We start from the raw sequence: 72,089 nt of genomic DNA, 5'->3' as shown, positions 1-72,089 counted from the left end.
TCCTTTGTATAGAGATAGATGCACATATACGTATTTGTATGCCTATGTGTGTATGTGTGTGTATATACATATATAAGCAAACTATAAATTAATTTTTATCCATCTAAGGAAGTGTAACATTATTACAAAATTGTAAGATGTAAACATATCAATACGTAAAGCAGAGAAAGGTCATAGAAACCACAAACCAGTCACTATGGATTGAATCGTGGCAGTCATAGTTTAATAGGCCCTAAAACAATGTTCCACATTCACTCAAAACCATAGCTCATAAGCCCTCTGCAGTGTATTTGCCTTTTAAAGACCACCAGAGGACACATTTGGTTTAAAACAAAGGCATTTTATGAAATATCATAGCCAAAAAAGTAGCAATAAAACATTTACCCCCTAAAACCTTTATTCTTTAGTCCTTCTTTAAATCCCTACTGCCTTCTCACCAAAGGCAGAATCACTGTCAGTGGACTCATTCTAACTAAATGTTAGAAATTCCTTGTGGCCCCCTGCTTAATTTCTGATTGCTAACTTGCATGTGATTAGCATCAGCTTAGAGGTAGGTCCCCTTCCAGAAAACTGCCAAGGACTCTTTGGATTTGCCTCTTCCAGCCCCAATTTATCAACCCCAAGATTCTTTGTGTCTTCTATGAAAATGAATAGAAATAGGAAAAGCCACAGACACAAAATTAAGGTCAGAGGACAATGCCTTTGTCCTCCCTCTTCTTCTTGATACCCTCTTCTGTCTAGATTTTCAGGGTATCGCTCTCTCCTGGCTCTTCTTCCTACCTCTCTGACTGCTCCTCATCCTCTTTTGCTGGATGTTCTTCCAGGTCATGCCTACTAATCATTGGTTTCCCACAGAATTTTGTCCTGTGCCCTGTTTTCTCCTCATTCTACCCTACTTCAATTGGTGACTTCATTAGATCTCATAGATTTAATTATCACCTCTACACTGATGATTCTCAAGTCCTTGCTGTTCCACGAACAAAACACTCCAACTCATGGCTCTGGACGTTTTCTTTCCTCTCCTCTCCTCTCCTGGAATAGACTATGGAGGCTGTCAATTTTACAGAATAGAAAAATGAAGGACAGAATTTAAGTGACTTGCGCAGGATCATAAAGCTAAGAAGTATCTGAGGCAACTTTTCTCACTCCAAGTCTGATACCCTTTACACTACATTATACTGCTTTTGTATCATAGCACCACAATGGTGTGCCTAGTACTGGATATTAGATCTTCTGATACCATTGGCCCCTTTGCTTGGATTTATTTCTACAAATGGTAGAAAAAGAAATATCTTTCTCTGGGAACTGTGGGGAGAGGTGAAGACCCAGGAGAGAGTGATACCCTGAAAATCTAGACAGAAGAGGGTATCAAGAAGAAGAGGGAGGACAAAGGCATTGTCCTCTGACCTTAATTTTGTGTCTGTGGCTTTTCCTATTTCCTATTTCCTATTTCTATACACATCCAAATTCATGGAGCATGTTCAGAGTTGCACTTCATGGTTCTAGGGGAAGACAAGTATACATACTTAAATATGAAAAATAATTACATGTAAAATAAACAAGATGATTTTTTGAGAGGGAAGCAATAGGAGTTGAAAATGGGGATCAAGAAAGACATTATGGAGGAGGTAGTGTTTGGGCCGAACTTTGAAGGGAATGAGGGATTCTGAGGGGGTAGAAATGGTGGGAAGCATAGGAGAGTCTAACAATGGCTATCAAAACACACACACACACACACACACACACACACACACACACACACGTGCGCACATGCGCGTGCGTGCCTAACCAATCACTTAATCAAGCAGTTTCAGGGAAATCAGGTAAAGGAAATTAGAACCCTGGTAGACTAACTAACTGACTGACTGATTGACTGACTGTGTGTGTGTGTGTGTGTGTGTGTGTGTGTGTGTGTGTACATAGGAACTATATTTAGAGGCAGAAGAGCCATTAGAAGCCATCTAGTCCAACTCCCTCATTTTACTGATGAGGTAACTGAGGCACAGAGTGGTGAAGTGACCTGCCTAGTGTTACACAGATAAGTAGTTTGTGGTAGGGCTGGGATTTGAACCCAGGCTTTCTGATTCCAAATCCATTGCTCTTTCTATATTTCCATACTGCCTGTAAACCCAGTTTGTTTCATGAATGCTTGTTTGCACTCTTTCCTTCGAGCTAAACATTGCCCACTTGAAGGGTTTAACTGAGTCCAAATTGAAGGTCCCAGACCTTCTCCCCAGCTGTCTCAGCTGCTCTCAGGAATCCTGTGGCAGCTTTCACTGTCAGCTGCCTCCTCAATTTTGGTCCTGGCTCAGTGATTCAGAAAGCATCTTTCTCCACCCCCTCCTCACCCCATCCATCTTTCCCCACCCCTCCTTCCTAGCTCCAATCCCCTGGCTTCCTTAATCCTTCTCCACTAAATTAAAATTGTGAGTAGCCCTTCCCAAATGTTACTTATATGGTTTGCTTATTTGGGAAAGGGTACTTAGACCCTGAGCACTATATCAAGGAAATGGCTCAGTGCCTTAGCATTCTATCTGTGTATTTATTATTGGTGTGGATTATTGGAGACCAGAGACATCTAAGCAACATTTAAAAAATGATTATAGGGTTTCTTTAGACCTTTGCCCTCCTCACAGTTTTTTTCTAAAATTAGACAAAGACCTGTGATTTCTTTGGTGTAAGGAACTCCCATAAGAAGAAACTCCCCCAACCAATGCAAATTAGTACCTTCTTTGAGAGCCTTAGAGACTAGCCCAGAACGTGGAGAGTTTAATTGACTTGTCCAGGGTTATAGAGCCTGTATGTGTGAAAGTGGGTTAATTTTTCCTGAATTACAAATATTTTACAAGGTCCAGCAGTTCTATTTCCCTCTGGTGAGAGTTCTTCTTCTCTTGTCCTTCTACATAATTCAGATCCCCTTTATCCCGGGGAGGCACTGATGCTAAAGCACCTATCTGAGTACACACACACACCTTCTAGGCCTCTAGATACAGGATTCCATCAAGGGACTCCCACAGAGTCTTCTCCTTCCTCACACCCTCAGCTTTTTTGAGCACAACCAGAGCAGGGCCAGAAGTGCCCCCTCCAGGGCTCCTGGACTATTTTTGTGAGACCATCTGAAATGCAGGCTGGGCCCAGCAGCAGAAGCAGCAGCCCACTGGTGGAATGCTGGGCCTGATGGATTACATGCTAACAGCTGAAGAGGGACAGTCCCGGAGCACTGGCTATGGGTATATTTACTGATCTTGAGAAATCTGGGCAGGGACCAGCTAAAATACACACCCATAGAGCTCCAAGTCTCTAGCTTCTGTGCTGTATCTGGGCTCTTTATCCCCCTAAGTCTATAATGTGCTGCTGAGGACAGGGTCAGTTACTGTCTTTGGAACCTCAACTGGCTTTCAGGTCTATGTGAGAAAAGGATGTGGGAGGTCAGGAGGGCCATGAGCCAGGCCTCATTCCTGCTAGAGGCTAGCATCGAATAACCTGTTTCACGGTCCGTGTGTTAAACACTGTGGTCAGCCCATTGAAAGATTAGTTTATCTGCTCCTGCTGATACTGCCTCCAAAACAATACTACTCTGCCCGGCCCTGCACAAAACAAATTTTTAAAAATGCCTTTGTAGGCAAAATACAGAGAGAGCACATACTCTGGTTTGTATTGTTAGGGAGATTTGGAGTTTTTATAGGACAAAACAAAGAGAAACCCAGTGGCCCAATGTTGGGGCTGGAGCCAGGAAGACTTGGGTTCAAATCCTCCTCGTGTGACCAGGGACAAATTTCAGACTCCTAGCTTTAAGATTACTACAGGGATTCTTAACGTGTGTGTGTGTGTGTGTGTGTGTGTGTGTGTGTGTGTGTAATTGTGGACGTTTTAGGCAAACTGAAGAAGCCCATGAACCCCTTCTCAGAATAATGTTTTAAAATGCATAAAATAAAATACATATTACAAAGGAAAGGAAACCACTTACATTAAAACAGTCAACCAGCATTTATTAAGTGCTGACTATGTGTCAGTGTTAAGTTTTATAATAATATATTATAAAATATTTATAATATTTATAAAAATATTTAAAACTCAAGTTCACAGACCTTTTCTTAACTCAGTTTAAGAATATTTGATTTGCTAAATTGCAGATGGGAAGGAGTTCTTGTACTAGCAATAACCGATCCTGAACCTATTGAGACATAGGGTTCAATTCTACTATGAGATTCTAGAGCTGGAAGCAAGAGATGAATCCCCTCATATTACAGTTGAGGAAACTGAGGCACAAGAAGAGTAAATGACTGGCCAAGATCACACAGGTTGTATATGTCAGAGATAGGATTTGAACCCAGATTCTATGACTGCCAGGTTAGTGCTGCTACAAAGGCATGTCCCTGATGGGGGCCCAAGATCATAGGGCAATCAGCAATAAATACCAACTTTTCATTAGGCAGTAGCTCTGGGAAAGATGTGAACTCCCTTCTTTGATTGTATCACATGTGTTTGGTGGAAACAAAGTATTTTTAAAGGGCTTCATAATGTGTCCTGTTTCCTCAAGAAGAAGAATTGACAATGAACGACTTGATTTTCCTTTTCTAGGAACAGAGAGAATAACTGGCTGGTGAGAAACAGTTTCTGAATAGCTGGGCTCATAGTGTTGACACAGCTTCTTTTCCTCTAATAGAATCAATGTTAGAAATTCAACAAAGATATGACTTTTGGTAAGAGATTTGGGAAGCAACTGACAATATAAATATGAAGGGATAAACTATATCACAAGAGTCCCCCCCCCCCCACACATTTGTTTGGGATTTGTTTGGGCTAGCCAGCTAGCCTTGGGGGGAGGCCTCTAGTGGAAAATGCCTATGGCTAGAAATTGAGAGACCCTGGTGCTAGCCCTGAACTGCATTTCATTTAAGCTCTCCGTATCTCAGATTCTTTACAGATCTCTGTAAGGATTGGTGCTTTAAACAAAATAATTCCCAAAACGCAATGGCATTTTGAAAAAGCTAAATTATATATCTATATACACACACATATAACACATGTATATATGTATATGTGTGTATGTATGTGTGTGTGTATATATATATATACACATATAAACATATATATATATATTTGCTTTTTGCTGAAGCAACTGAGGTTAAATGACTTGCCAGGGTCACAAAGTATATATATATTTTTAAATGAGAACAGGCTAGTAACTCAATTTTGTATCCTTTAAGTTACTTATTTGACTATTGTGGTATAATATAAGCCAAAAGGAGTTATTCATTAGCAGGAAGATTAAAATAAGAAATGAACCATGGATCTCTTGGGCTTAAGTATCTGGGTCTATTTTAGAACTGGAAAGAAAGAAAATATTTATCTCTGTTTGATAGATTGAGTGCCTGTGCGTGACTATGGAGAATGTCTTTGACCAAAGCTATCTGAACTGTTTTAGAGTCTCAAACCTTTATGTTGCTTTTCGCAGCTCTGAGGCTCTAAACATATTTCCCCTGTTATTTCAATGGAAATCTTTTCTCTGGCACCCCCAACGCAACACATATACATATTTGTTCTATAAGAATGCTGCTTTGAACGTAGTACAGGTATCCCAGGAGTTTTACCTTGGGTTTCCAAGTGAACCCACCACCTCAGTTCCTTATCACCAACTTCAACGTTAATCTCCTTTCCTACTGCAGCATCTAATCTTGCATAGACTTTGAAAATACTCAAGAGTTCATCTGCAAGAACAAAGCTGATTGTGAAGTGTGCATGTGTGACATAGGATGTAATTGTATCATGGCTGTGCTTATGCATGTAGAAATAGACAAGTGGTTCACCAGTGGCTTGAGGCTGCTTTCATTTGTCCATTCAACAATTCCTTTTATTTTTTTTTAATTATGGTAATTTTTATTTATTTTTTTGTTTTTAACATTTACTTCCACAAGATTTTGAGTTCCAAATTTTCACCCCATTTAACTGCACCCAAGATGGCATGCATTCTGAATACCCCTTCTCCTAGTCTACCTTCCCTTCTATCTCTCCCCCCCCCTTCTCTTATCCCCTTCCTCTTCAATTTTCCTGTAGGGCAGGATGGATTTCTGTACCCCATTTCCTGTATTTCTTATTTTCCAGTTGCATGTGAAAACATTTTTTTTAAACATGTGTTTTTAAAACTTTGGGTTCCAAATTTTCTCCCTTCCTCCCTCCCCATCCACCCTCATTGATAAGGCAAGCAACTAAATATAGGTTATATATGTGCAGTTATGCAAAACACTTCCATAGTAGACAAGCTGTGAAAAACTAACTCTATTTCCCTTAATCCTATCCCACCCCCCCATTTATTCTAGTCTTTCTTTTGACCCTGTCCCTCCTCAGAAGTATTTGCTTCTGATTACTCCCTTTCCCAATCTGCCCTCCTCTCTATCATTCCCCTACTCTTTTGTCCCCTTTCCCCCTATTTTCCTGTAGGGTAAGACAGATTTCCACATCCAATTGAGTGTGTATGTTATTCCCTCCTTAAGCCAAATCCTGTGAGAATAAGATTCAGTCATTCCCTCTCACCTTCCCCCGTTTCTCCCCCACTGTAAGAGCTTTTTCTTTTCTGTTTTTTTTTTTTTGTGGGATAATTTGCCCTGTTCTACGTCTCCCTTCTCCTTCTCCTAGTATATTCCTCTCTCACCCCTTAATTTTATTCTCCAGATATGACCCCTTCATTTTCAACTCACCCTGTGCCCTCTATCTATCTATATCTGTATATACGTATATATAATTTTTTCCCCTCCAACTACCCTAATACTGACAAAGGTCTCATGAGTTACAAATACCATCTTTCCATGCAGGAATGTAAACAGTTTCAACCTTAATAAGTCTCTTATGATTTTCTCTTTCCTGTTTACCTCTTCATGTTCCACTTGAGTCTTGTATTTGAAAATCAAATTTTCTATTCAACTCTGGTCTTTTCATCAGGAATGCTTGAACATCCTCTATTTCACTGAATGACCATTTTTCCCCCTGCAGGATTATACTCAGTTTTGCTGGGTAGGTGATTCTTGGTTGTAATCCTACCTCCTTTGCTCTCTGGAATATTATATTCCATGCCCTGCGGTCCCTTAATGTAGAAGCAGCTTAATCTTGTGTTATCCTGATTGTGTTTCCACAATACTTGAATTGTTTCTTTCTGGCTGCTTGTAATATTTTCTCCTTGACCTAGGAACTCTGGAATTTGGCTACAATATTCTTAGGAGTTTTCCTTTGGGGATCTCTTTCAGGAGGAGATTGGTGGATTCTTTCAATTTCTATTTGGCCCTCTGGTTCTAAAATATCAGGGCAGTTTTCCCAGATAATTTCTTGAAGGATGATGTCTAGGCTCTTTTTTTGATCATGTCTTTCAGATAGTTCAATAATTTTAAAATTCTCTTTCCTGGATCTATTTTCCAGGTCAGTTGTTTTTCCAATGAGATATTTTGCATTGTTTTCTAATTTTCATTGTTTTGGATTTGTTTTACAGTGTCTTGATTTCTCATAAAGTCACTAGCTTCCAATTTCTCCATTCTAATATTAAAGGAAGTATTTTCTTGAGTAAGCTTTTGGACTTTCTTTTCCATTTGGCCAATTTTGCTTTTTAGGGCATTCTTCTCCTCATTGGCCTTTTGGACTTATTTTGCCATTTGGGTTAGGCTATTTTTAAGGTGTTATTTTCTTCAGTATTTTTTGGGGTCTCCTTTAGTAAGCTGCTGAGTTGTTTTTCATGATTTTCTTGCATCACTCTCAGTTTTTCCTCTACTTCTCTTACTTGCTTCTCAAAATCCCTTTTGAGCTCTTCCAAGGCCTGGGACTGATTCATATTTTTCTTGGAGGATTTGGATGTAGGAGCTTTGGCTTTGTTGTCTTCTTCTGGTTGTATGTTTTTATCTTCTTTGTCACCAAAGTAAAACAATATAGTCTGACTCTTTTTGAGCTGCTTACTCATGACCCTGGCCAATTACTTGAGTTTTAAACTCTTTGTTAAGGTAAAAGTCTGCTTCCAATGTGAAGAGTGTACTGTCCCAAGCTTCGGGCGGTTTGTACAGCTGTTTTCAGAGGTACTTCTAGGGACCTGTAAATTTTCAGTTCTTCCAAGGTGGTATGATTAGGGGTGAGATGTTTCCTCTCCACCACCACAACAAGCTCCACTGCACCAGCACTCCTCCTCACCCCAGGACTGCCCCTCAGAACTGTGACCCAGATCCACGCACCAATAAAACAAGAGATTCCTGCCTCAGCACTGGCAAAGAGATCCCTGCAATCCCCCTCTGATCAGCCACTTGATTCCCCCTCAGTCTGTGGGCCGAAGCTCAGGAAAAAGCCACGGGCCGGGGCCGTGCTCGAGACTTGAGGCTGAGACCTAGCTCCTCTCTCACCGCAGTCCCGGACTTTTCCCACTGACCTTCTAAGTTGTCTTTGGCATTCAGGGGTTGAGAAGTCTGGAAACTGCCACAGCTGCCTGAAATTCAGTCCTCTGAGGCCTGCTCCAGGGTTGCTGTGGCCTACGTGCCCACACCGAACTGCGCTGCTCTCCCCGCCTGGGGCGATATACCTTTCCAATCAACCATGCAGGCTGTCTTTGGCTGGAAATTTGTTTCACTCTGTCTCTTTGTGGGTTCTGCTGCTTTAGAATTTGTTTAGAGCCATTTTTTTAGGTATTTGGAGGGCTTTGGGAGAGAGCTCAAGACAGTCACTGCTTTCCCTCCCCAGCAACTTTTAAAATGATAACTATGTGCAAAGGCACTGTGCCAGTTACTTTTGGGGAAACAAAAAACGAATAAGGCACAATCTTTATGTTCTTTAAAACCACCTCTCAAATGTTAGAATGAGAGGGACAATCAGGAAGCATAAACCTAAATGGATAAGAAAATATTTTAATTAAAGCATATACTAAACACTAGGCAATCATTTAAATATTTAATTAATAATACTTCAATAGTCTATTAATTTTCTTTGGTCCTGACCTGTGAAGTTCATTGATATAGTAAACCCAGATAGAAACAGATCCCTGTGGGTAACATATTGACTTAGAAAAACAGTAATTAATATTATCTATATTTTGTTATATTTTTGTTTATTTTGTTAAACATTTTCCAATTGTTTTAATCTGGCTGGGGAGTTTTGCAGGCAGCTTGAGGCCCTTAGGCAGCAAGTTTGACACCTCTGGTGCAATGTGGGATCTCCCTGCCCTGCTATAGATACAAACTTGTCTGTAACTGGCAGTCATATCATGGTGTCTAAAGCACTGACAGGTTGATTTACCTCCCGTGACCACACAGGTATAGACTTGAAATCAGGTCTTCCAGGCTCCATGTTATGCTGCTTCTTATTCATTAATATTATTAGTTAATTATTATAACCATTAGGGGCAGCTAGGTGGCACATTGGATAGAGCACTGGGTCTGGAGTCAGGAAAGCCTGAGTTCAAATCTGGCCTCAGAGACTTACTAGCTGTGTAACTCTGGGCAAGTCACTTAACCTTGTTTACCTAAGTTTCCTCAAATGTGCTGGAGAAGGAAATGGCAAACCACTCCAGTATCTTTGCCAAGAAAATCTCAAATGGGGTCATGAAAAGTTGGATATGACTGAAAACAATCATTAAATTAATTGATAATACATGCTAAAATTTAAATATTTTTCAGATTCATTCTTTGAATTTCAGAAGGTAGATACTGAATCCAAGCATATTATTATCTCAAGAATAGATTTATCATATTGAAGATAAGTTTCTTTATCTTTAAAATGAAGGAGTTAAATTAGACTTCCAAGGTGGTTCCTTCTAGTGCTAACATTTTATAATCCTATGGTTAAGTAATGAAATATATCATGTCATATTGGTAGAGAACTGTCATTGAAGCCAAGAGGTCCTAGATTGAAGTAAGTCCCTTTGCATTGTAGGGTCAAGTCATTTCACCTCAGTGCTTTAGGCCATTGGAGTCAAACTCAAATAGAAACAGTGGCTACCATATATAAGAATTGCTGGTGAATGTATAGTGACTTACTTTTAAAATGTAAAGTAATCTGTTTTATTGTATTTTTATTCATTTTGTTAAATACTTCCCAATTACATTTTATTCTGGTTTTCACTCAGGAGCTTTGCAGGCAGCATGTTTGACACCTCTGCTCCACACAGTTCTCTAAGACTAGAAATTGCAGAAAAGGTACCAACAGAATTGTTAGAGGAAGTTTCCTTACCTATCATCCATGCAGCTAGGTGGCTCTGTGGATAGAGTACCTGACCTGAAATCAGGAAGTCTCATCTTCCTGAGTTTAAATCTGGCCTCAGACACTTACTAGATGTGTGACTGTGGGCAAGTCACTTCACCCTGTTTCCTTCAGTTCCTCATTTGTAAAACGGGCTGGAGGAGGAAATGGCAAACCATCACAGTATCTCTGCCAAGAAAATCCCAGAAGGGATCATGAAGAGTCAGACACAACTCAACAGCAACAACAACCTATCATATGATTAAGTCTTAAAATAACCCTAATGATGGCCTGTATTAGCATGAAAGTGAAAGAAAACTTAGGAGGTGACTTAAAAAAAACTTAGAAAAAAAACCAGGGCAATAAACAGTGATAATAGCTGAGATGAATACAACTGAAAATTAGAAAACAACATGATAAAAATAAAACCAAGAGCTGATTTGTTTTGTCTTGGAAAGACCAACAAAATTGATAACCAATTAGCAGATCTAATTTTTTTCAAAAGAGAAAGCAAGCCTATGTTCCCTAAAATATCAATAAGAGAAACAAAGGCCAGAAAAGTCAACATTATCAGAGATGACTACACTCAGTTAATTGCTGATAAATTAGAAAGAAATGAATGCTTATTTACCAAACGTACAAAACCCAAATGAAAACAAGCTCGGGATCCCAGTACAATGGACTTTATGCCACCCTCTGTCACCTCCACCCAGACTAACTGTGGAAAGAGGGGAGTTGGAGGCAATTGAATTATTTTCTGCTCCTGCTTTTGCTCCTAGTCTGGGAGCCCTCTAAAATTTGATGTAAACGTGTCTCTGCCTGTACCATGTTGATATTCCAGTGCAAAAAGAAAAATCACTTTCTGTAAAGGATTTCAAAGAGGAACTTTCACTGGGACTGAATTATTAGTTCTCTAGAAAAGTCTTAGGCTAACAGCTGGGTTCGGGGAGACAGTGTCACCCTTTGTTGTCCAAGGACTCCTAAGGAAAGCCAGGGCTGGAGGCCCAGATGCTATTGGCTCATTAAAGGGAAAGGCTTGCCTTCTCCACAGCATCTTATGACTCAGGCAGCTACATGTTTACAAATAGAACAGTCAGAGCCAAGTGACCTTTCTGGGACAGCTTCTAATGCCGAAGATAAGAAAGACCTCATCCCAGACCAGAATTGGGGAAATCCAAAGAGATCAGGGAAATCGTACTCATAATAGTAACTTCTTATTTTAAACTTCATTTTGGATGCAACTCTGGAGGACTCAAAAAGTTTTACTATTAATATCTTCTAAGCTCTGCAAGCATTTTCATATCTATCGTCAACTTTTCTCAGAAACTCCCTAAAGCATCTAGATAAGGTATCATTATTCTTATCTTACATATGATAGAAGTTTGCATAGGGGCAGAATAGGAGTTTGAACCTGGGTCCTAGGGTGATATTATCCTGAACATCATTCTTTTCACCTATGAAAATTTTTCAAATTCACTTATTAGTATTATCTTGAATTCAGTCTATTCCAACAAGGATTTAATAAGCACTTGTGCCAGACACTTTGAGAGGCCTTAGGTGTATAAAAACAAAAATGTCTTGCCCTCAAGAAACTTACATTCTACTAGTTAGTAGATAAGTAAATACAAAGTAATTGGGGGGTGGGGTGGAAAGGAGAGAACACTAATTCCTGGGGTGATCAGAAAAGGTCTTGGGTGAGTGGTGGCACCTGAGCTGACTTTTGAAGGCAACTAGGGATTCCAGGAGAGGAGAAGAGGGGACAGAGAATTCCAGACTCCAACGTGGGAGTCTTCGGTTGCATATTCTATAAGGACATTAGGTTTTTGTTTTCCTCTGAACCTTCAAATCCACAAATACTATAAAAACTTCTAATGTTATCTATAAGATAGTTACTAACTTCCTCAGATAGCAAACAAACTGAGGTCATTGGTGTAAGAGAAACAAGAGGGTCATGTGACAGTGATCACTGACTGTGTATACTCTAAGTCAACCCCAAGTTTACCAATTAATCACTATCATCTGATTCTACCTTGTTTATGACCCAACTCAGACTCTACTTCTTCTGATTGTTGGTCTCATCAACTCCAACTTACAGCACTTTCACTTTTCACTGAACTCTGGGGGCACTTCTTGATTAATAGAATTCAATGGGCGATTATTTATGTACTACCTTGGGATATCTGCCAATCCTTTTCTATTACTGTCTTGAATTGTCAAGGCAGTTAAGTGGTACAGTGGGTATGTGATCTCTGTTTGCCTCACTTTCCTCAACTATAAAATGAAGATAATAATAGTACCTACCTCATGGGATTGTTGTGAGGATCAAGTGAAACAATATTTACAAAGTGCTTAGTACTGTGTCTGGCACACAGAGTAGACTTCTAATGAATGCTTCTTCCTTTAAGTCTACCCTTATTTTTTTTTTAACTTTTCATAGGTATGATATAAGATCAAGACAAGTGACTCCTGATTTCAAGGAGTTGGGGAGTTTGGTTGGGGAGATTGAGTTTCGTGATAGGAATGAAGAGTAATTCTTTATGTCAGATGTTCCCTCTTATCAGGGTTAGATATGCTTGCAGAAGGGGGACTCTTGATTCTCTGATCATTCCCTCCACCCAAATGGGACTTAGGAATTTGAATAATCCAAGGGTAACCACCAATTTCCTCTTTTAAAGAGTATGGCTCACAAGACAAAAAAAAAAAAGTTTTACTTACATAATAGAGAACCACAAAGCACTTGTATCAAGTCCATAAAGAGTCAAGAACTAGCACTCCATTCCTGGTGGGTAAATTCTTCTCCAAGGGACTTGTGCAGAAATACCCTAGATGGATCTATCAGCAAGGGGGAAAGAGAACTTTTGAGTTTACTTCTTTAAACAGTGAGCCTTTCAGCCTGAACGCCTTCCACAGACACTTCATTGCTCTATTACTTATTTCTGCATCCTTTCTCCAGTTCTGCATTGATTCTTGAGCAGCAGAGCTGTGAAGGGTTTAAAGTACAATAGCTGTCAGCTTCTCCCACTGAATCTTTTTGAGACCCAGAAAGGTACTCTGGATATACTAGGATATTCTTTATTTAAAAAAAAAATAAGTTCAGTGCCTGGTTCATAGTCTTTCCATTCCAACTTCTGCCCTCATGTTAGGGTAATTCAATGTACAACTTGATGCTCACATAAATACCCATACTTCCCAGTTCTTCCATCTATTCAATTTGCATGACTCCTCCTCCTCTACTCTGCCTCAGCTATACACGGAGATAGTCATAGCCGTGAGCTTGTCGTCATCCATAAATGATCCAATCCCATGTTCATGAACTCTAAAATTCCTTTATCTGATCATAATCTTCTATTATTCCTTCTTTTACTATGCTTTCCAAACCCTAACTCTGTTCTTTATCCTCACTGGGACCTCCATTCCCCCAAAACTTGAGGTCTTTCTCAGGCCATCATCCCTGCATTAGCTAAACTCCTTTGCTACAGAAATGGTAGAAAAATATTTAGGCCTAGAGCTCTTGTAATCCAGATATGAATATCCAGATATGAAATAATGTATTTTTGAACAATTTAAATATTCATGAAAAATTGTTGACCTATAGTTCACTTTTTTAGCCTTATCTTTGGCAAGTTTGGGGTTCAAAACTATATTTACCTCATAAAAACTATTTAATGCCATGAAGTCTGTATTTAATCCAGTTCAATAAGTGTTTATTGAATCTGTTGATTTTGGAGTTAGAGGATTTGATTTCAAATCTCAGCATTATTTTACATAGAAACAACAAATTACTTAACCTCTCTGGGTCTCTGTAAAATGAGGTCCTTTGTTATATGACATCTAAGATCCCTTCCAATTCTAAATCTATGGTCATATACAAGGTGCCATAAATATTTTTTAAAATGAAATAATCTCTGCCCTCAAGGAGTTTGCAGTTTACTAAAGAAGAAAAAAATCTATTTGGCAGAAAGATTGTTTTTTTTTTCTTAAAAGGTATAGAAGATTTCATTTTTGGATCTGTTTGGATTCAATCATTTTTAAAGAGCTATTCATTAATTAATAATCAGATTTATCCTTCTAAAACCATTTATTTTTCCCTTGTATTTTTTTCTTTCAGTTTTGATATTTAAGCAAGGAGAAGTAACAATTGGTACAATCAGGGTCAGCTTTATAAAGGAGTTGTCACCAAAAACAAGCCTTCGGGTAAGAGTAAGATCGTGAGAGGTAGAGATGAGAAGAGTGTATATTCCAGGCACTGGGGATGAACTTTTTTGTTTTGTTTTGTGAATGTATGAAGGTGAGTGAAGTAGTAGCAAGTTCAGAGGATAGCTAGTAGGCACATTTTTGTCTAGAGACTTGACAGAATTCTTGAAGAATAGTAATGGGAAATAAGGCTGGAAAGACAGGTTAGAATAATAGCTCTTCATATGGATAGATCTGGAAGGGACCTTGAAGGTCTATGAGTCAAACTCCCTTACATTACACACAGAAAACTGAAGCCTAGAGAGGTCAATTGAATTGTCCAGCATTCTACAACTAGTAAGTACTTGAGGCAGGATTCATATTCAGGTCTTTCTAACTCTAAATCCAACAGTCACTCTATCCACTACACCTTAGATTGTGTAATGAGACTGGAAAGGTAGTTTGGAGCCTTAAAAATCAGACTGAGTGTTTATTTTTATACTCTTTATTGCGTGGTGTATGTATGGGGTTATAATTTTTAAAAACTGAATTGAATATTTGAGTGAATTGGGAATTGGAGGTGGGAACCACTGAGGTGATGAGGGAACGTCATGGTCAGATCTATGCCTTAGGGGAATTATTTGGCAACCATATGGAAGATGGATGGAGGTGGAAGGAGATGGAGGTGTGGACTAGAGACTGCAAGAGGGAAAATCTGTACGAGAGTCTATTATAAGAGTCTATGTGCAGAAGGTGATGAAGCACAGAACCAGTCTGATGGCCATGTGAGCTGGGAAAACCAAACAGATGTGAGATGTGGAGGGAAGATCAGCAATACTTCTGGGTGACGCAGTGGATAGAATGCTGGACCTGGAGTCAGGAAGACCAGAAATTAAATCCAGCCTCAGATGCTTACCAGCTACGTGACCCTGGGCAACTCACTTAACCTGTGTTTGCCTCAGTTTCCTCATCTGTATAATGTGAGTAATAATGGTACCTATCTCCCAGGGTTGTTGTGAGAATCAAATAAGATACTTATAAAGCACTTAGCATAGTGCCTGCTATAGAGTAAGTGCTATGTAAATGTTAGCTATTATTGTTATTATTATTAATAATTACATCATCATTATTATTAAATGGTTGGCTCATGGGAGTAAGAGTGAGAAGGAAATGTCAAAGGTGTCTTGGAGTTAAAGCTCTTGAGTGACTAAGAAAATATGGTACCCTAAAAAGAAAAAAGAGAATTTAGAGGAGGGGAAAAGGAGGAAAAGAGGAGGATGAAGAGAGACAACAAGGAGAGGAAGAGTGATAAAAGGGAGAGGAAGTGAGAATAAGGGAAAGAGAGGGAGGAGGGGAAGGTACAGGAAGAAGGAGAGGAAAGAAGAGACATAGAGATAGAGAGGAGAGAGAGAAAGAGACAGACACACAGAATGTTTTTTGTATATTTTTTGTATATTTTGTATTTTGTATATTTTGTATATTTTTTGTATTTTTTTGTATATTTTGCTGAAATAGTATTATCAAATTATTTTTTTCTTCGTTTTTCTAGAACTCCAATAATTCTGAAGTTTCCTGGAATTATTGAATGACAGAGCTTTTTGTTTGGTTGAGTCCTTTTCAGTTGTGTCCAAATCTTCATGACCCCATTTGGGGTTTTCTTGGCAAAGATACTGGAGTGGTTCGCCATTTTCTCTTCCAGCTCATTTTACAGATGAGGAAATTGAGGCAAACAGGTTTAAGTGATTTGCTCAGGGTCACACAGTTAATAAGTGTCTGAGACTGATGAGTGTCTGAAGATTAGTCTACCTTACTCCAGGCCCAGCAGTCTATCCACTGTGCCATCTAGCTGCCCATAGCTATGAGGAACCTTAGAGATAACTATTTTAGGGTGAAATTATAAAGAACTTTTGTAGCACACCAACACATTTATTATTCTTACTAGCATTCAAGCGGGCAAGAAAGAAGAAGCAGGGGTAAGTCTCAGGGACTATGAGACCTGTGGGATGTTTGAGAGGAAAGCAGTGGTTGTAGTTCTCAGGGACTGTCCAACAGTTCATTTGTACATTCACTTTCCTGGACCTGGATTCCTGCTCCAGGGCTGTAGATGTCAATCTTGTGGAGCACGGTTGATGGACTTGCCGTCTGGAATGATCTACCATGCCAAGGTAGCCTCCCCTTTCATAACTTGGATTAAATGACCTCTCTGTAAGGTCACAGACAGATCCTGGGATCTGCCAGGCTAACATTGGTGAGATATCTTGTCATTCGTTTATCATCCTACTTCATTCTGGAACAAGCAACCTTATTATAAAACATGTGACAGACATAGATCATTCTAGAACAAGCAGGATTCTATAATCCATAAAATGAAGGGAAGCCCTGGCCATCATACTACCATCATCCTACAACTCCCTTATTTTAGAGCTAAGGAAACAGATGCCCAGAGGTTGAGGAGTGACTTCTCCATGGTCACATTGCTGAAAGTCAGGCAGATGAGGGCAGAGGACAGGCCTCCAGACTCCCATTCCAATGCAGTCTTTCTTACTACACTGTCTCTCTAATCGCCACACTGACTCTACCCCCTTGATCTTCCTTCCAAATCTGTCATCTTCACTGTACTGCTTCCAAATGTTTTTCCAGTTATTTTCTGAGCTTATTTTTCCATTTCAGCTGCATTATCTGCCATCCTGACTTCTATTACATTAATTCTGCCTTTAGTTGCAGCCATTGATCTTTGCAAAATCACTCTGCTATTTTCCATCTTGCTCCCAGTTTTGTCAGCATTTACTCTTTAATATTTTAAGTTCATTCAGTTATCAACTTAATTTAATTCTTCTTTTAATTCCTGTTGTGATTCTTCCTCTCCCTCTCTCCTCGCCTTGACTTCCTGGAATATGTATCTTTTACCCATTTCACTATATCTCTCAGACTTCCTGGCATTGCATCTGTTGCTATGTCTAATATTGTTTCAGCATGTTTATCTTCTGGTGCTTTTTGCCCCCTTAATGCTCCTCTTATTTGCTAACATTTTGATTGTAGCAGAGTTCTTCAGTTTACTGAGTGTCTTTTATTGAATTTTCTTTTGCTGTTGGGTACTTACAGTAGTAATTTTCTTTCTCTCCTCTTCCTTCCTTCCTTTCTTTCTCTCTCTCTCTTTTCTTTTTCTTTCCTTCTTTCTTTTTCTCTCTTTCTTTCTTTCTTCCTTCCTTCCTTTCTTTCTTTTCTTTCTCTCTCTCTCTCTCCTTTCTATCTTTCACATTTCTATTATCCTGGAGGCCTCCAAGTGATTTTTAGCTATTAACAAAAATCAAATCCACCCTTATCATAAAAACAAAGACTTGCCATCACTGACAATACTCAGGAAGGTACTGGAGGCTCTGATGGAGCACATCTCTTCCCTGACTTCCCACTTTCCTTATGACTCATAAGTTTTGTCACTAAAGAGATTTGGAAATATGTTCATTAAAAAACAAATACCAGCCTCATTACCTTAAAGTCTTGTCCCAGAAATTTTTGGCTCCCACATCCTTAATGAGGTTGGCTAACTAGGGATTTCCCTAAAGTGATTTCTTAGGGCAGGAGGATGCTTCTTTCTTCTCCTGTCCCAGCTTCCCCTTCTTCTGCATAGGGTCTAAAAGACACCTCCAGGGTCTTCTCCCTCCCCAGGGATTGTTCAATGTTACTGCCTCCTATGGTCCTCTATAGGCCCTCTTTTTCCTCACTCACCTTTGCCTCCTCCCAGGGTCACCTTGGTCAGCTACATGAGGTCCAGACCCTCTTCCAGGAGTTCACTGTCCGCTAGGAGGATATTGATGTTCTGGTGAATAGGGGCGGGAGGAGACTTTGGCTCTGTCATGGAAGCCATAATAGCTAAAGCTGATCCCATGAAAGATTATTTTGAAATAGTTAATATATTTGTGACAAAAAAAATTAAAGTGTCAGCAAGGTTAGAGAAGAGCTATTCAGAGCTTTTCTCTCTATTTATACAGGCATGGTTAGAAAAGGGGGAGGGAGATGTAGCTAACATAAGGAATGTCAACAATTGGTCTTAGTAGTTACAGCAACTAAGACAGGTGGGATCCGATGAATAAGTTATCTGCTTCATTCCACTCCCAGAACACAGATCTAGAAGAGTATGAACACATTCAGATTTGCTAAAGGAACATCAGTTTCTCCAGTACAGTGAGACCAGGCCAGTAAAAAACTCTTAAACAGTCCCTCACAATGATAGATGAATTCCACTTCTAAAAAGGGAAAGTAGCACAGTGGTATTTTATACTAGAACTCTTCGCCAATTTAAAAAATAATACAGAAGTCATGCAATGAGGAAAGAGTGAGAAGCTTGAGTTTTTAATTTTTATTTTTAAGAGAACAGAACAGGTTTGACTTCATCCAAAGACATATATCAGTGATAATAAGTGTGAAAAATGTTTATTCAGATAGCCTTCATTGTAAGTATCCATGTGAAATGTCCAAGTTCCAGGTGAAACCCTCATCCCCAATATCTTGTTACCACAGAAGATCCCATCCAGTTTCATGTGTGAGAAGTCTACAGCAGGAAACTGAAAGATCTATGTAACATGTTCTTTTAAAAGAGCAACATCAAAACCTCAGAACATAAGTATTATAGGTAATGAGGAGTAGCACATGGTCAGAACTCATTAGCATGATTAGGTGAGGCAAATGCCCCACAAATTCAGTTATACTCAACACTTCCTGACCCTGTTTGGGGTTTTCTTGGCAAAGACATTGGAGTGGTTTGCTATTTCCTTCTCCAGCCCATTTTAAAGATGAGGAAACTGAGGCAAACAGTATTGAGTGACTTGCCAGGGTCACACAGCTAGTGTCTGAGGTCAGATTTGAACTCAGGAAGATTCATCTTCTGACCTGAGGCCCAGCACTCTATCTTCTTCACCACCTAAATTCTGCACATGCCTGCTCCCAGGAGAGTTGTGAAGACAGGTAATGGAAGTGCCTTAGATAAATGATGGTACCTGTACAGTAGAGACATTTGGTAATCAGTTCTGTTCTACTCACTACAAGGTTAGGAGATGTCTTTTTTTTCAGTTGGCTGCTTAGCAACTGGGGACATCTTCAAAAAATGCAGGAGTCATGGGTGATTTGCTGTACCACAGGAGCTACAGAAGTTAGAACTGGGATCCTAAACTGAAATGTGACTTTTGAATACAACAGAAAAATAACAACTTGCCTTTTGAGAGCACTCTAAAGGTTAACAAAGTATCTTCCCAGCAACCTTTTGGAGGTAGGTTCTAAAATATCATCCCTAGTTTCACAAATGAGGAAACTGAGGCCTAGAGCAGTTGACTTTTCTATTAAAAACTTCCTCTAATATAGAGGATAGGGCAGCTAGAGTGTTGGGCCTGGAATCAGGAAGACCTGAGTTCAAATCTGGCCTCAGAAGCTTACTAGCTGTGTGACCCTGGGCAAATCACTTACCTCCTTTGCCTCATTTTCCTCATCTGTAAAAAAATGAGCTGGAGAAGAAAACGGCAAACCACTTTAGTACCTTTCCCAAGAAAACCCCAAACAGAATCATGAAGAGTTGGGCATTACTGAACAACAACAGTATGGACAATGGATACCTGCTTGACACCCTTTCTGGAAGCAGTTTGGTTTAATCCCAGTCACACCTCCCCCACTCAGAAGGGTTCCTCTGAGTCTTTTGCTAACTAAAAAAATGAAAGAAAGGGAAAATACCATCTTTTCACTGGCCTCTCTGCTATACAGCGGGCTACCTCAGTGATACTAATGATCTTGGGTTAGCTAATTGATTTAATCACTTATAATGACTGCTTCTTTATAATAATGGCTAATTTTTATGTAACATTTTATATGTATTATTTCGTCTGATCCTCACAACAACCCAGTGAAGTAGGAGCTATTATTATCCCATTTTACAGATGAGGAAATGGAGGCTGAGAAAAATTAAATGGGGTCACACAGCTAAGCAAGCCTCTGAGGCAAAACTAGTCACTCCACAATGTCATAATATAGTCTTTCCTAGCCCTAGATAATTACAATTACAAAATTTAAATTGAGAAAGCAACACATTAGTACAATGTCATAGAAAGAACACTGGACTTGGAGCCAGGAAACCCGTACTCAAATCCTAGCATGGCCACTGAATTAGTCATATGTCTTTGGGCATGTTCTTTTCTTCTTTTAAATCTGTTTCTTAATTTGTAACTTGAAGATAATTATGCACAATACTACCTACCTCAAAGGGTTGCTATGGGACAAGGGGAGAAACTTTGTAAAACACTGAGCTAATATTCTTAGAAAAAGAGAACTATAGTAACGTGTGGAAAAATCATCCTTCCCGTAAGTCACAAGAGCCTGGCTTGCTTTATTTCTCTTTTGTAGTTCAATCCCCACGAAGGGGACAACTTCTACCTTACCTACTTACCTCCTACTCTTAGGATAGAAAAGATGGAACCCTATTTAGATAAGATACTTCTACCCCCACCTCTACCCGCCCACCTCATCCACAATACCAGGGTGTTTTTTGAAGAGTGAAGGGGGAAAATGAAATCACGAAAAGATGGGAAGAGCCCTGGAAGGAATAGGCAAATGAACACTTGTTTCTTTTGCAGTCCAAGTTATTCAAGGCAAGAGGGCTGGCCCAGAGCAGGGCGGTGCAGTCTACAGAGTGACAACACAGGCTGAGTCAACAGGAACCAGGCCTACAGTGAGAATTCCTTTTTTGGAAACCAGGCAGCCTAACTCTTTCCAGGAGTGTTCAAAATCCTTGGTCAGTGACGCAATCCCACAACGAGCAAGGAGCCCAGGGAACAACTGCTGGTTTGAAGGATTTGAAAGAAAACCAGGCCAAAAAAAAATTTAAAAATCCCATGTTTATTTTGAGAGAATAAAAGGAAAAAAGAAGTTAAACTAATTTCCCCACTAGGCTGCCCTGTTACTGAAAGAACTATTTAAACTCTGTAGCAGGATGGACCTGCTGGTTTAAAGAGATTTTAGGCAAAAACACTGGAGCTTTTTTTCCCTTTTACACTAAAAGGAAAAGCTCTTTTTCTCAAGGAGTTAGGGAAGAAGGTCAGAAAGAGGGGAAAGAGTCAGTGCCAAAAAAAAGCAAGAGAATTCTTTATTACTTATCACATTTAAGATGTGTGTGTGTGTAGAATGGTTTTCAGAATGATTATTCTGAGTTATTTGTTCTTTTTTACCCCCAAAGGCACTGCCATCCTCAAAAGAATTGAAACACCACCCTTCCAAGGGTAATTTCTTCCATAAGACTTCACTAGTTTCAGAACTATGTGCTAAGTAAGACTCTAGGCCAGCAGAAGGTTGGGGCAGTAGGGACATAGGAGAGGGGTCTTCAGAGTAAGTGTTGTTCAAGCCAAAGTCTACCAGAGACCTATGTCAGCTATCCATCATGCTAATAAAACAGTAAAAAAAAAAAATAAGGTGTACCTCTGCCCCTGTTCTTTATCGTCTCTTATTCAAATGTTAGTTCTTTTCAATAGGGATCACTGGATGTTTGTATGCCCAGTGCCTAGCACATAGTAGGTATTGAATGAATACTTAATTGATTGATTGATGAAAGAGAAAAGGAAAATAAGTTGGTATGATGGGTGGTGTGGGTATTGGGTGCTAGAGGCCACCTAGTGTTGCTGCCAGAAGTATAATCACCCAGACCCAGCTCATTTGCTATTTATAGAGCGCTGTCATGGATTAACTAATTAATTACCTGTACATTTATTTAGCCATCAAACTGGGCTCCAATTAAATTCGAGTAACCCACTGGCCTTCTTACTTGCTTGCATGCAAACTGCAGCCAGCCTCAGGCTCTACAAAGATCTAGAGATCAGATCTGGAAGACCCTAGCACCAACCCTTCCCCCTAAATAAAACAACTAACATAAAACAATGGGCAGCTACACTGAGCAGTGGACAGAGCACTGGGCTTGGAATCATGAGTTCAAATCTAGCCTCAGACACTTACTGTGTGACCATGGACAAGTCACTTATCCCTGTTTGCCTCAGTTCCTCATCTATAAAATGAGCTGGAGAAGGAAATGGCAAACCACTGCAAGAAAATCCCAAATAGGGTTATGAAGAGTTCGACATGACTGAAAGGACTCAACAACAACATAAAACACAAACTACTTTGAGAATGGGAAATGTGTCTTTTCTCTGCTCTGTAAGCCTCGATCCTATGTTTGGCCTTCGTTACTTTCATTCCTCCCTTCCCCCTTCCCTGAATTCTAAGGATTTGAAAATTTGCTGTTTTCTTAAGTCATATGACTTACTGAAACAATCAGGGAACATAGAAAAAAACAACCCAAAAGACAAAAAGGCCTTTCAAACAGCATGCTGGAGGACTTGTTGCAGCTTGGATCAAACCCTCTTTCCTCCTGGCACCTCTCACCAGTCAGCAGAAGGGAAAAGAAAAGAAAAAAAGATTTAATCACTTTCAGATCTTGCCATCTTTTTTCCTCAGCAATTGACCTGAGGGAATGGTAATGGATGTGGTCCCACTGATCTCACCCTGGCTAGGGTTCTACTGATCATCTTGCCCCATTGAGTCCCAAATCTTGATTTGTTCTGTTCAGCATCTTCTCTGCCTACTCCTATCCACTCTAGGTCTGTCTCCTCAAAGGACTTCTACAGTATTCCCTAAGTGATTCTCAGTTCTTGATTCCCTCTGGCCTAAGGAGAAGTTGAAGAGGTACTCAAGGGCTCAGAAAGCAAAATCCAACATGGGGTCTGGACAAGTGTTCCTTTTCTGCCCTAAGCCAGAGAAACTGACATCAGGAAATCTCTGAAGGCAAAAGGAAATAAAAACCTCAGGGTTCTGGAAAATATAAAACTCACTTTCCCCCAAGCCTCACAAAATAACTCCAGTTATTTTTGTGAGGTCTGAGAAAAGCCCAGATACGTTAAAAATGGAGAATTTCTCAATGATGAAAGTAACAGGTATATATAGCATTGGCCATAAAGAATTCCATTTATATGCCATGTTTCAAGTGAAGCTTTTCTAAGAAGTCAAGAAACTGGCAATCTCATTTAAGTGAAGATACTACATGTTGTGGCCCCTCAGTGCCCAGTGAAGAACCTCATTAAACATCAATACTATTTGCCAGTTCTTTATTTCTTTTCATAGACTGAAGATCCAAAAGTACTTTTCCTACATTTGCTTGCTAGAGGTGTGATTGTACATGAAAGCTAGCTTTCAGAGACACACATATAGGTATGTGGAGAGCCACCAAAGCATACTGTGTATATCCTTTCTTCCAGGCTCATTAGTACAAAGGAATTTCCTAGGAAAAAAAGGAAATTCCTAGGAAAAGAGCTGGCCATAGCTAACTTTTCCTGCATCATTAGTATTGAGTAGTAGTGGCCAACTATCTGCAAATGATGTGTCTAAGAATATAAGGTAGCATCCCTGAAACCAATTATTTAAAAGTTAACATTGGGAAGGAAACTAATGGAGCCAGCTACAATCCCTTTAATGCAAGGCACTGTCCCCCTATAGGAGCCATCCCTTGGGTGTTGGTTTCAGAGGAGGAGGAGGAGGAGAATTGTCAGTGTCATTAAGCAAACGTAACATATAATTCCCAGTGTAGATGAGAAACTGTCCGGTGACTTGGGCAGCATAGGACATAAACCGCAAGAAGTGCCTGGAAGACAGCAAAAATAAGTTGAAAACAAACAAAAGGTCTAAAAATCTCTTCTCTTGCTTAATTAAGCATCTTAAATTAGGATAGAAAAATCACTTTTCTCCTTCCATATCTTTGTCCACTGTCCCCAAAGCGACTTGAGGGTGAAAGGAGGCAACGGTTTTCAACATTAAAAGTCCATTCCGTACCACTCCTGAACTTAACTCAGTTATAATTAGACAGACACACCCCTTATCTAAGCCCTGATTTAAGTGGGGTGCCAAGCTTAAATACTGAATAGTATCTGATATAGTCAATACTGAGTCATTAATTTTCAGTAACTCTAGAATACTATTGAATCCTTAAGAGTCTAACTGACAAAAATAATTAACATAGGCCTGAACTGAAATTAGGCATGGACAATGGATGGGAAAAAATTAATCAGGATCTCATTGCCCTTATAAAGGTGTTAGTTAACTCATTCCATTCAGGGCAATCAGTTAATTTGTCAACTCCAAGGTAGCCCTTAGAAGTTAGAGTTTCTTAAGATCAAAAATAGTCATGCTATTCTGCCTAGCACTTACCACTGATTTTGGTATTAAAAATGAGTAATTCTTGTTCATTAGAAACAACAACTTTAACTTTTGTTTCTATTCTGTCTAAAGCTAAAAAAGAGAGTTAAAAAAAAAAAGTTCTCCTTTCCTCCCTAAACTTGTGCTGCGATGAAAGCTGAGACAGCCAGGAATTGTATAAACTTCCTATGTGTGTTCAGTCGTGGGTGGAAGCTTTTCTGAATCTGTCTGGAGATGCCACAGACTAAATGACTGCTCTTTGCCAGGTGCAGCTTTCCTAGGGGCTTGCACTCACAACTGTTGCCTAGAGCCAGACAGCTGGGCTGTTCTCATGCTAACTTTCTTAGCTGTTGCAGCTATTCGGTGAATGCTGGTTGCCTCTCGGGAGGATTATTTGATCTTCCCGTTGATTTGAACTAATCAGCAGAAATCCTCAAGTTTGTCTTTCAGGGAAGTCCTTGCTGGGAGTCAAATTGCAGCAAGATGCAATTTTCAAACTTGAAGGCACTTTGCTGCTGCCTCCGCATATAAAAGGAGTGATTTTTAACTAAATCACAACAGAAGTCAGACTAAGCTTTTTAATCCCAAAATTAATTGATAAACCTATTTGTCTCTTATTATTTTCTTAAGCTATCCTCCTGACCTGTTCTACTGCACTCAGAGAAGGTAGCTGTAAGATCTATTGTAGGAAAAATACAGAAAGGCAAGTCATTTTCTGTTTCTCTTTGGTAAATAGGAGCAGGCACAGTCCTCCTCACCTAAAGGGGATTTAGAGGGAGCAATAAAATATCCATATAGGAATTTGCCAAATCTTTGTATAAACTCCCTAGGAGCCCGTACTGCCATAGCGGCCTTCCTAGAGACTCTCTTCAAGGAATCCAGTGGTCATAGGCTGTGTTCCTTGTATGGAAATCAGTTCATCCAATGTTCTATGGAAACTCTGATGGAGGCCCAGAATTAAGATATTCAGAGGCCCCTTAATCCATAAACATCACAGCATCTGGAATCACAGGAGTCACAAGGATCACTTAATCCTACTTCCTTATGAAGAATCCGAAGTACGGGGGGGGGGGGGGGGGGGAGAACGACTTTCCCCAAGGACACACGGTTAACTACTAATTGAATCAAGTCAGAATCCACTGACTCCCAGTGCTCAGTGCTGCTTCTGCTACACTAGTATTTGATAATAATGTTGGGGGCCACTGATTATGCACTTTTGATGTTGATCCACAAGCTCATAAGAATCAAAACAAGCTCTGAGGTTAGACTAAGAGCTCCTGTACCTTGCAGCCAATATACTTTATTTATTACTTATCAAGCCCCTACTACATTCCAAGCACTCTGCTAAGTGCTAGGGATACAAAGAAAGACAAAAGAGTCCCTGCCCTCAAGGAGCTTGAGACTAGGAGAATAGAAATACCATTTACTGCTGGGATAATACATAGGGACACTCTACTTGCACAAAAGTATTTAAGCCTATAAAACTAGCTTACCTCAGCACAGCTTTGGCAGATGTACATTTGATGTCATAGGACACAGAATATATCTCATACATGGTGGCTTTCACATTTAAGCATCCAAGGAAGTCTTTGGGATTCATCTTATACAAGTCAAAAGTGACTCTTGCTATTCCAGACTTTTTTTGCTTCTGAGTAACATATTTAGGACCCTGTTTTGAGGAAAGATAGTTTGAACAAAATAAAATCCAAGCAAAAGCAAACACCTAGTTTTGTAACTTTTGTTTTAGGTTGGCTTCAAGCTTTATTGAAGCCAATGTAAAGTAGTGATGCTTGTAGAAAGCTGCTTACACTAAGACCTACGGTTTAAGCAGAGCTATTTGATTCAGAGTTTTGAATAATTTGTGTCTCAGTCCAACATTTGTACCACTGTGATTATGGCTCTGCTGCCAGAACTTTAGTTAGACAAAGAGTATAAACTTAGTGTTGGATTCAGCTTAGGGAAGCAAGAGAGAGGCCTCAATGAACTCTAAGATAGAAGAGATAAAAGGTATTGAGATGTACTCATAGGTTAACAAGTTGCAACAGATACCAAATAGTTATCTGATTGGGTCTTCTGGCCTTATTTCCTGACAATAAAACACTTTACCATTCATTTTCAATTGAGAGGGAGTCAGCATTGTTTCCATTTTGGAAGGGCAGCCAGGCAGAAGATGTTAATGCCATATTGTTAGCAGCTGAGGGCAGAATGAGGATTAAATGTTTTGTCAATTTAGAACTAGAAGGGGCCTGGGCATTCAAGTCCAACTCTTCTGTACTTCGAGAAAATGGAGACCCAGAGAGGTTAAGAGACCTGTCCATGGTCACGCAGGTGGTAAGTGTCCAAGCTGGAATTTGAACCCGGGTCCTTTGACTTTAAATGCAGTATTACTCCCACCCACCCATCTCTACCCCCCCCCCCAAACTAAGCACTTTGTTTTAAAAACAATTCTCTGCATGAGGCAGAGAATTAGCATTTGAGGAACACTATACAATGCTATGACCTTTTCAGAACTGCTCATTAGTAAGGTTTTCTAGACCACAATATTTGAATTCCATTATTAAAAATATTACCAACTGTTTTTATTTCACCTCATCCAGTTTTCCTATTATTTTCCCATTCCCAAATACACAGAATTCTTTCTCAAGTCCCTGAACAGCAGATTGCAGATGAGCAATCTGCTAGCGAGGTTGGTCATAAGACATTTCCTCTCAGTCATATTGCCTCCTTAGTGATAACTGGAGATTCGCCAAAGTTGATGTGATCTGTCCTTTGATGGCTCCTGTCAGAGGCCTTTCAACTAAAACTTGGGGTCTCTTTGGCAGTGTCCTAACATCCACAAGAAGAGATCCAAATTCGGAGGCAGCAAAGTCATAATCATTCCAAACTTATATGCCAAACCCTAAACCATCAGGTCCATACAAGAAGCCATTACATCTGCTTTGAAAGGGAAGCTGCCCTAATGGAATATAAGAGGGAACTCATTTAATTACACTAGAGCCCAGATAATTGACTCACCATTACCTAAGGACCCTGGATTTCTTATTTAACCCATGAGGGATAAAGAATGTAGAAAGCCATCTTCAAACCACATCTTAACTGGCTTCGGCAGGCTACCTAATATTCTCAATCGTAGTGGAGGGCGCCACCTAGTGGTCATACCCTAACAAGTAGCTGAATTTTGATCACTCATTTATAAATCATGTTTAAGGATTTAAAATTAATTTGTGCTTTTTTTATTTTACATACCATAGTCATTTCTCAATATTCCTCCACTTCTAGAATTAAATTTAGATTTCCAAAGGTGTTTTCCTCACAACAACCCTATGAAATAGTTTATTATATTATAGCGTTATTATCTCCATTTTCCAGATGAGAAAACTACTGCTTTGAATGATTAAGTGACTCGGTCATGATCATACAGTTAGTAACTCTCTGAAGTTGGATGTGAACCTAGATCACCTGATTTCAAGTAGTACTCTATTCACTATGTCAAGCTTCCTAGATGTTAATATAAGCAGATTAATCAGAAAATGTTCTTGTCAGATCTTACTTGCAGGAAGAAAACAATGCCACTTTGCTCAACAATACATTGGGCAGCTAGGTGGTACAGTGGATAGAGCCCTGGGCCTAGGGTCAGAAAGACCTGAGTTCAAATGTGACTTCAGACACTCATTAGCTGTGTGACCCTGGGCAAGTCACTTAAACCCTCTTTACCTCAGTTTCATCGTATGTAAAATGAGCTGGAAAAGGAAATGGCAAACCGCTTCAGTATCTTTGCCAAGAAAACCCCAGGTGGGCTAATGAAGACTCATACAGGAATGCGCAAGAACAAGAAAACAACTATTCTCTATGGTGAGAACAAGGGACCGCACCACCTAGGATCCCTCTGTTTGATTTTTGTTTTTGGTTTTTGGTTTTTTTTTTGTTTTATTTGTTTTTAGGCAATTGGGGTTAAGTGACTTGCCCAGGGTCACACAGCTAGTAAGTGTCAAGTATTTTGTCTGAGGTTGGATTTGAACTCAGGTCCTCCTGAATTCAGGGCTGGTGCTCTATCCACTGTGCCACCTAGCTGCCCCTCCTCTGTTTGATTTTAACCTACAATAATTCATCAACAGAGAAGACAACTCCTCCTTATATGGGGCTAAGCACATTTTCAAAGTTTTTTTTTTTCTTATACCTATATCTAAGTATGTACATACGTATGCATTTACCTTTGGGGAAAGGAAGTGGATAAACATTAGAGGTGGAGTGCTGGAAAGTCCTAGGTTCAAATCCTACCTTGGCCTAATCTCTGCCTCTGAGATCCTGGTCAAATCACTTAACTTCTCAGTTCTCTAGACAACTCTCTAAGACTATAATTTGCAGATAAGGTTGCAACCTGCACTGGTAGAGAGTTTCCTTACCTGGGAGTTCTCTATGCCAATGAAATCACAAGTATAGTCTGTATCCCTACCCTATGATTACGTCTTAAAGCAAACTCAGTGAATGCCTTTATGAGTATAAAAGAAAAAGAAAAATGAGTTGAGTATGCACTTTTAAAAAATCTCAAAAAGCAACAGGGCAAAAAACCAAGATGATAACTGGTATCAATATGATTGAAAATAAAAAAAATAATAATTAAAATGATAAAATAAAACCAAAAGCTTTTTGATTTGTTTTGGGATAATCCCTACATCACCACCTGCCCATTAGGTAGACAAGAGGGATGAAGAAAAGGAAGTTTAAAAGAGATTAAGTGACTTATTCAAGGTCACACCCCTATGAAGAAGCAGGGTCAGGACTAGACCCCAAGTCTCCTTACTTCTAGTTCAGCATCACTACTTACAATTCTTTCCTTTAAAGAACATGGGAAAAATAGCCTCAAGTGTGGAATTGGTATGTTTTTATTTTAAGCAGTAATGGAAGCAGTATTGGGGAAAAACACTTATGGAATTTGACCTAGTCTTTCACTGGCTTATGGTGATCTCTCCTAAAAAAAACTTTCCATAGTCCTTGCTTTAGACTCATTGTGTCACTAATGATAGCCCTTTGGTGAGATTCCACAATCCAGCTCTCTCTCTTCCATCTAAGCAAATTTCCTTCTCTTCTTTTCTCCTCTACATCCTCTCTCTTTCTCCACCACCACTTCTTCCCTCACTAAAATCTCTTTCTGGAGAGTCTCAGAAGAATAGAATAACTTCTTACAGCAAGCTCCATGACCCATCACCTCCAGGAATCTCTCCCTAATTAACTCTATGGATTTTCTGACCAAGTAACACAATCTACCCATCCCTTCAATTCGAAGACTTATCGAGTGCCAACTATGTGCCAGATGTTGAGTGAAATAATTCTAAAGATTTACAGATGAGTCTTATAACTTAATACCCTGCATGTCTGAAATGTCCTCCTCCCTTCTTTCCTCATTAAATTCTAAATCCTTTAAAGTCCAACTCAAGTGCTATCTCTGGCATTTATTTATCAACCCCTGTCCCTTCCCCATAGACCTCTCTAATGCATTTATTGTATAATTTTGTGTGTCATTATTATCGGTTCTGTTCCCCTACTAGACTGTAAGCTCCATGAGGGCAGAAACTAAGACTTCTCTAAACTTTGTATCTCTTGCCTCTCCTTTCCAACCTCTCCCCATTCCACAGCACAGCGTAAACAGGAAATGTCTACTGAATAAGTGTTGGCTGTGGGATTACCTGGTCTTCCCCCATTAATCTCCTTGAGAACCAGGAAGTCATTCGGTCATCAGGTCACATCCTCAAGTACATAGTATGCTGTCAATTACTGCCCTAAAATATAATTACTCATTGATTCAGACAAGCCCCTCAACCTCTTTGCCTTAGTTCTTACAATTTTAATTTCTGAGGATACTAGTTATGTTGGGAATATGGATAAAACCCTCACACTCCTTGGGTATACATATCAGATAAATACAAGCTCCAACATTAGGAGTTCTGCATACCTGCAGTGAGAGGAGAATCGGGTGATATTTTTGCTTACCAGTGTCCACTTCTGTCCTTTTTCCAAGACCATGAAATGCGTATTATCTCCTAGGGTCTGAAAGAATTCTTCAGTATCCACAACTGTGCCATCTTCTTCCAACACTAAAGTAACCAGCCCCGTAGTAATTGCTAGGGCATCCAGGGTCTAGATTTGTGATAGAACAGAAAACCAGTATCATTGGCTTTGTAGTAAGTATGGTCTGGTTCACCTCTAGCCCTCAGCATTGCCATTCATCTGTTAACTTTGAAAGGAGGTTATTGATATCACCAAGTTTGGACAATGCCAAGCATAGGCAACCACACATTTGTGTAACACTTCAACAGACTTTTTCCTTCTCAAATTAAATTATATCCCATGGAGATCAAAGTCAGAGGGAAAGGACCCACATGTACAAGAGTATTTATGGCAACATTTTTTGTAGTAACAAAGAATTGGCAACAAAACAGATACCCATCAATTAGAGAATAGCTAAACAAATTTTGGTATATGAATTAACAAAATATTATTGTCCTAAGAAAGAATAAATATAATGCAAGAAAGAAGGAAAATAGGCATTTATTAAAAGCTTATCTGTGTCAAGCGTTCTACAAATATTGTCTCATTTGATCCTCATAATAACCCTGGGAGGTAGGCACTATTATTACCCCCATTTTACAGTTGAGGAGATTGAGGCAGACAAAGGTGAAGTGACTTGTCCAGGGTCACCCAGCTAGTAAGTGTCTGAGGCTAGATATTTCAGGTGTTTCTCCTCCAGGCCCAGCACTCTAGACACTATGACATTAAACTCCCACTATCTGATGGATTCAGAGCAACGTGGGAAGATTTGTATGAATGAATACAGGGGAAAGTGAGCAAACCAGGAGAACAATTGGTTGTCATAGCAAATCTATGACAAATTATACTATGAAGGAAATTAACTTTGAAAGATCTTACAATCTGATCAAAGCACCTTAGTCTCTATGCTTTAAAAACTACTTTCCTCACAATTTTGTGAGATAGGGAATACCTCCATCCTTTACATGGGGAAATCGATGCTATGAGTTGTTAAGTGATTTGCCCATGGTCATAGTTATCAAGAATTAAAACATAGAATTTAAACCCAGGTCTCCTGATTCTAAAGACAGCACTTTTTCCACTGAACCTTGAGGCTTGTTCAAAATCTATTACTAAAAGATATCAAAATATGTATTATTATGTAATTATTATTATGTAAAAATATTATGTATTATATTATGTATTAAATTTGACTTGACTCCTCTGTTTTCATTATTATGTAAAGATTATGTAAAAATATTATTATGTAAAAATAAATGCCAATATGTTCTTCAGGCTACCATCTTGAAACAAAATAGCAGCTATAAGTTCTCAAATGGCTCTCCCTTTCATAATTTAGTGGATTTCAAAGAAATATAAAGCTGACCCCTTTCTCACTCCTTCGCTTGTTCCCCTTCCCCCAGTGACTAAATTAGGGAAGAACTTTGAGAGTTATTGGTCTAGATTAATTTGCAGAAAATAGGAAGTGTCAAGGATATCTAAAGAAATACCATTACTATATACATGAGTTCTCATCTTCTGCAGTTCTTCTACCCTAACTTAATTTGAGTGATAGATAATCTATGACAACTTACTTTGAAGGTTTCTCAAACATGTTAATCAGATTGTTTTGGGAAATAGATTTCAAAGAAATTCACTAAATTTTACATGTTTTATGTTTACAATTCACAGAACTACCAACATGTTGGCAAATTATGGTCTTTCATTATTTTTTGAAAAACTAATATATGGCATGACCAAAATTGCCAATTTTCTTTCTCCAGTGGCTTTCACATATATGGTGATGTGCTGTTTAGCTTGTCAAAAAGGGGCCTGGCTCAAATCAAAGTAAAGAGGGTTGTTGCTTCTCTTTTCCTTAGTCCCCCAAAAGTTCTTAAAGTACAACATTCCCTATCCTTATCTCTTGCCTTCTTCCTCATATTATTATCACTGACAACTAAAATAATTTGTATAGTACTTTAAGGTTTACAAAATGCATTCTGTAGCTACACTTGTACTCTATTGTTAACTCCAAGGCTTTAAAAACAAACAAACACCACCTTTCTGTATCTACAAATAAGATAAAGGTTTAACAGTGTCACCTTTGATTGAGTTTGACCATTACATTTTAGCTTGGAAAGTCTGAAAATTAGCATTAATTCATAATTAGCATTATTCTTACTCACTGAAACATATTATTCCAGAGGCCAAAAAAAAAGAAGGAAGTCCATTTCCAGAGTTTGACAAGTCATTAAAGAAATACGAACATCTTATTGCTCAGGCTCTGACATTTGACATTGAGTTGTATTACGTATCTTAATCGGACCAACTATGACTAGTTAAATGAGGACTTTGGGAACAGTACCTTGCCAATGAGTTCCTTCAGTGTGTTGGCTGTCACCCCACGCCGGCTGCTTCGGTCATGATTGGAGACCCGGAAAGGCCGAGGTGAATGCATGAGGGGAGTTAACAGGACTCGTTTGGTTTGTGATCCCACAAAAGTAAAGGGCCTGAAAACAGAAGTCGAGTCAAATTTAATTCATTTTCGATTCAACACACATTCATTAAATGCTTATTATGTATACGGCACTGGGGATACAAACTCAAATAATCCCTGCTCTCAAGGAGCTTATATTCCCTTTTGGAGTAATAACATGTGCATGTGTATATAAATACAAAGTATATACAAAGGCATACAAAGTAATTTCAAGAGTAACAACATGGTAATAGCTTGGAGGCTCAGGAAAGGCTTCATGTGGAAAGCGGAACCTTAGGGACCTGAGGAAACTCAGAATTTTAGGAAGCAGAGATAAAAAAGAAAAGTTTGAATCTGACTTTTACAACAGACACCATTCCAGAAGTCTTTTAATCTCACAGGAACAACTTAAAGGGATTTTTTGCACCTAATATACTAGGAACAAGTATTTCAATTTTTAAAAAATTTCTGAATTGTTGTCAATGTTGTCTGAAAATCATGCTCTGGTCTTGTTAACAGGATCTAAAAAAGGGATCCTTCAGATTATTTTAAATTGGTCTGTACTGATAGAGAAGGAAGATATTGTCACCCTCTATTTGTCTATAATATTAGACACTCAAAGCAATTAATCTGGATTAACTCCATGAAGACTTCCCTGATACCTTAAACCTACAATAATCACTAAGCCTCTTGGATTTGCCATCTGTGTCTTACAATTTAGCACTTTACCATCCTATTTCATATAGAGTGTTCTGTCTATGCAGGAAGCTAGATAGTTCATTATTGGTTGTAGAAATTCAACTTCTGTTCATTTTTAAAAAGTACTTTATTCTGAACTTCAGAAATAAAACAAGTATTTCCATGACTTTGTATAATAGAAAAAAAGATGATTGCACATGAAACTGCAAATCTATTGTGTACAACTTGTTATTCCTCTTAAATACATAATAATCATGTAACTTTCTTTTCCTTTTCCTTTTTTTCTTCCCCTACCCTGCCCTAGAGATGGCTACCATCAGACACAAATATATGTCTCTCTCTATATATATATGTATATATATATGTATATATGTGTGTGTACACATACAAACACATACACACATGCATACATATATGTACATATATACATATATGTATATTTGTGTGTATGTATGTATTTGTACATATGTATATATAAAATCATTCTATATATACTTCTATTTATCAGTTCTTTCTCTGGATGTAGACCTTCATAGGTCCTTTGTAGTTAATTTGGGGATTTATAATAATGAAAATGACTTGGTCACTCAAAGTTGTTCTTAAAACAATATTGCTATTACTGTATACAATGTATACCTCTTGGTTCTGCTTATTTCACTCTTCATTATTTCTATTCATATTTTTCTAAGGTCTTCGGGCTCATCATTTCTTATAACACAGTAGTATTCCATCAAAACCATATACCACAACTTCATCAGCCATTCCCCAATTGATGGGTTTCCCCAGAATTTCCAGTTCTTTGACACCACACAGAGAGCTGTTGTAACTATTTCACAACACTTAGACTCTTTCCTTTTCCCTGTAATCATCTTGGGAAACAGACCTAATAATGGCATTGCTGAAACAAAATACACAGTTTAATAACTCTTTGGGCATAATTCCAGATTGCTCTCCAGAATGGTTGGATCAATTCACAGTTCCACCAACTGTGAATTGGTGTCCCAATTTATCTACATCCCCTCCAACATTTGTCGTTTTCCCCTTCCATCATTTTATCCAACCCAAAATGACATCTCAAGGTTGTTTTAATTTGTATTTCTCTAATCAATAATGATTTAGAGTATTTTTATGTGACTATAAATTATTTTGATTTCTTCATTGGAAAACTGCTGTTCATATCTTTTGACCATTTATCAACTGGGGAATGACTCATATTCTTATAGATTTGACAAAGTTCTTCATATATCTGAGATATGAGCTCTTTAGCTGAGAAATTATCTTTAAATCCCTCCCCCATTTTCTGCTTTCCTTCTTATCTTGACTACATTTGTTTTACTTGTACAAACCCTTTTTAATTTAATGTAATTGAAATTATTCATTTTATACCTCACACTGCTATCTCCTGCTTATTCATAAATCGTTCCCTAATTCATAATATATTCCATGTCTTTCAAATTTTCTTGTAATATCTCTCTTTACATCCAGGTCATATATCTATTTTGACCTTATATTAGTAAATGGTATAAGATATTGGTCTATACCCAATTTCTGCCAGACTGCATTCCAGCGTTCTTATTTCTTATTCTTATCCCTCAAACTTAAGTCTTTACACTTGCCAAACACATGGTTACTATAGTCATTTACTTCTATAAATTGTATATCTATTCTGTTCCTCTGATCTACCTTTCTTTTCTTAGCCAGTACCAGATAGTTTTGATAATTACTGCCTTATAACATAGTTTATAATCTGGTACTGCTAAGTCTCCTTTCTTTATATTTTTTTTCATGAGTTCCTTAGATAGTCTTGACCTTTTGTTCTTCCAAATGAATTTTGTTATTATTTTTTTCTAACTCAGTAAAATCATTTTTTGGTACTTTAATTGGGATGGCATTAAAAATATAAATTAGTTTAGGCAAAACTGTAATTTTTATTATATTGCCCTGCCTATCCCATGAATAATTAATATTTCTCCAATTACTTAAATTTGATTTTATTTGTATAAAATGTTTTTTTATATTTTAATTTATGTAGTTCCTGGATTTATTTTGGCAGGTATACTCCCAGGAATTTTATACTGTCTAGAGTTATTTAAATGGGGTATCTCTTACTATGTCTCCTTACAACAAAACTTGCAGGGTTTTGTTTGTGATATATAGAAATGATGATGATTTATATGGATTTACTTTATATCTTGCTTCTTTGCTAAAATTATTGTTTCAATTAACTTTTTAGTTGAGTCTTTGGGTTTTTTTCCAAGTAAATCATCACATTGTCTGAAAAAAGAGATAGTTTTATTACATCGTTTCTTATTCTGATTCTATTTCTTTTTCTTCTCTTATATTCCTTGTACAGTCTCTTCTAACTCTAACATCCTGTGACTATTTCCCAAAACAATCCGATTAATTGGTTTGAGAATCCTTCAAAAGATCTATCACTCATATTAAGTTGGGGTAGAAAAACTGCAGAAGGTGAGAGCTGCATGTGTATAGTAAAGGTATTTCTTTAGATATCCTTGCCACTTCCTATTTTCTGCAAATGAATCCAGACCAATGACTCTCAGAGTTCTCCCCCAATTTAAACACTGGGGGCAGGGAGACAAAAGAAAGGGTGAAAGAGGGGCCAGGTAGCAATAGGTTTCTATCTTCTCTATCAGCTTCTTCTCGTCATAGCAATACAGCAATACTTTATCCTAGTTAGTAGAAATAATGGTGTCTCACTGAAAGCAAAAATGATATGTGTTATATTATTAATCAATGCCAATTACTAACACTATGAGCACCTATATATCAAGTCTCATTTTGGGTTCTGTGGAAAATACCAAAATAATGTAAGACATGGCTTTTCCCTACTTTCAAAGAGCTTATAATTTAGTTGGAGATATTACGTTACTGTGTTTGTTGGGGACAGAAGGAATAGGCCCATCCTAAGTCAGGAGTTCTTAACTTGGGGTCTAAGGATCCCCATGGGATCTGTTGATAGATTTCAGAGAATCTGTGAACTTGGATGAAAAAAATAATACATCTTTATTTTCACTAACCTCTAATAACAATGTAGCATTACCTTCAGTTATAGTAAAACAAAAACAAACAAACAAACAAAACATTTTCTGAGGATTCCCTAGGCTTCACCAGACTGCCAGAGGCCCATGATACAAAAAAAGGTTAATAGCCCCTGTCCTACGGAGATTTTAGCCTCCATTAAAAAATGGCCCCCAGATGCCTATCCTTCTTATAATTCTTCAACTTCCTCCCGTCTGTGCAAGTATGTATTTGTTGGGCATAACCAACTGCCTTATTTTACATAGAATTTTAAGTTGCTAAATTGGAGAAGGAGCTCAGTTCCTCTCCTAGGAGTAAGTACAGGGGGCTGGCTTTGTGACAGTTTTCCTCAATGCTGGGAACTGACTTTTTCACTTGTTTCCAGATTTCCAATGGAGTTCTGAGAAACCTGATCTGTTATTCTACTTGGTTTCCCCAGAACAGCCTGTTCCCTTCTTGATTTTTCTCTTTACTATGATTTACCTAGTTCACTCCCTTGAATGCTTGTGCAGTGACGGTCCCCAAGTTTGTAATAATCTTTCAAAAGGCAAAAAATGAGTTCATCAATCACTTGAATTGTCTATATGCGGAGTAAATGATTAATTGACTGACCTCTCTCCCTCAATCTCCAGGAATGTATCTTTCCTGCCTGAATTTACCAGGTTTTATGTTTTTCAGGTACATCAGAATTTATTTCTTTAGCAATGACAGTCTTAGCTCTTGCCCAATAAATCTAGATTCCATATATTAAATATTGTGTTTATTCTTATTCAGGGTACTTATCACTTGGGAGAGAGGACAAGAAATGTTTTCTTACCTATGACAAGGGAAAGAAAGCCAAAAGGATAGAAACTGGGTTAGGTCACTGGTGCAATACTGAGCAGGTAGGAAGAACCCTGATTTCACATCCATCAGATGTTGGAATTGATAATGGTTAAATAAGGTGGTAATGTTAAACCAACACAAATCTTTCTATGCTTTAGGTACTGTGTGGGATTAGAATGTAACCTGTGGAAGAGTTGAGATGCCCAACCTCAGTTGAAGGAGACAGTAGCTAGCTTTCTAACATCATACTTCTTTCATTTATTATTCAAATATTTGGGTACCTACTATCAATTGATAAAAAAAAACATTTATTAAGCACCTACTACTAGGTACCAGGCACTGCTAAACACTGAGGATACAATGACAAAAGTAAAAAGTTTTTGACCTCAAGGAGCTTATATTCTAAAGGGCAGATGGCATGTATGTATGTACATATATACATAATATGTACAAAGTGAATAAAAGGTAGTTTTGGGTGGGAGGTTACTGGCAGCTGGGGGGGTGGGGGTGAAGGAAGTGAAATCAGGAAAGGGTTCATATAGAAGGTAGTGTCTGAGCTGAGACCTGAAGAAAACCAGGGATTCTGAGAGTCAGAGATAAGGAGGAAGTGAATTCCAGACATGCTGGGCACTCAGTGGAAAAGAATAGAGAAGGGAGAGGGAACGTGATGTACAGAATAGCATGTAGGCCAATAGGACTGAATTGTATGTGGGGACGAGAGAGTGCTGTGTGAGAAGGGTCTTCAGGAGTGGGGAGCCTGCAGCCTCGAGGCCACACGTGGCCCTCTAGATCTTTAAGTATGGCCCTTTGATTGAATCCAAACAGTCAAAAAGGCCGAACTTGAGGAACTAGAGGGCCACATGTGGCCCTGGTCTAGATTGTGCAGAACTTTAGTGCAAGACACCATGCTAGATATTTTCAAGAATACAAAGACATGGACCCTGACCTCAAGTAGCAAACCATCTAGTGAACTTTGAAGACATCATGTATTCTGTTACTTACCTTAGTAACAGGAGAGATGATTGATCCCCACTAATGGTCCCCTGGATATCCAGTGCAAAATGGTTTTTTCTTTATCTTTTAGTAGTTGTGTTAACTAATACCTTCTGCAGTTTCCCCTATTCCTGTAGTTAAGTTCCAGACACTATGATTTAGTAAACCAAGGTCATTATTCTAAATGAAAGATCTCATAAATGGATAACTCATGTTCTACTCAACCACCATCTTAAACAAAACCCAGAATAAACACTGTTGAGTACTGTACCTTCCTTGTTACATTCATTTCAGTAGTTTGTGACATCAGAATTGTGTCATGTGAGAACATGAAATGACTTTGCTTAATAAAGGTGAGAGTTCAGAAACTAAATGTTAATCATATTACTATTTTTCTTTTATCTGTCTCCAATTGGAGAGAACAGTAGCCTACTAATTTCAGAAAGATAATTGAGAAACTTACTAATGAGTCTACTTATGGGGAAAAATGTTATCACAACCTTTTGGCAATTGTTTTAATGACAATCTGAATGCATGAGTAATCCTAAAATCATAGATTTAGGGCTAGAAAGGTCTTTGGAGCTCATCTAGTCCAATCTTGGCATTTTGTCAATGAGGGAACTGAGGCCCCAAGTGATTAAATGACTTTCTCCAGGTTACATAGGGAACAAGTTCCAATGCCAGGATTTGGACCTAAGCTCTGATTCTAAATCTAGTTTTCATTTCACTATGCCACATTCTTTTTGAGACTAGGTCTCCCTTTATTACCCAAACACGAAGTGCAGAGTCCATTTGGAGGCTAGCCCCATTCTGAAAAGTTTCAGAGCTTTGGCAGGTTCTGTTTTCCAACCTGAGCTAATTCATCCCTCCTTAGGCAACTTGGTGGCCCCTGTTCCAATGCTGAACTTAGTGTGGACACCCAATCAGCATAGCCCACTGCAGCTTAGAACCCCTGAACTCAAGAGATGTGTCAGTCTCAGCCTTCCCATTAACAAGTATCACAGGCATATTCCACCACACCCAGGTGCTAAAGTGCTAGCTACATTCTACCCACAGTTGGCTTCAGAGAGATACAATACAGCTTCAGAGAGATAGACTTGAACTGAAATTAAGGGGATCCTTTAACATTCCTGCAGAAATATTTTGTTGTCAACATTTAGTGATGACCTATTTTAAAGATAATGATCTGGGATGGTACTGCTTCTGGTCTTAATATTTAACTAAAATAATACCAATAATGACTACTTAATTAATGCTTAATTTAATCTTTTTTAATGGGGCTAGTTTATGTAGTTCTTGACCATATTAGCTTTTACAGATGGATAACTTGCTAAGCATGGTTCAAAATTGAAATTATAAATTAGTGAAAACAGACCAAAACAAAATTTCTACTTTAGCCTGATAAAATGTTAGTCATTCAGAGATTATTAAATTAGATTAAATTAGCCCAGCATGGTATTGATAGCAGGATTGGCAAACGCTTTGACCAACCAATTTTGAGCACTTGCTAGATACAATGAACTAGGGAGGAAACATACCTTTATCATCTACAAAGAAGTAGCAAAAAAATTACCTTCTACCCTACTTCTACCTTCAGCTAATGATCTAGTTGGTTTAAGTGGATTCTATAATTTAGGTCCTTTCCATGCTCCTCATCCAATACCTATCACAACTGGATTCCCACAGATCTAACCAAGAGAACCATCTCTGAAAATCTACTTAAGACTTTCTGTCCCTACGTTTCATCCTCAGGAATAAGGGAATTCTGGCTATTTTTCTTCCTCACCACTGCTTTGAAGAGTTGATCAAATGTGAACATGTGACTCTTGGGGTGGGGCAGAACAATTTGTAGAATCAAATGTAAATGTATTATTCATATTCTAACTAGACTGTTTTCATGGAGGAACATTTCAGTATCCCTTGAAGTTTTATAACCTGGCATTACTATCATTTACATTGTAATTACTTCCTTACTAAGTAACTTTACAGAGTTGAACAAGTAATGGTGCTGGGGATACTTGCAGGTTGTTGTTGTTTGTCCTTCATTCTCAAAGAGGACCATGACATCAGGAAGATGATGCCATGACTTGCAAGTGAATTGGATTTAAGTGAGGGAGGGCAGTGCAAGGTCACCAGCCTCACTTTCCCGTCTGGAGTCATCTGGGTGCAGTGGTCAGAGATAGATCAAGATGACTGGAGGTAGCCCCACTGCAGGTAGTGTACATACTCTTGTATCAATGTTTCTAACATGCCAATGCCTTCTTACTTTGAGACAGCTAGGTGGCATAGTGAAGGAATCAGGAAGAACCAAATTCAAATTCCTTTCAGACACTCACCAGCTGTGTGATCCTGGACAAGTCACTCACCCTCTGCTTATAATTTCTCAACTGTAAAATTGAGATAACAATGGTACCTATCTCCCAGGGCTGTTGTAAAGCACAAAGCACAGTGCCTGGCACATAGTAGGTGCTTAATAAATGCTTGTTTCTTTTCTTTGTCTTCAATAGATGCTTTTTGTTTGTTTATTTGTTTTAGCTCTAGACTTTGAGTCTGCCTTCTCCATCACCTCCTCTACCTAGGAGGACCATGGTACAATAGTAATAACTTGGAGTCAAAAAGCCTGGGTTGAAATTCCAGCTCTAACAGCTGTGAAAAAAGCTGTGAAACAGTGGGCACACATTTTCCTTTCTGGGCTTTAAGTTCCTGATCTAGAAAATGGAGATAATGTTTTCTATATTACAGGCTTGGGAAAGACATAGTTCATAAGCCTTAAAGAGCTATTGAAATGTGAGTTCTCATTATTTCTAATAAAATTATTTTTCTTGCATCTGACCCATCTTCTCTGCATGACCTTGGCCAAGTTAATCTCTCTGTGTTCTAGGCAGCTCCTTAAGACCAGAAGTTGGAAAGAGGAGGTTCTCTATAGAAATGAAATTGGGGCAGCTAGGTGGCACAGTGGATAGAGCTCCAGTCTTGGAGTCAGGAGGACCTGAGTTCAAATCTGACCTCGCATATATGATACTTAGTAGCTGTGTGATCCTGGGCAAGGTACTTGACCCCAATTTCCTCACCAAAAGAAAAAAAAAGAAATGAAATTACAAGTCCAGTCTTGAGCCCTATCCTGTCTGACCCCTCTTCTCTAGTTTCATTGAAACCACCCTAGCAGAGGAACTATTTATCCTCTAACTAGAATATGACAACAGTCTAACACATCCTTCTCTCCCTTTCTCACCTCTAGAACACTCTTCATCCAACTGCTGAGACTAACTGATGTTTATTTCTAGATCTGCCCATATCTTCTGACCCTTAAAAATCTGAAGTGGCTCCCTATTGCCTCCAGGATAAAGGTCAAACTCTTCTGCCTGGCATTCAGGTTCTTTCACAATCGGGCACCGCCCTCCCTTTTCACTGTTATTTCCTGCTTCTCCCTTTTACACTCTCTGTTTTTCAGCCAAATAAAGGCACTGTCTCTGCTGAGCAAGTTCTAGGCTCTGCTGCCAATGTGTCCTTGCTCAAACTGTCCCCTTATACCTGGGATGCCTCACTTGTCTGCTAAAATCCTATTTACCTTAGATGTTCAAAGTTAAACTCAAACACAATCTTCTCCATAAAGGCTTCTTCCTTCTAGTCAGTAATAGTCCCTTCTCATCCCAGATCACACATAGCTTAGGGGCTTTGTACCTATCCAATGCACTTAGCACAGAATATTGTATTTTTATAGTTATCTAGCTTATCCTCCGAGTAGAAAGTTAACTCCCTGAGGGCATCTTATCTAAACCTTGTATCTTTCCCAGTTGACTTATTTGTGTATTAGTTTAGTTAAACATTTATTAAACCTCAGTTTTAGAGAGGGTACTCGGTTAGGTGCTGGAAAAGATGCAACATTTAGATGAGACAAAGTGCCTGCTCTCTGGGAGGTTACATTCTAATGGAGGAAGAAACAGTAAGTACAGAGATAAGTAAATAAAAGACAATTTTGAAAATTGTGAGCTCCAACAACTGAAAGAATCAGGAAATACTCCAAGAAAGAGAAAGAATGAGGAAAGGGGGAGAGAAGGAGATTTGATCTTTGAAAGAGAAGAGTTGCAGAAGACAATGAGGAAGGTATGTATTCTAGGCATAGGGGATAGAGGCAGCTAGTCATCCAGGTTCTCAGTCAAGAACACAGAGTGCATGTAAGTGAGCCATATGAAACAAGGCTGGAAAGAGATCGGAGTCAGGCAACAGAAGGCCTTAAATGCCAGAAGAAGGAGTTTTCTATTTTATGTCTTTTTCTTAATCCTCATTCTTCTTGAACTCCGTAACACTTGGCATTTCCTCCTGCATATTCTCTCTTCTCGCTGGATTTTTGTAACACTGTTTTCTCTTGGTTCCCCTTGTACCTGTTGGGCCACTCTGTCTCAATTGAATTTTTGTGAGATCATCATTCATATCCTGCCGCCTTTTTGTGAATATACCCCAAGGCTTTGTTCTGGGACTTGCTTCTCTCCTCAGGCTGCCAGCTCCCACAGGTTCAATTACCTCTATGCAGATGCCTCCCAGGTCTCTATATTAAGCCCAGGTCTCTAACTCCTCTGTTCCAATTCTGTTTCATTGACTGCTTATTGGACATTTTGAACTGAAAAAAAAAATCGAAACAGGCCATTCAAACTCAACACATCCCAAACACAATTCATTATGAAACTCACCTCTCTTCTGAAATTTCGTTTCTGTCGAGGGAACTACCATCCTTCCAATCAAAGTTAGCAACTGACACTACTCACTCTCCCTCACAAATCCAAATCGGTTGCTAAGTTTTATCAATTCAACCTCCATAACATATTCTCATTCTCTCTCTTTCTCTCCCTCCCTCCCCCCTCCCACATGGCAACCACTCAGGTCCAGGGCCCCATCATCTCTCATTTGGACTATTGAAATTGCTTCCTTATTGGTTGCTCTACCTCTCAATCTATCCCTTGAATACAGCTGGCAAAGCAACATTACTAAAGAATACATGTAACTGTGTCACATCCTCCCCAATAAACTCCAGTGGCTCCCTACTGCCATTAGGATCGAGTACAAACTGATTGCCTTGGCTTTTGAAACCTTGTACAATTTGGCTCTGGCCTGTCTTTCCAGATCTATTACACACTACTGTGCTTTCCGTATTCTATTGTCTTGCCAAATGGGCCTATGTGCTGTTCCATCTCCTGTGTTTGAGGCTTGACACAGGTTTTCCCCTCACACCTGGCAGGTATTCCTTCCTCACCTCTGGCTCTTAGAATCCTTAACTTCCTTCAACTGTCCAGCCCAATCACTACCTCCTACGGGAGGCTTTTCCTGATACCCGCCTCCCAGCTACCGGTACTTGCCCCAACTAAATTATCTTGTATTTACCCTGTATGCATTTTGTGTATACTTATGTGTCTATGGAACTTCCCTGGTTAAGGTCCTTGATTTAGGGACAGGTTCTTTTTTTGTCTGTATCCCTGACTCCACATAGCTGGTATCTGGGATGTGATAGGTGCCTAATGTTTGTTAATTGATTGTTTTGCCTTTGAGGCAATAGAGAGGTTTTTGAGTATGGGAATGAGTAAGATCTATGTTTTAGAATGGATTTGAGGAGTTCCAGCCAGATCTGAACTCAGAAAAATAACCATCATGACTCCAGATCTGGCATTCCACTATACCACCTAGCTGCATATCTATTTATCTATCTATCCATCTATCTATAGATAGCTAGCTAGCTATACCTAGATATCTATCTATATAGTTTTGCTCTCTATATAAACATAAATGCATATATACACATAACATATGTGAGTAACTAAATATACACCTATAATACATACTGTATGTATACATATATGTGTAAAAATTAAAACGCATGAGTTCCTTACTAAGAAAATTTTAAGGTAAGTGATTGAAGTTCTAAGTAATGCTGATAATTGATAAGATGTCTATCAAGGACACCATATTGAACACACATTCAAATTTCACTTCCCACTGCAACTACGTACACTTGATCTTTAGCTTTGCTATTTCTATCCATAAGAATGAAATGCTTTGTCTTCTCTTCCAAGAAGTCATCAGGAAATTGTTTCCTTCCCAATGCAGATTGGGGAAGGTGGAGGGTAACTTTTCTAATAACCATAGCTATAGTTTGGCTATAATAAACTGGTACTAACTCATTCCTTAGGGTGTGCCAAGCTCAGCAGGAATACCTAAGTGTTCTTGGAATTTCAGAAACTTCCTTAAGCTTTTCTGTAATAAGACTTATTCAATCAAGCCAACTAACGTACAGCACATTCCTTATACTTCACTGTCCTGCTCCACTTAGCTAGGGGACTAACATTTTTAACCTTCTTAGATTACTTTTAAATGGTCAAAAGCAAGACTGCTTTCTGCAGCTTTGATTTAGTCTTCAACTTACATTAGGAGTTCCCATCATTGTTCCCTGTATATATCCCACATATAAAGAACCAGCCTGTATCTACAAATGTATAACATTTTTAGATACATCTTCCTAAATGTAGGGTGTCCAATCTTTAGGATGGTCAGTGGAAACATGAATCTTGGCTGGGAAATCCAGAGTGAATTCAATACCTCCCTTCTTTCCTTTAGCTTGCTACAAGAAGAGAAATCTGATAGATCCTAGGTAATTAGATTGTCTTGAAGGCAGGAGCTGTTTCATTTCTGTCTCTGAATGCCCAGAACCTGATGGAGTGCTTTGTATGCAGTAGATGCCTAGTAAATGTATATTGAATTGAAGTGTGGAAACCAGTACTTCTCAAAAGCAACATAGATTCTATTCACTCCCACGGTATGCTTAATAAGTATTTATCAAGTATTTACTGATGTGGAAACTAGTCATTTCTAGACTTGGATTTGCCAAGCAATAGTGTGTTTTCTTGTAGTTACCACAAGATTAGAAACATGTTTGTTATTTCTACCTTAGTAGCATCTCATATAGGGACAGCTAGGTGGCACAATGGATAGTGTATAAGGCCGGGAATCAGGAAAACTCATCTTCCTGAGTTCAAAGCTGGCCTGTGTGACCCTGGGCAAGTCACTTAACCCTGTTTGCCTCTGTTTCCTCATCTGTAAAAAATGAGCTGGAGAAGGAAATGGCAAACCACTCCAGAATCTTTGTCAAGAAAACCTCAAATGGAGGCACAAAGTCAGACATGACTGAAAATAACTGCACAACAAAAACATCCCTCACATATGTCCTCTTCTCTTCTCTGACAACTACCAACTCTGTTGCAGGTCTTCATCACCTAATGCCTGACCTATTGCAATATGATTGAACATGTATAATCTACATCGGATTGCTTGCCATCTCAGGGAGGGGGGAGGGCAGGAAGGGAGAGAGGGATAGAATTTGGAACTCAAAACTTAAAAAAAGTTTAAAAATTGTTTTAACATGTAATTGGGGAAAAAATAAAATATTTTTAAAAAAATAATGCAATAGTCTGCTGGTTGGTCTCCCTGCCACAAGTGTCCTTCCTCCACTCAGCTGTCAAATTAATCTTCCTAAAGTATAGTTCTGACCAAGTAAAGCCCCTTTCACACAATAAACTTCATTGGCTCCCTATTACCTCCAGGACCAAACATAAAATCTTCTGTTTAGCTCTTAAAACCTTACATGACTGATATAAATGACCCCTTCCAATCACTCAGTCTTCATATACCTTATTTCCCTCCATGTACTTTGAGATCTAGGGATAATGGCCTTCTTTTTGTTTCTTAAAAAACCCACTCTTTCATCTCCCAAGTCAGACTGTTTTCACTGGCTGTCCTCCATGCCTGGTATGCTCTCCCTCCAAAACTCCACCTCCTAAGGCTTCCTTCAAGTCTCAGCTAAAGTCCTACCTTCTTCAAAAAAACTTTCCTGGTCCTCCTTAATCTTAATGTCTTCCCTCTCAGACTATACTCAATTTATCCTATCTGTATCTTGTTTGTTCATAGTTGTTTGCATGCCATCTCCCTGCTGTGAACTCCTTGAGAACAGGGGCTGTTTTTTGCCTTTTGTTGTATCTGTAGAACTTAGTATAGTGCTAAGGCATAGCAGGTACTTAATAAATGCTAGCTGCTTATGACTGAGCTGTTAGATCTAGGTGGAAACTTACACATCATATAGTCCAACTCCTAATTCTACACACCAATAAATGGAGGTCCATAAAAAAGTAACTTTTCCCAGGCTACATAGCTTGTTTAAGATAAAGTCACAACTAGAACCTGTTCAGAGACAGGTGGCACAGTGGATAGAGAGCTGGACCTGGAGTTAGAAAGGATCATCTTCCTGAGTTCAAATGTGGCCTCAGACACTTTTGAGCTGTGTGACCCCAGGCAAGTCACTTAACCCTATTTGCCTCAATTTCCTCATCTGTAAAATGAGCTGGAGAAGGAAATGGCAAAACACTCCAGTACCTTTGCCAAGAAAACCCCAAATGGGGTCACAAAGAGTTAGATGCAACTGAACAACAAGGAAAATAATCTATCTGGTCTCTGCCCTTGGGAAGAGATGAGTGAGTGAGGCTCCAGCAGCCCTGTGGCTGTATCAGAGTAGTCAAGGTATAAGGAAATGGAAGGAATCATGGTAGAAGAGAGGTAAAAGAGGGTAGAGATTTTACTAGGAAGGCAAAATAACTCAAGGTCTTGAAGGAAGTTGCCTAATTATACTGGAGATCATGTTAGTCATGACCTCTGTTTGGTTTTCATGAACCTCTGTTTAGTCATGACCTACTGCTTGCTCAACGGCAGTTTCTGGTAGATTTGGCAAAATCAAGATTTCCTAATTCTCAATTCAAGGTACCTAGGTGGTTCAGTGGATAGAGGGGCCCTGCCTGGAGTCAGCAAAACTCATCTGCCTGAGTTCAAATCTGGCCTCAAATAGTGACTAGCCATGTGACTCTGGGCAAGTCACTCAACCCTGTTTGCCTCAATTTTATCATCTTTAAGAAATGAGCTAGTGAAGAAAATGGCAAACCACTCCAGTATCTCTGCCAAGAAAACCCTAAATAGGGTCATGAAGACACAAATAATAAAAAAAAAAAAGACTAAACAAACAGTTCCTAGTCCAAGATTTATTCTACTATCCTGAACTAACCTACTCCAGAGTTAATTTAGTTCAATGAACCATTTATGAAATCCCTTTCAATCCTCCAAGTCTTCATCTACTTTCTGCTTAAAGTTATTCAGTTACGGAAACTCACTATTTCATGAGGCAATTGAATTCATTAAGTACCTATATATACAAAGCACAGTGCTTCACAATGGGGATATAAAGCCAAAAATGAAACAGTCCTTGTCTTCACGGAGTTTACTGGGGAAGGGTGAAACCTGCACAGATAAGTAACTACAAAATACAGAGTCATTTCAGAGTGCTAAAAATGAGGGTGGGAGGAAGAGGAAGGAGACAAATCAGAAAAAAGGACAACTCCAAAGAAACTCCTCACTTTAAATGTATATTCTAATAGCTCATCAGTGATTTTCATGGATGTGAAGACCTTTTAAAGGCATTACCTCCAAAGACAGTCATAGACAAGATATGATCACTGAAACCTTTCAAGAAACAGATGAAAAGTAATTTCTGCAATAGAGGCAGACCCAAAAGCAATACTGAAGGAAGGCTAGCTTTTACATTAGCTAGCTAGAATTAGCTAGAAGAGAGATTACAGGGTTCAGGGGTGTCACCATTGGTTGTTGAGTCACTTCAGTCATGTCTGACTCTCCATGACTCCATTTGGGGTGTTCTTGGTGGAGATACTGGAGTGGTTTGCTATTTCCTTCTCCAGCTCATTGTACAGATGAGGAACTGAGGCAAACAGGATTAAGTGACTTAATAAAGTGACCCCGGGTCACATCACTAGTATCAGAGGTTGGATTTGAACTCAGATTCTCCTGACTCCGGGGCCAGAACTCTATCCACTGCCCCACCTAGCTGTAGATATCACTGTAGATGTACAAAAGCTGGATGGCCATCTATCAGAGATGCTGTAGAGGAGATCCTTCTATGGGTAGGATGTTGGATTGTTTAGTTAACATCTCTGGACCTCCATTTCTTCATCTAGAAAATGAGAAAGTTGGGCTAGATGATTGCCAAGATTCCCTTCCAGATCTAAATCCTGTGGTCTCTTAAGCTCCCTGTTACTTTTAAAACTGTGTTTCAGTGAAGCAAAGCTCCTACTGGTTTCTGAGATCCGTTCCAACTCTCAAGATTCTGAGATCACATGCTTCCTCCTCCTCACCCATTTGATAAAATTCCCGCCTAAATCACAACACATCTCCTTCTGATGCTGAACACCAAGGGCCAACGGGGCTCGAAATAGCAATTATCTTCATTCAAGTAGCTCTGGAGAGGCATCTTCCTGGTTCCAGAGGGTCTCAGAATGGCAACTGTCCTACTAGTCTCCCGCCCCCATGAGACACTGTCTCAGCCTCTCCTTGGTGGGTAACATAAACTCCTTGAGAAATCTTGAAATTTTCTCATACAAATGCAATCCTCTAGGCAAGCAGCTTCTCATATATTTCCAATGCCAGGACCCCTAAACACCCGCATTTCCATTAAATTCCTGGCACCTGGAAGCCCTAGCAGGCTAAGTTGGAAAACTCCCTTGCCTCATTTTCCTTTCCTGCCGCTTCCAAATTCCCAGATCCCTTGACCTTGAGAGCAAACTCTAACGGGCACTCTCCACCCACCGTGCACACACAGACCGGCGGTGCAGCAGCGACCAGCTAGAAGCCTCTGCGCTGTTCAGAGGAACCCTGCGTGAGGCAGCAGCACCAGCAGGTGGATGGAGTACGGGTGCTCGCACACTTCCCGGCTAGGCACACCTAGACTGCAGCCCGAGTCAGCCTTTAGACATTGAGGGTAAAGCGGCGGAAGACGCGAGGGCTGCCGCCCCATAGAACAACAACGGACGAGTAACGCCTAGCCGGGCAGGAGTCAAAGCCCTTGGGCTTTCTGCGTTGTGGGGGCGAGAAGGGGAGGAAAGCAAGCAAACAGCTGTCCTGGCTCTGTTCCTACTTGGGCAAGGTGCTGCCGGCGGGACGCGGATGGGGCACGCACCGCAAGGCTCCAGATTGGGACTGGACTCGAAGAGCGCGGAGCCCGCAGGGAACGGGAGGCTAGGGCAAGCCCGGCTGGAGTGGGAGTGAACCCGAGACCCCCTTCCTGCGACTGGGTGGTCGTGGAGATGCGCTGCGAACCAACCTTATCAGCGTTTCGGCATAGTCCCTGGCGGTGTCCATAGCGTGGTGACCTTTGTTGTGGAGCTCCAAGGCAGAGTGGGCAGGTGGCGCAACTGACTACGTGCCACCTTCAGCCCCCGCCCCTGCCCCTACTTAATGCTCCCGCCGCCGGTCCACGCCCCCGCCCCCACCCCAGTCCTGGCCACGCCCCGCCGCGGCCCGCCGGAGCTATGGCCCAGCAGAGCTTGAGGACACCAGGGATTGGGAAAGGTAACGGTGCGGGGAGACAGGGAGGGGAGAGGGGGAAACGCGGACCCTGGCTTCTCGGCCTCAAGCAGGCTGTCTCTAGGGCTGCGGAAGCGGACTTTCTGATTGATCAATTACTTTGTTCATTCATTTAACAAACATTTATTAAGTGTTGTTTCTGCATCTCTGGAGTGTCAAAAACAAAACCTAATTAATGAAGAAGGCGCTCGTTTTTGGAGCAGATTTGTGCGTGTCCCGACGAAATGCTACTTTTCACCGGGTCAACTCCCCTGTCTCCTGGGCCTCGGAGAGTCTACTACGTGCCTTTCCCGTCAGCGGGGAGCGTGGCGGGGAATGCATAGCGAGGGTAGGCTCAGATCACAACCCCTTCTTGGGATTTCGTGCTTGTTGTAGGATTTGTACTAATTAATCTTCTGTCCTTAGAACCTCCGCCGTCACTCAGCAAACTACGAACAACCCTAGGAAACAGCACACACTCCATATTTACTTCCAGGCTTTAATCACTTTGCAGTGCATTTATGCCTAGCACTTCTTAGGGCAGGAAAGACCAGGTGCTCTAGACATAATTAGCTATAGCAGCGTCACTTAGGAGAGTGATCCTCGATTGAGAACACAAGAAGATATATTAAGACCATTTTGCAGATCAATGTTATTGCATTAAATAAGGAAAGCAAAGGACTGAATTAATCTTTGATCCAAGATGGGCCCAGAGAAATTGGAAATGGACAATTAACTTGCAACTTCAAGTTCAAGCTCATGACCCTCTTCAATAAACGATAGCCGACGTCAATATCTTCATTTACTTCATAAGCTGAAGTCATGTAACCCGTTCTACGTTCTCACTTCCTTCATAGCTTTGGCTTTCGTTGGATGGTTGGTTGGTTCTAGGGGACCACACAAAAGATTTTGTTCTTGAAGGCTTTCTAGTAGAGTGACTATAAATGCTTCAGCAGATCTGAGATCTCACAGCAGAGGGCTTTCCCTCCAGTCATGCACATATCAAGAGCCCAGTTGTGTTTCCCTTTCTTGTATCCATATCCGTCTGTAAATCTTCAGCAGGGAATTTAGTCAATGTGCTAAGGGCCTTCTTGTTTTCTCTACAGTGCATACATACCAATGATCTATGTTCAGGTGTATCCATCAGTTATCCGTCTCTATACATGACCTCCCCATCTTCCTCACTCCCCTCCTACATTTTAAAAAAATGAAACCCAATGAAACAGGATGGCTCAGTGAATTCAAAATCATCAAGACCACTGACAAACCTTTAGTGAGCTGCTATTGTGTGTAAGTTTATAAAAGGGGACTGGCACCATTTAGGTAAATGTCCCTGTATCATTATCAAGAATTTATCTTTTTTTGTTTGTTTGTTTTACTGGACTTATGATTGCATGGGTCCCCTTCTAAGGAACATCCTCTAGCTATTCAATTGGGCACCTTCTCTGAGGATTATTAGTGAGTTGCCTGCAACATGGAGAGTGGCCTGTCTAGGGTTCCAAGCCAGTATGTGTTAGATGCAAGCTTTGAATCTAAGTCTTCTTTCTTTCTTTACAAGTCTTCTTTATTCAGGGTAGAAAAAAGAACCCAACAACCTTGTCTCATACCTCCCTCAACTAACATCACCACCACCAAAATCCTACTCAAGATCTTATCATCTCTTCCCTTGTGTACTCTGAAATGTCTGCTCTCTAGGTAATGAACTTGCTTTCATCTTAAACCTTCCCTTTTCTCATTCCTTCCATCTTCTTGTACTCACTGAGACCTGGCTTCTTCTGATGACACAGCCTTTCCAGCTAACCTTTCCAGCACTGGTTGTATTTTCACTCATTCCCTTGATTCAAGGAGTTGAAATACTCCTTGTGCCTCATAGCCACTTTTAGACTCCTCTGGTACCACCATCACTCAGTAAACTCTACTTTTTTCATGTCCATTCAGTCCATATTTATCTCCCAATCAGGATTCTGGTAGCTTATTTGCTGAGCTCTAGGATCTTTTCTCCCATCCTCAATGAGTTCAGTCCCTGGTTTTTGTCCTTCTTGCTACACCAAGCTCCTACTTTCATATTAGGGGACTTCAACACAAATTGATACTCTCTCAAAGTTCCTAGCTTCCCAGTTCCTTAATTTACTCATAGCTTATGACCTACTCTTCTACCTCACCTCAGCCACACACAGATGGTTATACTCTTGATTTTACCATCCCCTACAAGTTACTTCCATGTTTATGAACTTTGATATTCCTTTATCTGATTAAAAAAGAGAGAGTAATTTGTAATTCTACCTTTGCCTCTATCTGGCAACCTCTAACCCTATATTTTGACCTCACTATGAACTCTAAACCTTCGACCCTTCAGTTCTTTCCCAGGCTACCACCCTTGCACTGGTTACCCTCACCTCTCTTCCCCATCTTGACATCTTGGTGAATCAGTTCAACTCTACGATATCCTTTCTCTCTAGTCTCTTGCTCCCTGATTCTATATCTTATCTTGCTCTGCCAAGCCTCAGCCATGGATTACTCCCACCATCTTCTGACTTCTCTCTTATTCATGTGCTGCTGAACAGGTCTGGTAATAATCATGAAATCCTGTTGACTGGATTCATTACAGCTTTATGTTCCATAATCTCAGTTGGGTCCTCATTATGGCAAACCATTCCTTTTATACTTTCCTAATCAATTTGCTATTCCACTCACTACAGTGGTTTTTCCAAATCTCTTTATCCCTCCTCAAAATTCTCATAGCTCTCCTTTCCCCTACCCTTCCAGCTGAGAATCTTGCCTTACACTTCACTGAAAAAATTGAGGTCATTCACTGAAAGCTCCTTCTTCTATCCTCATCTCACATCACTCAGATACCTTCTTTCACCAATGCCTTCTTTACACCTGTCTCACATGAAAAGGTACCTTTGCCCAGGCAAACCCTGTATATGCACAAGTGATCTCATTCTATCCTGTCTTCTCTAACAGATTGCCCCTTCTATCATTCCCACTCTCTCATTTACCTTCAATCTCTTCCTGTGTTCTGGCTGCTTCCCTACAGTCTACGAACACTCATCTGGCTCACTCTCAAAAAACTCTTACTTGATCTTTCTATCCCTGTTGACTGTCACCCAATATCTTTCCTCATTTATGGCTAAACTTGAGAAGACAGTCTACAATCAGTGCCTCCACTTCCTTTCCTCCTGCTCCTTAATTCTCTGCATTCTGGCTTCTGACCTCATCCTTCAACTGAAACTATTCTAAAGTTACCAGTGATCTAATTGCCAAATCTAATGACTTTTTTCAGTCCTCCTTTTTCTTGATTTCTTTGCAGCCTCTCAGACTATAGATCACCCTTTTCTCCTTGATACTCTCTTCTCTCTAGGCCTGATTCTCTCCTGAATGTCCATCATCTGCCTGACTGTTCCTTCTCAGTCTCCTTTTTCTGGATCTTTATCCAGGTCACTCATCTTAATAGTCAGGGTACTCAAGGGCTCTGCCTTAGGCCCCTCTATAGTGTTTCTCTTGATGATCTCATCAGCTTCCATGGATTCAATCATCATTTCTATGCAGATATTTTCAGATCTATTTATCTAGCCCTAAATTCTTTCCTGATCTCCAGCATCACATCTCCAACTGCCTATTAGACATCTCAAAGTGGATGTCCTGAAGACATCTTAAACTCACCATGTCCTTCCTCTTCAACCATCCCGTCTTCCTAATTTTCTGATTACTATTGACATCTCCATTCTCCCAGTCACTTAGGCTCATAAGTTATGTCATCCTAAATTCCTCACTCTTCTTGCCATATTAAATCTGTTGCTGTCTTGTAGTTTATGAATGTCTTCGCAATATTTGTTGCATAAGCCTCCTTCTTTTTCATCTGTCACTGTCACACCCTGGTGAAGGCCCACATTCACCTCACAGCTGGGTTACTGTAATAGCCTTCTGGTTGGTCTCTCTGTCTAGAATCAGTCCAATCCATTCTGCACTCAGCTGGTAAAATGATCTTCCTCAAGTGCAGACCTTTCCATGTAAACCACTCCATTCAATAGGCTTACTACTGCCTATTACCTCTAGTACTAAATATAAACTGCTCTGGGTTTTAAACACTGTCAAAACCTAGCTCTTTCCTACCTTTCCAGCCTTCTTACACCTTACTCCCCTCCTCTGCACTCTACAATTCAATTACACTGGCCTCCTTGGTGTTCCCCAGACAAAATATTCCATCTACATTCTGGTTCCATGCCTGGAAATCCCTCCTTGCTTATTTTTGTCTCCTGGGTTCTTTTAAGTCTCAGCTAAAATCCTATCTTTTTCAAGAAGTCTTTTCTGGCCTCCCTTAATTCTAGTGCCTTCTCTCCGAGATTAGTTCCAATTTAGCCTATATCTATATCTATACTTGTTTTTGAAGTTTGCATATTCTCTCACCTATTAAATTTTGAGCTTCTTCAGAGTAGGGATTTAGTTTGCTTTTCTTTGAACATTCCCAGAATTTAGCACAGTACTTGGCACATATTAAGTGCTTAACAAATGCCTGTTAACTTGACTTGACATAAAATATTTAATTTCAAAGGTTTTTCTCAACCCTCTCCAATGAGTACCAAGATAGAAAAAGCTAGTAGGTGGGGGAGCAATGCCTAATTAAGCTGGTAATTATTAGCTTTGGTCATATGACTGTTGTCTACATGTGAAAGAAAGAACTGCCATGAGTTAACTTTATTGCATGGAAAATTAAAACTGTCATTTATTTGTACGAGAGGGGGAGATGAGTTAAATGGAACAATTTTACTTAGAGTAAAATCTTGGCTATTCGGAACCTGTTGAGAAGGATTTCTGGATAATTGAATTGTTCTAATAGAATTTCTAATAGTTTTTTTTTTCCTAACTGAATTTCTCTGAGAGTTCCTCTCTTGAAACACAAAAGCTATTTAAACAATTTTAACCTTTTAGGATGAAGATCTTTCTAAAATGGACAATACTCTACCCTATCTTATTTAAAACTTTAAAAAATTATTTTTTATTTTATTTTTATTTTTACATCACTAAATAAATATATTTTCCAATATAGTCATTCCCCTCATCTTCCCAGAGAGTTGTCCTTTAAAACAAAGACTAAAAAAGAGGAAGAAAATCAGTTCAGCAAAATGGACGAATGTGTCAACCAAGTCCTTTGTTGTATAGAGTGTTTTATCTTATGCCTAATTGATAGAGTATTGGACTTAGTGTTTGAAACCTGCCTCAGACACTTATTTGCTATATGACTCTGGGCAAGTCACTTCAACTTTCTGAGCCTAGGTTCTCCCATTTGTCAAATGAAGCAGATAGACTCATTGACCTCTAAAGTCCCTTCCAGTTCTGAATCTGTGATCTTTTCTTCAGACCCAAGGTTGGTCATTGTAATTTCACAGCATTCAATTTTGATTGTTCTGTTGCTGTTTTTATTGTCACTGTGTCTATTGTCTTCCTAGTTCTGCACATTTCACTTTGTATCAATTCATATTTCTTACCATGCTTTTCTATATTAGTCATATTTACCATTTCTTGCTGCTTGATAATATTCCAATATATTCACATACCGAAATTCTTTAGCCATTCCTTAATCAAATGGGATGCCCTTTGGTTGAAGAATAGCTAAACATTGTCATGGTTCTGAACATGCTTTGGTACTAGTTTTATGCTACTTCAAAAAGTTTTGCTGTAAATATTCTATTATATCTGGAGTCTTCCTTCCTTCCTTCCCTCCTTCCTTCCTTCTTTCCTTCCTTCCTTCTTTCCTTCCTTCCTTCCTTCTCTTCTCTTCTCTTCTCTTCTCTCTGAGGTGTATGCCTAGCTGTAGAATCTCCACATCAAAGCTTATGGTCATTTTAGCCCAGTTTCCCAACCTGAGTATGAGAAGTTTGTCAAGGCTATGGGAAATACTTAGTAAATAACTACATTATACTATTGAAAATAATGACTCTTTATCTCTTAATGCACAAATGCATGGCCTGCTCTAGAATTTATTTTCTTTCATATTGAATAGGGAGTACTTGGAAAGTTTACTGAAAGCCAGGAAAGATACAGGAACTGAAAAAGGTTAGGGACTCTTGTTTTAATCCCTTTCTTGGTATAATTCCAGTTTGCTTCTCAGAATTATTGATCACAGTTCTGCCAACAGTTTATTAGCATGCCTAGCTTTTCACACCCCCTCCAGCGTTGACTATTTCCATCTTTTGTTATCTTTGTCAATTTGATGGATGTAAGGTCAAACCTCAGACTTCTTTTGGTTCAGGTTATTCTTGTTATTAATGTTTTGCTTCCCTGTCTTGTTAACAATAATATTCCCAACATAATTTAATGTTTCTTCATGGCTCAGGTTCATAATTATAACCACCAATTATTGCACTAAGGACTTGATGTCCCAAGACCTTTTCCTTACTCCTATTGAGGAGTAAGGACTGTTTAACTTTGCACTAAATGGTCTCAGACTGCTGTGCTTTTAAAATTCTTGTCTGATTTTTATAGTTTTTTCCCCATCCTCTTTCTCACTCTCAGGTTGTGTACTTTTATTTATTCTTATTGCTAGTATGGCTGCTTTTAGTAGCCACTTCAGAGAATGTAAAATGTGGGGAATAATACCTAAAGTACCTACTTCCCAGGGTTGTTGTAAAGGTTAACTAAGAAAATATATGGGGGGAAAAGTGCAAACTTTAAAGCACTGTATAAATGTTAGCTATTATCAGCTAAATAAATACCTCATTTAACTCAAAACTGCTTTTCCCCCTTGGAAATGGTAGCATTATGGTAGGACTAGATTAAATAGTGAGAGAAATGGAAAACTAATTTGGGTCTGCATCTACATGTGCATGGCTTACTTCTGCTACTTCATTCAAGAATATACAGACAGGCCTGGTTGGGGTTCTAATCTGGGGGGAGATGGTGCAGCAAGGAATTAATGAAAAGAATTCAATACTTAATTGCAAAATTTACTTGGTAATCTCAAAATACTGCAAGATAGAACAAAATGGCAAATGAAGATATAGGCATTTCAACTAGCTTAAATGAAGACATGAATCTGAATCTTTCGAAATATAAACTCATTTTCAATAAATGGCTCCTCAATATGGTTATGTTGTATGAGTTCTTTAAAAAAAAGATTATAGTAACTTGAATGAATCCTTTGGTTCAAAAGTTAATAGCTTGACCTGCTATTTATTCCTTAACTTTGAATTAATTTATGTCAGTCTTATAAAAATCTGGCTTGTTACCTCTCTCCTCTCCTTCTCTCTCTACCTCCAAGTTCTTTCAGGAGGTTGGATAGTGTGAGAGCCCAAGGTTTTTCTTGCCCTTCCTGTACTTTGTTTAGTACAGAAAAAAAAAAAAACACAACTCTATCTTTAGTTGGCTTACATGGTGGAAACAAATATCCTTTGACTTGCAGAAGTTATGGAAACTGAAAACTAATTTCTTTCCCAATATCACTGCCAGGAAAGCTAAACCTGTAGCAGTGAGAGTTTTTCAGTTCAGTCGTTTTTTCAGTTTTTTCAGACACTTTGTGACCCCATTTGGGGTTTTCTTGACAAAGATACTGTAATGGTTTGCCATTTCCTTCTCCAGCTCATTTTACAGATGAGGAAACTGAGACAAACAGGGTTAAGTGACTTGCCCAGGGACACACAGCTATTAATTGTCTGAGGCTAGATTTAAACTCAGGAAGATGAGTTTTCCTGACTCTAGGCCTGGTGCTCTATCCACTGTATCACCTAGCTGCCCAGTAATGGGAAGAATAAAAGTCTAAAAACCCACAGAATTTTATTTCAGAGAATCATAGACTTATGGAATATCAGATCTAGAAGGACCTTGGAGATCACAGACCTTGGCTCTAAGAGACCCCAGAGACTAGAGTCCAACTTCTTCATTTTACATATGAAGAAACCGAGGTTCCAGGAATGAAAGAAATTCATAGAAAGAAAGTGACACTTAATAGTGAAATTTAGTTGGTAGAAAGTACCTTTCCCAAGGTTACTGAGGCTGACTCAGGAGTTGAACCCAGGTTTTCTGAAGCCAGAGGTAGTGTTTTTTCTGCCATACCATGCTGCTCACCCAGTCTGATCTCATTTTGTAGAGGGGGAAAGTAAAACCCTGAAAAAATTTTAAAAAATTTAAAAAAAATTAAAAAAAATAAAGACTTGGTCTCCCTATCTTGCCCAAACTGGAAATTTTAGAGGGCTATTCCTAGGCCTGATCCTAATAGAGATTGGCATGAGAACTTTTGATCTTTTCTCTTTCTGGCCTGGGCTGGTTTTCCCCTCCCTAGGCAATGTAATGCCCTACTCCTTTTTCCAGTGGCTCATCTTATTAATATCACATTTCATACAGACTCGTATTTGGCTTACAGGATAGCAGCTCAGAACTCCTGAGCTCCAGCAATTCTCTAGTCTCAGCTTTCCCTGGAGCTGGGATAAGCAGGTGCCAAAAGCTAAGAAACAGCGGGGTCTTGTGCAGTAGAGTCAAACTTGGGGTCATAGAACTCAAGTCCCAGGCCTTGCTGTATCACTTACTAGCCACGTGACCTTGGACATGATGGTTAATGTTTTTGGATCTGAATTTACTCATCTGAGAAATGATAGATTACTTATAAGATCTCTTCCACCTCTAAGTCTATGATCCTATTAATCTGGCCACAGTCACATAATTAGTGACACAGTGGACAGATTGCTGGACCTGGAGTTAGGAAGAGCTGAGTTCAAATTTGGCCTCAGACACTTACTAGCTGTGTGACCCTAGGCAAGTCACTTGACCCCGTTTGCCTCAGTTTCCTCATCTATAAAATGAGCTGGAGAAGGGAATAGCAAACCACTCCAGTATCTTTGTCAAGACAATCCAAATGGGGTCACAAAGAGTCAGATATGACTGAAACGACGGAACAAGAGCCTAGATTTCTTGACTCCCATCCCATGGTCATCCTATGACACCATTAGAATTGAACCTAAAAGCCATGACTACATCTGAGAAAGTGTCCTTTCTAGAGAAGCAAAGAGTTCTGGGGAAAGAGGCATATGGGACTTGTTTAAGAAGTACCTTTTCTCAAACCCTGAAAACTGCTAGGTATAGGAGGGGGACTCAATTCATATTATGTTGATGGTAGTGATGATTGAGCTGCATAAAAATATGACACTAATGCCCCAGTGGACTATGGAGAGAACCTTGTATTCTTGAAAGTTATACCATACACTCTGGCAGGACCCTGGGGTCTACTGTCCAAGGACCAGCTTAGCTAAGAATTGAGAGGCTCATCACTGTAAAACTGGCTACTGGGTAATAATTTTTTTTTTAACCATAGAGATCTCTAAGCCAGACAAAATGTTCCACAATCCTATATAACCTCCATCTGTTTCTATAGTGACAGTATTATTTAAATTATTTAATTATTAATATGTTGATAGATACAAAAAAGCTGAATTATTCAAACCCAGTTTTCATTTAATTGAAAGGCTTTGGAGATCTTAATTGAAGATTTTCTTTTATTCTGTAGGCTAGAAACAATATGTTGGGCAACAAGGTGGCAAAGTAGATAGAGTACCAGGCCTGGAATCAGGAGGACCTGAGTTCAAATATGACCTCAGACACTTACTAGTTGTGTGATCCTGGGCAAGTCGCTTAACCCCATTGCCTATCCAAAATAAATAAACAAAGTTAAAGGGTAAATAGGAATTTCCACATGTGGTTTGACAGGCTAAGCTTGCATTCTCTTTTACAAAGGACCTGGGTTGGAATTCTAGCTCTGCTCCTTCTGATCGTGGGCAAGTTACTTCACCTCTCTGTTAGCTTCTTCATCTAGAAAGGTAAGGGTCCAAAGTAGATGACCCCTGAGGCTCTTTTTGCGTTAAATCTATGATCCTACATGAAGGGGAGATCTAACTCATTCATATATCATCCATCCCTTCATTTATTTATTTGGCAAATACTTAATGAATGCCTGCTATGTGCAAGGCACTGTACTTCTTGCTCTTAAGCAACTTACTAGAGGGAGAGATGGGTCAGTTTGGCATTAAAAAAAAAGATGTACATAATACATACTATGAAATAATTACAAAGTATTACAGAAATTAAGAGGAAAATAATTTATAGTTGGCTGCTTAAGAGAAAGCTTCATGGAAGGGATATGATTTTGAGAGATGAGATGAGGGAGGGCAAAGGTAGAGAGGTGGGAAAGTATAGGGAATGTTCAGGGAATCCTAAGTAGTACTAGGATCATAGAAGTGAGTTTTATTAGAGTACAGGGTACAAGTAGGAATGTTATTTGAGATAGACAAGTCTAGAAAAATAAGTTAGGACCAGGTTGTAAATGGCCCTAAGTTTCTCCTTTAAAAAAATTAACCTTAAACGAACAGAAATCAATTTTATTCTCTTCCCATGTTTCCTCTCACAGTTGGAGAAAAGTAAGTCTTGTAAAAAGTATGCATAGTCAAATGAAACAAATTCACATTGGTCATGTTAAAAAGACATATGTCTCAGTCTAACGGCCTTGAATTTCCATCCAAAGAGTTTGGTTTTTGTCCTTTAGGCAATGGAGAGCCATAATTTCTGAGCCTGGGAAAGCATGATCAGAGCTGTCTTTCAGAAAAATTAATCTGGAGTCTATGTGCAGGGTAGACTGGACTGTGAAGATAAATAGAGACTACTCTGAGAGGGAATGAATGTTTAGATGGAGGAGACAGTGAAAATGGAAAGGAAGGAAAAGATTAAAGAAATAATTTGTATTTATCTGGAAACAGTTGCTATGAATAAAAAATATTCAGGCACTTGTTTACCATTCAGAGAAGGCATTGGCATTCACCCCATCCCCCCATACACACAAACCCTCTGCTAATGCATGTTCTTAAGGTTTGGAGGATCATATGCCTCCCCAAAAGCCCTTGGCTGTACAACGTGTTGTCACCAAACTATTAAGTGCTGACAGAAGAGATGAAGACCTATGACCCTATGGCCTTTGTATCTGGTACAGTTGGGTTGAGGTGGTTGGCACACTGTCTATTGTCAGACACTGAATTGCAAAACCTAGACTCAGGAGACCAGCCAGAGATATACAGGACAGTGAAGAGCCAAGCCCCTCATTCCTATTTGGTAGAAATATTAGGGTAGAGAAAACCTGCTTTAAATTCTATAAATCTAATTTACAAATATGCAAATTTATTATAGTAAAAGGCATAAAACATGTTATGACCAGGTCTGGGTTTACCAGAATTATGAGGTAGGCAAAGTCTTTCTTTCAGGTCCTATTTCCTTTTTGTGTACTATTCCCACTTACTTTGCTTTCTCCTTCTGTATACTGGTACCCATTGCCCTCTCCATTTCTCTTGATTAATACCTACTCTCAGGAAAGAATCTGATAAAGTAATTCACTTTATTGTAAAAGAGCTGTAAAAGACTGCTACGGCTTAATGGGTTACCACTATTGGGATATGTACGTTTTTACAAGGGGACTAGAAGTGTTAAGGCAAAGAAATGAAGCTCTAATGGAGAAATTTCTGACATCACTGAACTGATTTCGGCCATAAAGGCCTTCTTTGTGCTCTAGAAATGATACCCAATATACACAGCTGCCTACTCCCCCAGTACTGAACCTGTCTTGTTCCAAATCCAAAGGTGAATGTTTATTCATTGACGATCTCTGTATTGTTGACGAAGACATTTTTTTTCTCTTTCTCCTTTCCCTAGGCATGCTAATGGAAAGATGTAATGATATTTAGAAGAAAAAAAAATGTTTTGAGGCAGTCACAATAAAACTGAGTATAATCAGAGAGAATAGGTCTGTAGATGGAATAGGAAATAGAAAACACAGCATTTTACGTTCTATGGCTCTTTTCCTTTTTGGCTGCGCTTTGTTATTAATTGGGTAGCCATAATATGCCAAGTGTTAGAACATTAGAAATAATCTTTTTATTGAAGATTCCCATCTTAATTTCAATGATAAACTAGCTATAAGTATAGATGAAGACAGGAATAGACTCAGCATTGAACTAAAGCCATAGAATTATAAATTTAGAGTTGGGCCAGCTAGTCCACCCCCCTCATTTTATGGATGAGGAAACTGAGGCCTAAGGAGTTAGGTGATTCCTCTATGTTCCTATAGGGTTCAAATCCAGAGGTAGATTTGAACCCAGGATTTCTGTCTCCAGATCCACTACTCTTTGCCCTGCCCTCAATAGGTTTAAAAGTCACACAAACACTGGATTGCTTAGTCTAATCCATGGTAACAAGACTCTGAATGCCATTGGGCAATGTCACCCAAAAGCTAGTGTGGTCAAAGATACAATTGTGAAAGGAGTTCTCAGTTTAGAAATTATTTTCTTAAATTTGCTGAAAAACAAAGGGATCTTTCATTCTAGAATATAAACTGAGATTTTTTTTTTTGAGAGCAACTAAATACATCAACTATACTACATGACAAACTAAACTCCAAATTAACCAATACCATTGAATAGTTATTGGAGGAACATTGGAGACAGTGAGCAAAGCCAGAAGACGTGGGTTCAAATCCTGGTTCTTATAACTTACTAGCTGGGTGACCCTGTCACTACACCTTCCGTGCCTCAATTTCCTCGTCTTTAAAATAGGACACTATTTCTTTTTGTCCCAATTTGTCTTTTCATTGGCAGATAGAATTTCAGATGAGGAAGCTCCCTGTTTAAGCACTAATCTGTACTTTCTAGTCTTAGGGAGTTTCAGGGTACCCTGAGAGCTTAAATGATTTGCTTATCTTCCCACAGCCAATGTATGTCAGAGACGAGACGAATACAGAGTTTCCTGATTCCCAGGCCAGTTCTGAATTCCACTACAGCCTCTGGTATAGGGATAATAATATCTACACCGATAATACCCACCCCACTGAGGTCTTATTTTGATACCTCATTGTGGTGAGGGAGTTAAGGCTAATGAAGTACAAGTAGTGGCAAGTCCTGTCATACTGGAATATAGAAGAGGAGAAGCTTTGAACACTGCCCTGGTGGCAGACTGTGTATGTGTCACGTGGGGACCAGCCTACTATTTCCATCTACTCTGGTGGAGGGTGTCCTCATACAGATGGGGTCATGACTTTTTGAAACAGACTATCTAAATAATAATAACAATAATATCCAACATTTATATAGTGCCTACTATGTGCTGGATACTTTGCTAATCACTTTACAATTATAATTCGTTTTATCCTCACAACAAACCTGGGAGGTAGGTGCAATCATTACCTCCATTTTACAGATAAGGAAACTGAGGCAAACAGAGGTTAAGTGACTTGCCAGGCCCAGCTCTTTTTCCACTGTACCGCCTAATGTGATTATTGGGATGATTAAGTGAGCTCAGTTTTATAAAACACTCTGGAAAATGTGGATATCAAGGAGTTACAGAATCTATAAAGTGGAAAAGACCTCAAAAGCCATCTAGTCCAACCCTGCTTTAAAGTCTTTATTAGCCTGAATATAAAAAGACAGAGATGTAATCTAAGATATAACAGAGTTCTTGTTGTGGAAACAATTTTTTTAACAAGTGAAAAAATAAATACCTCTTGCAATAAAGGTTTATATGCTAATATGCCGTAAAAAAGTAGCATTTTAATATTTTGACAAAATGTCTGTGCAAAGAAACAAATGCATAAACACCTCACAGCTAAATTAAGGCAATATGAAATGTACACTCAGCAAAATTTCAGTAACGTGACTGTGTGATTTTCTAGCTTAAACTTCGCTAGTGTTGTACCCACAAAGGTAATTTGGGTTTTCCTATGTCCTAGAAAAACCCACTAGTTGATCAGAATCCCAAATGCCCAAAAATGGGGAGTGGAAGGTAAGCTTCAGAAGAGAAAAACAAGCCGGGTATGCTATGTGTATATTCTATGAAAGCACCTACAGCACAGTTGTCTTTTGTTTCATTTATAAATGTAAAAATATTGAATAATATAACAGCTTGTCCCTACACAATTGTATTTGCCCAACTTTGTGAATTGAAATATTTTATTTATTTCTCTTGGTCAGTATTATTATATCATAAGCCTATGGTTACTATTTTGTATATTTTTAGATCATTCAAGCCAGGTATGCTATAAATGTGCTAATCTTTAGAATGAAAAATGAAGAACTGACAGTACTAAAATAAAGACAAAAACACAGCCCCTGTACCCCCAATATAAAAAGAGAACAACAAAAAGTTAATACTCCAGCCCTTTAAAAAAAAAAAAAAAAGCAAAAACCAGGGCAGCTAGGTGGTACAATGGATAGAGCTCCAGCTTTGAAGTCAGGAGGACCTGAGTTCAAATTTGGTCTCAGATACACAACACATAATACGTACTAGCTGTGTGACCCTGGGCAAGTCACTTAACTCCAGTTGCCTAGCAAAAAGCAAAAAATAAAAAAATAAATAAAAATAAAACTTAAATTTGCCACTTTGCAAGTTATAGGACCATAGAGCAAGAGTTGGGAGGGACTCCATGGATTATCTAGTTCAACTTTCTTATTTTACTTCCACCCATTGTTCTTAGCTCTGTGATTTGAGGACAAGAAGGACAAGGACAGAGGGAGTATGGCACGGTGGAAAGTATAATGGATTTGGAGTCAGAGTGTTGTATTGAAATCTTGGCTCTGCTACTTCCTACCTAGGTGACATAGGACAAGTCATTTAATTTCTCTTAACCTCAGTTTCATTTTTAAAATGGGGTGGAGGAATTAGACTTTATAGGATCATAGAGCTAAAGATGGAAGAGAGATTTTCTAGTTCTACCCCTTTATTTTACAGAGAAGAAAAATCAGGCCCAGAGAGGTTAAGCATTCTGTCCAAAATCGCATAGGTAGCAAAAGCCAGAATTTGAACCTAAATCCTCTGACTCCAGATCTGTTTGTTTTTTTTAAACTCAGTCTCTAATGGGGAGGAACAATTTATAAGTGTGTCTATTTCTGCCCCTCACCTGAAGTTGGCAATGGTCAGACATATAATACACAGTAGTAAATGATTATGGTAACCTTGAGTTTGAGAAATGTAAAGATTTAAACTTTGGGGATAAGAATTTACTATTTGTTAAAAATTTTTGGAAAAATTGCAAAGCAGTCTGGCAGAAATTGGGTGTAAACTAATATCTTACACCATTTACCAAGATAAGCTCAAAATAGATACATGACCTACATATAAAGGGACACATCATTAGTAAATTAGAAGAACATGGAACATATTACCTATCAGTCTTATGGATAGAAGAATTTATGAATAAAGAAGAAATAGAGTATATTGTGAGGTATAAAATGTATTATTTTGATTACATTAACTTAAAAAGGGTTTGTACAAATAAAACCACTGTAGTCAAGATTAGAAGGAAAGCAGCAAACTGGGAAAAATTTTTATAGAGTTTCTCAGATAAAGTTCTCATATCTCAAAAATATAAAGAACTTCATCAAATTTATAAGAATGAGTCATTCCCTAATTGATACATGTTCAAAGGATATGAACAGGCAGTTTTCCACTGAAGAAATCAAAACTATCTACAGTAATATGAAAAAATACTCTAAATCATTATTGATTAGAGAAATGCAAATTAAAGCAACTTTGAGATATCATCTCATACGGATCAGATTGGCTAAAATGATAGAAAGGAAAATAACAAATGTTGGAAGGTGTGTGGAAAAATCGTTGGTGGAACTGTGAACTGATCCAATCCTTTTGGAGAACAATCTGGAATTATACTCAAAGAGTTATTAAACTGCTTATACCCTCTAACCCAGCGATATCACTGCTAGGTCTGTTCCCTGAGGTGATCAAGGGAAAAGGAAAAGAACCTGTATGTTCTAGAATATTTATAGTAGTTTTCTTTGTAGGGGCAAAGAACTAGAAACTGAAGAGGTGCCCATCAATTGGAGAATGGCTAAACAAGTTGTGATGTGTAATTGTGGTAGAATACTACTGTGCTGTAAGAAATGATGAGCAAGTTGATTTTAGAAAAATATGGAAAGACTTGCATCGAATAATGAAGAGAGAAATGAGCAGAACTAAGATAACATTGTACACAGTAATATTAATATCGTTTGAAGAATAGCAATAAATGACTAAGTTATTCTGAGCATTATAAATATTCAAATAAACTATAAAGGACCTATGAAGGAAGGTGTTATCCACCTCCATAGAAAGAACTGATAAATAGAAGTGTGCATAGTATGGTTTCACATATCTACATATCTATATCTGTGTCAAATGGTGGCCTTCTCTAGTTTGGGGTAGGAAAGGAAGGGAGGGAGGGAGACAGTTCAGAACTTAAAATGTAACAAAAAACATAAATAAAATAAAATTTAAAATGAAATAAAATAGTGTCAGGCAGGTAAAAAAAAGAAATTGGCAATGGTTCTTGGCTACCTGGATGAAATTCAAAACCCTTTGGAACTCCACCTATCATCAGCACTTTCCATCTGTATAAATTACTTCTGTTAATAATATGGTTGGACACTTGCCACATTGAGAACGTTTTGTTGTTGACTTACACTTCTTGTTTTTTTCTAAATACATAAACAAGAATGAGGCTCTTGGCTGAATTAAAATTGAGTCTCTCACAAAAATCCCTGTATTTGTGGGCCTGTTTCAGTGCAAAATTTGCCTTTGCCCCTCCAAACTAGGCCAAAGGACAAAGGCAACTGATTATTTCTGCAATACATTTTTACTAGTTTCACTGGAAAACTAGAATTACTTATGTTGATCATTTTATGAATAGTGTCTTGGTCCTTAATTCTAGCATTTATGCTTGTGTAGTGACATTTTACTTTCTTCATGGAAAAGTGACAGCAAGTAGCTATAAAGATGCTTAGGCAAATGTCTTACTAATGATTCTTCTAATTAGAGTGCCCTCAACCTCATTCCCATGGCCCATGTTCTCTTCTTGCAACACTTCCTCAAAACTTGTATTCTTCTGCACAGAATTATGATCAATTCTAAGGTTGGGGGAACTGCACTTCTGTCTAGAGGACCAGGATCAGTCTCTTCCCTTGAGGGCTTTGCACCTACATGTTATGACCTCTATGCTATATATTTTTGGTCAATAATTCTGTCTACCCTCCATAAGAATTTATGTTGGATCCAGGGTTTTTCTCTTGCTCTAGGCTAAACAAGTCATTGTTGGTAGCCAGAACCATGAACATGGGAGTCCCAGGTGGTTTCCTCTGAAGCTTGGAGACTGAAGGAAAACCATTCTTAAAGCCAGCTCGGTGGGAGGATACAAGTGAGGTCTGGGAGGAATCAGTCTCTCCTAGTTTAAGTTAGAAGGCTGGTAAAGCCTTCCTCAGCTAAACTTTGGCCTCTAAAGCTACACCTGCTGGTTAGAATCTCCACACTTCCACTATTCAACTACCAGCAATAAAAATATATAGACCTAAAAAAAAAACCCTTGCATTCTTCAAGAAATCTTCCTTGATTAGCCTCATCAACCTTGTGTGATTTTCTTTTTTTTTTAACATTGTAGTTCCAGAATATACATGTGTCTAATTGACACTGTTTTAGTATGCATGTTATTTTGTGTTTTCAGTATATGTGTGCTTCATCTTGTCTCCTAGACTGTAAGCTTCAAGAAGACAGGGATCATGTATTCCATTTCTTTTTTAGTCATCTCTCACTGCATAGTAAAGTTTTTTTTTCTTATCAGATCTGTCTCTCTTTTTAATTTTTATTGGATTGTTTAATTCATTCACATTTAAAGTTATAAATTAGGTTTATATTTTCCTCCATCTGTCTCTAAAAAGTTTTTTCCCCCCAAGGTATGATTTTTCCTTCTTCTCATGTAAATACAGAATTAAGTTCCTTCAGTTGCTTTAATTTTTAACACCTTTAAAACCTTTTAATATGGCCCTGTTCCTACTGGCTGTTTTCCCCTTACTCTTAATCCTCTCTTCTCTCTTGTTACCACTTACTCTTTAGGGTTTTGTTTATTCCTCTTTCCTGCTTCTATCTATTTATACATTTATTCCCCTCTCTGTTTTCCTCTTAGTCAAGTAGATTCTCCCTTCCTCTCCTCTCCTTCAGCTAGTCTTGTTTATGTTTTTTTCTTTAAATTTCATCTATTTGTGTCCCTTCCCAAAAAGGATTTCTCTCACTTTTTTTTTACTATCCATCTTTTCTTTCTGTTTACTTTAGACCTTCATTCTCTGATTCATGACCTTTGTAATCCTCTGGTCTCTCTTTTCTCTGTATTCTTCATACAATCAAAGCTTCAAAGGTATCATTCTAGGCTCTGCACTCTAGGTACTTTCTGCCATTGTTTTGTAGGTCTTACCCCATGGATTCTACTTTTCCATTGTGCCTCACTCTCAGAACAATGCCAATTACGGAAGGTGTCAGAGAGGTCACTGCCCAATGGTAGGGCACTGCCCGTAAGTATACCTTCTCTTCTTGACCTTTTTTCCTTCTATATTTGCCTGGAAATCTCTTCCCTATGTCCATTCTCTCCCACTCCTCTAGGTGCCAATTGCCCCCAGGGGTTCCAACACCTCCTCTCCCCCCAGAAGTACACTTTTCAGGCACAAAATCCCCCAGGCCTCATCCAGTGTAAAGTCTTCAGCTCCCTTCACCTATATGAGCATTCATCAGTGCGACCCCCTTCCACCTCCAAAATAAGGTCTCCTTTTTTCCTGCTTTAAAAATCTTTCCCCCCTCCTCCTTACCCTTACCCCTGGAGACTTTTCTTTATGAGACCACAGTGGCAACCTCTCCCTCACTGCTAGCTTTTGATTTGACCTGGCACATCACTTACTCTTCTCTATCCCCCTGTTTCCCTCCCCCTCCCCCTGCTTTCATGTACCCTTCCATATTGTAGTCTCACAAAAGAAGAATTTACTTGTAGGTAGGGTGTTGCCAGATTTTGTCTATTATGCTTCCTGTCCATCTCTTCACTGTTACCTCTGCCAGACTTCTGCCTTCACTCTTGTCTCTTTGTGTACATTTAGAAGGAAGCCTCTTACTGGTCTTTCTACTATCACTCCATTGCTGTTGCTGTCTGCACTTGTTTATTTCTCCTGCATTTCTATTGTTTGGGCTATTTGAGAAGCAAATAATCTCTCCAGTTCTGGTTTTCTTTCTAAAAATGCTTCATACTCTTCTTTATTATTGATCATTCATCTTTTGTCCTGTATGGTTAAGCATAGATATTCAAGATGGGTCACTCTTGCTTGCATTCTGAGCTCTAATGTTCTTTAAACATATTCCATTCCCTCTCCCTTTTTGTATGTGGAATAGTCTTGTGTGATTTGAATGTCCTTTCCTTTGTATTTGTAGGTCTTTCTCCTGATGATTTGCAGAACTTATTGTTTCTGAATTGAGTTATTCAATTTAGCCACTATATGTCTTTGAGTTTGCTGCCTTGGGTTTTTTTTAGAGGTGATCTTTGAATTCTTTCAGTGGAATTTAATTTTATATGTTCAGAAGTTCTGGACAGTTCTCTTCTATTATTTCTTTCATTGTGGTGGTAAAGTTTTTTTGTCCTGTCATGTTTTTCTGGGAGACCTATGATCCTTAGCTTGTCTCTAAACATCCTGTCTCTGAAATTAGTATGTTTGGCTTGCATAGTGAGCATTTCTTTTTGTATTCTTGTTTTTTGCTCCTCTTCTTCACTTCTCTGCATTTGCATTCCTAATCTATTGTTCTCTCTTTTGTTTCTTTGGTGAAGTTAGCCATTGCAAATTCAAGTTTTTCAATTCAATGCTCATTGTTTTTTCTGTGCAGGCCATAAATTCTGCTTGCATAATTATAATTTCTCATTTAAACCATTCAGGAATGATGTATTGTGGTTCCATGGTCTCCTCAAATTCCATAGAGTCCTTGGTCTCATCAAGTTTGGATCACTTTCCTTCCTTATGTAGTATTTATTCATAGATACCTAAACTCGTTTACTAGATCTGGATATTTCCTTTTGTTGTAACTGGTTTCTCTCTTGATTTATTTGTTTATGTTCAAGGTCTTTGAGATTTCTTCTTCTTGGAATCTTTGGTACAGTCAGTCTTCTTTCCTTCCTTAGTTTCCTTATCACTCACTTCCTGACTCCTTCCGCCTTGTGGTTTCCTTAGGGGCTAGATCTCAAAGTGCTTCAGCCTCCTTCTATCACAGTTCACCAGCCTAGGTCTCTGCACCAGATGACTTTTGGGTGGGTCAGAACTGCTCCCAGCTGGGTGCTGAGTTCTTTTCCTCAAACTTGGTAGAGTGCTGAACAGCTCCCCACGTGCATGGTGTCCTATCCCACTCCTTCTGTTTCTAGTTCTTTTGTCCAGGACCAGCAGTTCAGAGGTTTGCAGCACTAGTGCTTTTGTGTTACAACTCCTGGGAGGCTTTTGCCCCTGAAGTACTGTGGCTGCACTGACTATTGAGGCCTGGAGCTGTGGTCTCTATGGGCCTGGAAAGGATGTAAGCTTGTGTTGTGTCCTTGAGTCTACTAGTAAAGACTTGCTGCTCCCCAATTGATAAATGGTCAAAGGATATGAACAGGCAATTTTCCAATGAAGAAATCAAAACAATTTATGGTCATATGAAAAAAATGCTCTAAAACATTATTGACTAGGGAAATGCAAACTAAAATAACCTTCAGGTATCATTTTACACCTATCAGATTGGCTAAAATGATTGAAGGGGAAAGCAACAAATGCAAGAGGGAATGTGGAAAAATTGGGACATTAATTCACTGTTGGTGGAACTGTGAACTCATCTAACCATTTTGGAGAGCAATCTGAAATTATGTCCAAAGAGTTATAAAACTGTATATACCCTTTGACCCAATGCCACTACTAGGTCTGTTTCCAAAGATGATTAGTACAAAAGGAAAAGAACCTATATGTTCTAAAATATTTACAGCAGCTCTCTTTGTGGTGGCAAAGAACTGGAAATTGCAGGGATGCCTGTCAATTGGGGATGACTGAACAAGTTATGGTATATAATTGTGATTAAATACTATTGTGCTATAAGAAATGATGAGCTCAATAACCTTAGAAAAACTTTTATGAAATAATAACTGAAGTGAGAAGATCCAAGAGAATAATGTATATAGTAACAACAATATTATTTTAAGAACATCTTTGAGAAACGAAGTCATTTTGACTATTATAAATGCCCAAATTAACAACAAAGGATCTATGAAGATGTTACCTACATCTAGAGAAAGAAGTGATAAACAGAAGTATGTATATAATGATTTTACATACATATAATATATATGTAATATGTATACATATTTGTGTCTAATGGTAGCTATTTCTAGGGCAGGGGAAAGGGAAGAAAAAGGGGAAAAAGAAAGTTACATAATAACTATCATATATTTAAAAGGAATAGCAAGTTATACATAATAGATCTGCAGTTTCATGTGCAATCATCTTTTTTCCTCTATTGTACTATGTTATGGAAATGCTTGTTTTATTTCTTAAGTTCAGAATAGAATAAATAAAATAAAAAAACACTTGCTCTCTGTAGCATGTGAGGTGGGAGAGGGGAATGCTAAATGAGCTCAGGGTCAGTGAGCATCAGTTTCTAGGCTTGGGGGTATTTTTTTTTTTTTACTTTCTTTTGGATTCTGGGCATCCTAGACCATGGAGACAGCTGAAGTTGCTTTATCTTTGGTGCATAATGTCTGTTTTGGAGAGGTTTGAGAGATCATGAGGATCAGAGAAAATGTCTAGACTGCCACCTTGTTGCTCACTAGTAAAGCTCTTTAGATTGAGAATTATTCAGGATAGATTTCTTGAGGGTAAGAGGAAGGGTCGGGGCAGCTACGTGGCGAAGTGGATAGAGCACCAGCCCTGGAGTCAGGAGGACCTGAGTTCAAATCTGATCTCAGACACATAACACTCACTAGCTGTGTGACTCCGGGCAAGTCACTTAACCCCAATTGCCCTCATAAAAAAAAAAAGAGGGAGGGTCCAGGTGATTTGATTAGTTTGTAGAACTCTCTCAGGTTCTTAAAGGCTATGCCAATGGAGCACAAACTCAGACAGGTTCAACCATGCTGGAAAGTCCTGAAGTATTGCCCTGGTCACTGACTGAATCTGTTTTC

The 72,089-nt window shown here is 39.0% G+C and overlaps 1 protein-coding gene across 5 annotated transcripts; it reads right to left on the bottom strand.

Moving 5' to 3' along the window:
- Positions 1-23,484: 23,484 nt before the first annotated feature.
- CIDEA (cell death inducing DFFA like effector a) lies at positions 23,485-49,946 on the bottom strand. Of its 5 annotated transcripts, none has more exons than XM_027852401.1 (6): positions 49,839-49,925; positions 43,163-43,259; positions 32,975-33,119; positions 30,574-30,720; positions 26,079-26,254; positions 23,485-24,034 (listed from the first exon to the last, which is right to left on the bottom strand). In XM_027852401.1, the coding sequence occupies exons 3-6, from the start codon at positions 33,065-33,067 to the stop codon at positions 23,884-23,886; spliced, it is 567 nt and encodes a 188-aa protein (XP_027708202.1). In that variant the 5' UTR covers positions 33,068-33,119; positions 43,163-43,259; positions 49,839-49,925; the 3' UTR covers positions 23,485-23,883. The 5 variants fall into 5 exon arrangements, with proteins under 5 accessions (XP_027708202.1, XP_027708203.1, XP_027708201.1 ...); XM_027852402.1 differs by lacking the exon at positions 49,839-49,925 and adding an exon at positions 49,325-49,535; XM_027852400.1 differs by lacking the exon at positions 43,163-43,259 and having other exon boundaries at positions 49,839-49,946.
- Positions 49,947-72,089: the final 22,143 nt, after the last annotated feature.

Source organism: Vombatus ursinus, unplaced genomic scaffold (assembly GCF_900497805.2).
Source record: "Vombatus ursinus unplaced genomic scaffold, bare-nosed wombat genome assembly UNPS02009573.1, whole genome shotgun sequence".
Lineage (NCBI taxonomy): Eukaryota > Metazoa > Chordata > Mammalia > Diprotodontia > Vombatidae > Vombatus > Vombatus ursinus.
The sequence above is the reverse complement of the archived record's forward strand: the minus strand, read 5'-3'. Positions and strand labels throughout refer to the sequence as shown.

Excerpts from the sequence above, each read along its gene's own strand:
- CIDEA (XM_027852400.1), bottom strand. The coding sequence starts at position 49,876 with ATGGACACCGCCAGGGACTATGCCGAAACGCTGATAAG. Across the intron at positions 33,120-49,838 it reads TATGCCGAAACGCTGATAAG|GCCCTTTACTTTTGTGGGAT; the intron begins GTTGGTTCGCAG and ends TTCTGTTTTCAG. Across the intron at positions 26,255-30,573 it reads AAGGACAGAAGTGGACACTG|GGTCCTAAATATGTTACTCA; the intron begins GTAAGCAAAAAT and ends TCCTCAAAACAG.